A 61,639-nucleotide genomic window follows, 5' to 3' on the forward strand; every position below is an offset into this window, starting at 1 on the left:
TGAGATAGAAGTGAGGCAATCAGCCACCAAAGAGAGATGTGGGGGTAGGAGAGAGGTGACCAAGGGGTGTTTGACTGTAGTCTGTTTTGCAGTTTACAGAATTAGCCCCCACCCCATGGTTTCACCAACTCATCAGTAAAAGCCGTATCACTTGCTAATCATCTGGGGAGTCCTACTGACTTTTGGGGGAGGTGACCAAATGCGGTGTCCTGCTCCAGGGTGTACCTAGACAAGATTCAGTCGGGGTTCTCACCTAAAGTTTAATGTGCTCCATTCAAAGGGCTGCCTTTATTCTTAGATTGTGTCCTTCCTATCTTTCATGATGATGGGATATTGTTTTCATGTCCTTACTTGAAAAAATATACATTTTAACCTAGTGTTAAATATATACATTTAACCTAGTGTTAATAGAAAAGAAGACTTTTCTATTGGTCCTTGAAATCCTAATATCCGACCTAAATTCACACTCTGAAGGTCCTGTGTCTCACACAAATCTTACTGAGGTCAGAAGTGCCTCTTCCAATGGGAGTGATCTCTCTTGCATAAAGCTTCTGGCTGCTTCTGCATCAGCAGGTGCGGCTTTACTACTCACTGTAACATCAGGAAGGCCGTTGCAGTCTTTGAATCAATGAAAACAGCCCTTGCAAACAACAAATGAAGGTTTTAAGGACACTTTATGTCCTTGGGCAAACTTCTTGGTTTTTTCCTGAATAGGCATTAGACTTTGAGGCACACATATTTTAATGTTCAGTTCACAATATCAAAATTTTTCCTCAGTCGTGCTTAAATACTGGTTCATCTTTATTATGCATCATGAGGGAAAAAAACTTTTCAGGGTCTCTTGTAGTCTTTCTATATCCCTGTCATGAAGTTTGGTGGCCGTGATCACTCCTCATCCTACAAACGTGTCCGTGTCCCCAGGCTCCACCTGCTCCTGGGATCTCCTCCTTCCTCTCTGACTACACCCTGATGAAGTGCTTCTTGCATGGTTTGCCCTTGACTCTGTTCTCTTTATTCACCAGAGGTCCTCAAAGTGTCATCCGGACCCACATTCAATCCACCTCCTGTGGGGCTGAGGGGACTGAGAACAGGCTCAAGCAGACTTAAATGACACAAAGCCACCCGGTGACCAATTTCCCCCTGCTAGGTCAGACCAAGGTTTAGTGGATGACCATCTAGGACAGGGTTTCTAGTGGCACATCTCTCCTAGGTTTCCTATCACGATCTTTTAGGAAGGCTCCTACCAGCCAATATGTGCCGTGCCCTCTGTTCCCTTCTCCCTCCTCTACGATCAGTGACATCATCTCTCTGCATGGTTGGCCTTGACCTTCACAGCTCTTAGGTATTTAGGCACCTGTGCCCCCAAGGTCACTGGGAAGGAACACACGGCCCCACCTCTCTGTGTCTGTGGGCAGAGAGTGAACATGGGGTCAGGTGGGCCAACACTCACCAGTGATGACCATCCTACTGCTCTCTCATTCTTGCCAACACTTGGTATTACTCACCTTCTCTTTTGGCCAATGGACCATGTATGCAGTAATTTTTCATTGTTGTTCTAATTTGCATATCTTTGATTACTAATGTGGTTCGAGCATCCTCTCAAACACTCCTTAGTGCAAAACAAAAAGTTTTCTACTCAGTAAATTGTCTGGTCATTGTCCGTTGCCCATTCTTCAGTGGGCTGCATCTTAGCTGCTTGACTTGGCCCAGGGGCCCTGGGGAGGGGAAAATCAGCCCAGCCCAGAGTTACCTCCACCCACAAAAACAGCTTCCATCGGAGGGAGCTGCAGCCCTGTTTGGACACTAGGCTTCCTGAACTTTCTCACCCACATGTGCTTAGAAAAGTAAGTAGCTCTAAGCCAGGATAAAGGATATTTAAGACCCAGAAGCTCAATGACCAAGGTACTACATTAGGGAACATTTCTCTGGTGGGTGGGCTTCCTGGGAGGAAAGAGGCCAAGTTCCAGAGTTTATTTAGCCCCTGTCAGGAAAGGCTTAAGGATTATTCTGGGAGACACAAAGGTGGGAGTGGAAAGGGTCGTAGAAAGGCCTTGAGTACCAAAGGCTCCTTGTGTCTGCACAGGCTCCTCACCTATGGAATGAGGTGGATTATGGGAGGATATTTACCACCCTGCAGAATACAGGCTACACTTCCCTTACCTGTGCTGGCAGGATTGAACCTTCAAAGATGGAGCTTCCACACCAAGGAGGATCAGGGACTGTGAAGCCTTTCACACTAAACCCATAGCTGTTCCTCTGCACTTTGGGAGCACAAACAATGCACATGTGCACAGGCATGCCTCATTCTAGTATCCTTTGCTTAATTACACTTTGCAGATGTGGCAATTTCTACAAATGGAAGGTTTGCAGCAACCCTACTGCTGTTTTTCCAACAGCATTTGCTAACTTTGTGTCTCTGTGTCACATCTTGGTAACTCACAAAATTCCACTTTCTGATTATTATTCTATTTGTTATGGTGATCTGTGGTCAGTGATTACAACTTGCTGAAAGTTCAGATGATGGTTAGCGTTTTTAACAATGAAGTATTTTTTAATTAAGTCATGTGCATTCTCTTTTTAGACATAATGCTATTGCGTGCTTAATAGACGACAGCACAGTGTAAACATAACTTATATGCACTGAGAAACTGAAAACCTCATTCAACTCACTTTATTGCTATGCTTACTTTATTGCCATGGTCTGGAACCGAACCCACAATATTTCTGAGATATGCCTATAGACGTGTGTGTTTTGTGGGACATTTAATGTTAATTATCTTATGTGTGTGTATACCCCCATGTACTTGTGTGTGGATTAGTGTGTGTGTGTGTGTGTGTGTGTGTGTGTGTGTGTGTGGATCTGCTAATATACACATAAGTGTCTGAGTGAACATGATTGAGCACAAGTGCTAGTGTGCACATGTATGCACAATTCTTATACAGGACATAGCCTCGAGGCACAACGTACTGTGAAAAATGAAGAATAAAGAGAGTTCTCAAGAAAAAAAAGAAAAAGGGGCACCTGGGTGGCCCAGTAGGTTAAGCATCGGACTTCAGCTCAGGTCATGATCTCATGGTTCATGAGTTTGAGCCCCACATCAGGCTTGCTGCTGTCAGCACAGAGCCCCCTTCAGATCCTCTGTCTCCCTCTCTCTCTGCCCCTCCCCTGCTGGTTCTCTCTCTCTCTCTGCCTCTCAAAATACATAAATAAACTTTAAAAGAAAAAAAAAGGAATTGCTACGGGCCAAAAGTTTGTGTCCCCCATAATTCATATGTTGAAATCTGACCCTCCAAAGGGATGATATTAGGATATGAGACCTCTGGGGTGATTCAATCATGAGGGTGGAACCCTCATGAATGGGATTAGTGCCTTATCCAAGAGACCGCAAAGAGATCCCTTGCACCTTCCACCATGTGAGGACACAGAGAAAAGATGGTTGTCTTTGAACCAGGAAGCAGGCCCTCACCAGATCAGGTGGATCTCGGACTTCCCAGCCTCCAGAACCATGAGAAATAGTTGTTGTTTAAGCCATTCAACCTATGGTATTTTTGTCATAGCAGCCAGAGCTAGGACAGGAACTGAAAGAATTAAAATTGGGTCTCTGCTTTCTCCTCTTCTTCAGTGGTTCCTTCTCTGACTTTCAGCACATGGGAACTCAAGAAGGTTTGAAAAATCTCAGAGTTGGAAAGAGCCATCTAATATTGGAAGCCCTTCTGCAGTATCCCCAGCAAGAAACTGTCGTCTCTCTAAACACTCCTGATGCGGTCCTGGGCTCACTGCCACACCAGGGAATACAATCTCATCACCAGGTAGCTCTGGTCACTGGAAATACCTTCCTCATATCACCTGAAATCAGTATCCCTGTAAGTCCCACTCACTGATACAGCTTCTCTCTGACAGGTTTCTCAAAGTAAGTCTCTCTTCTCTGCGCCAGCCCTAGCGTGGTCTCTTGAAATATGAGCCCCGGGGCTGAACATGATTCTCCAGACTCAGCCAGAGCAGAGTAGGCAGGACAGATGAGAAGTATTTACCATGCCCAAAACAAGATAGAGATAGGAACTGATATCTAGAAAATTCTGAGAACCCCTGCAAATCAATACTATATATAGATAGATAGATAGATATAGATAGATATAGTTGTATAGATATATATAGTTATATAGATATATAGTTATATAGATATATAGTTATATCGTTATATTACTATATATATATTGCTATATATCACAATAATAGAATAGGCAAAGGATAACAAGCAGACAACTCAGGAGGCTAGGGAATATTTGAAAAGATATGCAACCCACATGAGTAATCAAATAAATACAAATTCAAATGACAATGCAAGATTACTTTATATGTGTTAGACTGGCAGAAAGAGAAGCTGAGTAACACCAAGTGGCAGCAGACCTGTGGGAATGGTAGCTCGCCACTGGTAAGCATGTCAAACACTGAGCCCAGGTCAGATGCGGCCACGCTGCCCTCTGAGCCAGCAGACCCTTGCCTGGGTATACATCCCAAATGCATTCTCATACAGGTCTTTAGGTACACGTGCAGGGGCATTTATATAGTTGTTTTGTGATTGCAGGCAACGGGAGAGTGTGTTTCAGGTAGAGGACGCCACATACACAAAGCTCCCAAGGCTCCAGAGGGGGCTTGGCCTCTGCTTCGACAGTCTGGGCATTATTTTGAAGATAATGAAGAAAATGGCAAGTCCTGGAAAATGCAGCATATCCACCTCTGTGTGTGTTGGCTGTGAGTCCCCAGGAGGGCCCCGGAAGAGACGGAACGTGGCCAGCATACAAGGGACCGGCCATGGGAACTGACAAAAGCCAGAGGTATTTTCTTGTCAACCTTGAGCGGCAAGACAGCAGACATAGCAGAGAATAGCTAAAGCCGTTGCAAGAACGAATTTCCTTTGAAACAGCACAAATGAAAAACAAAATCCTCTTAACCCAGTGACGGCTCCTGATGGAATAAAGCGCTTTCTCTGAAACGACCCCCAAATTAGCAAAACCATAATTAGGATTACTAAATGAATACATCAGAATTCCATAGAGAAAATATTTACTCAGGCAAAACCTCCTCAATTCAATAGCTCTTTCAATTAATTTTTTTCTAAAGTTTTGGATTTCCACAGACTAATCTGCGGGTATTTAGAAGGATTTGTCAACCACTTGCCAAGTAGTTAAAAAGTGTGAAAACTCTTTGCCAGGAAGCTCTTTGGGGACCTTTGCAAGAACATACAGAGGGGAGTGAGGTGTCCGAAAAGGCCTCCCTGCAGCCAGAAGGACACTTCTCTCTCCACCGCTGGTTCACCCCCCACTGGAATAGACCTGACTAACAGTCCTGAGTAGCCTAGGATTGTCCAACGCCTTGGAGGACATGACAGCCCAAGTGCTGGTTGCCCCTGCAGGAGCCTTCCTGGCTATAGAACCTGGGGCTCCACTGGAGGGAGCTAATGAATGATTGGAGCTTACAGGGATTACACGATGAAGACGGACAGAGCTACGTTGCATTGAACATGATACTCAGTCAAGCCTGGGCCACATGCAGCACTGAGATCTACTGGATTACCCTAAGATTTTGATCAGAATATCTGGGAGAACCTCTGGTGTGGGAGGTAAGGAAGGCCCTACCCAGAGCCCTAACCCACTTACCAGCATCATCTCCCACCTCTCTGTTCCTCACCCCTCCCAACATGTCAGACATATTCCCCACCCACACGGGTCTCTCCCTCCCCTTCCAAACACATCTTTTGCCCTGGTTGTGCCCTTACTTTTCCTTAAAGAAGGGAATGGCCAGAATGGAGACCACAGCGTAGAGGTACCCAGGGCTCCCCGTAACCCTGAACCTGGGCCTGGCGCTCTCCCACTGGGAGCCTGTGGCCCACCCCTCACCAACCTTGCGTCACTCTCTCTCCGAAGAAAATCCACTGCACAAAGCATTGGAGTCACAAAGGCATTTTGTTCTGAAGTTTTGACAAGGGAGACAGAGGATCACATGACAGAGCACGCAGCAAACTCGATGAAAATTTTAGTTAGACATGTCCACTCTCCCTGCAAGTTTCTTCTCGGCCACACACATTCCTCCCACCCACCACCGCACTTGACCTTTCCCCAGGAAGCTTCTGTCTCTGCTCCCACCACCTCTTATATGTACATATTTCCTTTTCTTTCTGCAGAGCAATTTAACCCGTCCCTGACTTGCTTCCAGTTTTGCAGGCCCCCTCCCGGGACCCCCTTGACAGTCTTTGTGCTCTGTCTCCTTTTAGAAGGCAGGGGGCAGTTGTAAATAACAAATGATACTTTCCCACATCACGCCTTTTCCCCTTGTGAACGAGTACCAGAACTCCATGAGGAGCACAGTTCGAGGCCTGGCTAAGGATGAGTGAACAGCTTTAGTGGGCTCTCAGGCCACGAGATCTTCCCAGAGCCAGCGGAGCTTTGCTCTCCAGGCAGACATGAAGCCGCCCTGAGGTCCTTCTGAAAACCTTAGCAGGGGCAGTTCTACCCAGAAGTGGGCTCAGGCCTCACCAGACCATCAGAATCAGAGGCCCAGACTAAAGTAAGAAAGTGAAATGATTGATCTTCACAGGAAAAGATGCCCGTATGGCAATCACCTGAGGGCAGTTTCTGTAAAATCTAAAGTCACAGGACATTCCAACTGGGGGGTCACTGGGCTCCCACATGCCTTGGGAAAAGGAGACAACCACATCCTTCCTCTCCTCGTCAAGGTTTGCCTACCCATTTCCAGCTGGGAAAGCTGGGGTTGCCATGCCAATCCAAGTCAGGTTACACATTCCCCCCAAAATAGCTGTTTTCCACAGGGGTGGGCCTGAAAGCTGTCGGCGGTAGAACTGAGCTGAGTCTTCAGTATCTGTTTGTACCCACACGTGTTCCTGGGCAGGGGGACGGAAATAATTATCCCTCTCACTCGATGGAGCAAAGTAAAAAAAGCACATCCAATGCACTGGGGAAGCCCCAGCCAGATGTCTCATTTCAAAACCCCTAGGAGAGGCTCACCTTAATGGCACACGAATCTAAACCTGTGACTTGGGGTCCCCTGGGGCTGGGATGGGGGTGGGGAGCACTGGTTAGTGTCCTGGCTGGTGGGGAGTGGCTGTATTTCTGATGTGCCAGCAAGGGGCAGCAGTGAGCAGGAACCAGGAGTAGTTTGTAGGCTGCCTGCATCCCTGGAAACTGGAAACACTAACAGTGAAACCCTTGGAAGGATTGGACTTCCTGCTACTCAGATTGGTGGGGGTGTAGAGCCTTCATACATTGAGATATTTTTCTTTGGGAGCATTTTACCTGCAGACTCCACCAAGTGGGATGTTGTCAGATATGTATATAGATACTTACACTGATTAGGATATGCAGCTGACAGGTTGTACTTTCCAAAGATGGCCACCTCAATATCCCCCATCCCACACGTCCTTCTGTGGAGTAACCCTGCCACACCCCTATCAGGAGGTGGAGATTTTTTCCGTCTTGTATCTGAGCTGTCCAATGTCTGCCTCAACCAACAGAATACAGCAGAAGTGATGCCGTACCAGTTCTGGGCATAGCTTTTAACTGTCCTTGTAGTTTCTGCTTCCTGCCTCTCAGGACCATCACTCTTGAGATTATCCCTTTCAGAATGCAGCTTCTATATTGATTGTATTTTCTCGTTTTCTATATTCTGAATGCTCTGGCATTTGATCCTGGAGGGACTGCCCCTCCTAGGATTAGTTCATTTCTAGAGCCTCCATCATGAGTGTGGCTTTGATATACAAACCAAACTATCCAGAGCCCACACTTCCCCAACCACCCCATTTATCAAATTCCCACACACCAAGCCAATATTCCCCCTGCCCTAAGTCACCACAGAGCCAAGTATCAGACAACAAAGGACCACCCTTATAGCCAGAGACCGAAATTATTCAAAGTATCCAATCCTAAACTTACTCAGCATATCTACCCTGCCTTCCCGTGAAAGTCCCAGGAAAGGCTCTGGACCACACTCTCCTCTCCCTCCTTTCTGTCTCCCCGCTGACCCTGGTGCTTTTTTGTGTGACTTTGCATAGCATGCTGTGCCTCCTGTTTCTAGGGATCTAGAGTGAGTGTAAACTCTTTCTTCCATGACAGTCATTTCCATGTCTGCACGTCCTACCATATCTGATTAACACAAATCCTGGGTACGTTTTAGAATAGCCACCATTGCTGGGAGAAGCCCAAGCCACATGGAGAGGGCACGCAAAGGCCCCACCTGAGCTCCCTGACAAAAGCCTGTGTCGGCTGCCAACCACGTTAAGTGAGCCCTCTTGGACATTCAGCACAGAAAACCACAGCTCCAGCCAACTTCTGGCGGCAACTACAAAAGAGACCCCCAGTGGGAACCACTGAGCTGAGTCCAATCAACCCACGGAATGGTAAATGGTGTTTTGGATCACTCTGTTTTGAGGGTGATTTGATACATAGCAGTAGAGAACCAGGACATGCATGATACTCCTTCACTGAATGATCAGTTCCTATAATAAGAAGTTCCCACGAATGGTACTGTAGCTCATTGCTACTCAGAGCTTGGGCACCGCCTAGAAGCCCATTACAAATGCAGAATTTCAACCCCATCTCAAATTTATGAAGCCAGAGTCTGCATTTTAACAAGAGCCCCTGATGAATCAAATGCACATTAAAGCTTAAGAAGCACTGCTGTGGCCAGTATTGACTATACTCTGCCTAGCTCTCCTTAAATCCTTTAAATAGTTCTCTGTGCCCTTCTCCCACCTTTCGTCTAGGTGTTTTTATTCCAAGACCTTGCTCTTGTGATCTTTAGACTATAGCCCTTGGGTTACTGCGGTTGCTTTGCCTATATATGCAGACAGCCAGAAGAGCCTGAGAATTTATGCCCCTGGATAGCCCACACAATGACTGACTAGTATGGCAGTATGAAAGCTCAGCTCTTTTGTCTCAAGGTGGAAAAAACTTTAAGGTATCATTTTCTCCAGAGCTGTCCGGGATTAGTATGGGATTTGGACTCTGCCTGAAATGTCAACCTTGCTCCATTTGCCCCTCTTCCTGTGCTGCTTCCCCCACTCCTTTTCCGATTTCTCTTAAGGACTCTTCCTTGATAAATCTTCTGCACGTGAACCCTCCTCTAGGATCTGCAACGGGTATCTAAGACAGCATTGCCCTATCACATCCTCGTCACACAGACAGTAGACATTGGCTAACGTATCAGGATAGGATTAGGTGGAGGGGAAAGGAAGGAAAAGGAGATGATGAGTATAGACAACTCTCTTGAAAAGCTTTGTGATAGAGAGGAACTAAAAAATAATGCTGTAATTGGAGAGATACGGAAGTTGTGTTAATTATATTTCTATATATATAACCATTATTCCAAAACTTAGCAGCTTAAAACAACAAACATTTGTTATCTCACACAGTTTCAGAGAGTCAGGAATTCCTCAGGGTGGTCCCACTCAGAGTCCATCATGAGACTGCAGTCATGATGTCGACCAGGGCTGCAGCCTCATCCGAAGGTTTGGTGAGGGCTGAAGGACCTGCTTCCAAACTCATTCACGTGGCTGCTGGCCAGTGGCTTCAATTCCTCTCCGCTCGGGCCCCTCCATAGAGTTGCTTATGGCATTGCTTCCCCTAGGGGGAGTGATGAGAGAGACAGGATTTGTAAATGCACAGCACGGCTTGGCAAGGACACACTGTTAACAGCTGGCAAAAATCCTTAACTCTTAGGAGGAGGATGGAGGAGCATAGGACTGTAGGGATGGTGAATACAGACTTCCACTTTATATATTTCTGAATTCCTTTTGTAATCTTAAAACATTAAAGGAGAAAGCTTAAGTGAATCACCAGTAGCTTGTAATGCATATAACTAAGCCTGTTGCAAAAATATCTACAAGAAGGAGAAATGAAAAGGAGAGAAAATTTGAACTGAGTCATAAAAAATATGTAAGTGGTAAAAAAAAATACAGATAATTTTAGAGGCATGTATCTGTCCTATGTAGGATTGCTGGAAGTGTGTAATAAGCTCTGGAATTGCTGCTGACCCCAGGTGGGTGGGAGTTCCTACCTCCACTAAGAAAGCCCAGAGCATTCTGGGAACCTTCTTTCCCTTTCCATTTGCTCTGCCCACCGTAGTGGGACAACAACTCTGACCGGCTCTACATGGCCCTCTTTCACCAGCTGCCTATCTGGGGCCTGACAATAGGCTTTCTGGTCTGATCTTAATGAACATTTCAAAATCAGTTATCTCCTGCTTCCTACAACATGCATGACCATTTGCTGTGGATGCAGCATCCTGACTCCTCCAGCAGAGACAAGTGAAACAATTCATCCCCGGGTTCTAGCATCAGCCCCTAAGAGGAAGGACAGGTGAGCAGATTTCTTAACCCCAGAAATGCACCCGCCATGTGCAGGTGGCCCTGCCAGAAAAGTAGCCGTATCCTCCCAGTTCAAGGGGCAAATGAGCCTGACTCCCTCTCCCAACAGTCTCTGGAGCTGGAGAGGTCCTGGCTGTGTCAAATGCAACATCACACTCTCAGCACTGCCCTTGGCTCAGAAGCCTCTGCTCTAAGTATGTCTTTCAAGGTCCCTCATCATAAACCGATGGGGGTGACTCAGGGAGAAGCAGGGGCTGCAGAGGCTTGTGGAGATGGAGAAACCTTGGGGATCTGCACATGCGTCGGGACAATGAGAGAACAGAGGACTTGATGGCCTAACATGAGAGCCGCATGACAGAGGGGGAAGTACTCAAACCAAGGCTGAAAAAGACAGTGGGGTAGGATTCAGGCTGGTGGTTTCTGGTACCTTCTTAGAGGCCAGAGGGGTCCCTACCCCAGCTTCTGGGACTTTGAGCAGCGCGGTAAGAAGTGTGGTCTGTGGACTAGTGCCAGTCCACAAATGGTCTGTTACTGGAGTCTTAATGAGTTACACACAGAAACTGAGAGTAATTTTATATCTGTCGAATCTTTAAAACTTTAGCCTTGTATTTCGTATGGATTTTTTAAAATTCATTTTTCTAGTGATTTGTTTTTATTGGATTCGTACAAAAGAATTGGTCTGGATTGGATCGGAAAATTGAAAACCAATCATGCACCACAGCAAATTTGTGAAGTCCTCCCATAGAAGGTCCCACATATCATGAATACTCCAAAAATAAATTGATTAAGGAGCACACAGGATCTGTTGCTCAGCACTGGCTTAATGCAGCCTGCAGTCTAAACACCGGCTCCAGTGACGACACCGTTCAGGCCCTAGTGAAACACCACTCCTGGTCTTTTGCCCCATGCCCTCAACACAAAAAGCAACTGTTGTCTGAATGTCACAAAGGTTTCTGAGCTGTGCTTCTGCCAACAGTGGAGACAGACACAGCTTCAGAGTAAGAGGAAGGTTTGAGTGGCAGAAGCACTTAAGTAAGAAAAAAGACAAATTAATTAACTTGTCAAATCCTTTTTCTCAGATAGCATGAATGCAATAGTTTCTTAGAGAGTGGAGTAGCATTTCCCAGTAGGGTACACGTCCATTTTCATGCTTCTCTGTGTGTTCCAGTTCATGGTCCAGAGCGTACTCACAAATTAGTGTGGTATTGACAGGTGCGTATGGTGGCTGAGGAACGTCTTGCCATATTAACACTTTACCTCTGTATAAACATAAATATGGATATAGCGTGTGTAACTAATTCTTCACATCACAGCATCAATCTGGATATTACTTTAAGACCTGGTGAAATTTACAGTATAGGAGGTAGAAATTTATATTGTGAAATTTAAATATTTTGTGAGATTTGGGGCAATCGTGATCAATTTACCTTATGGAACTCCATTAACACATTGGAACAAGCTATGTACAATTCATGATTCATTTCCAAATTTAAATGCTGGTTTTAAGATTTTTTTTTTTTTGGTGACAATATCCCACTTCTTTCTGAAGCTTTCTCTAAATAGAAATGATTTTTTTTTAATTACCTAAGAATTATGACTCAGAAAAGATAATCTAATTTGGCCTCATCATCAAAGAACATAAATGGTGCAAAAATCTTGATTGTAACAATGTTGCAATAAGGAAGGCAAGAAAAATTAAGTTAATAAACGGATACATAATAATTTGTGAATTACGTGGATCTTGATTTTATTGCTCATTTACACATCAGCAGCCAGTCAACAGAATATCAAAATATGTTCAAAAATAATTAAATTCTATCTCCTTTACTGCTTTGCCTACTTTTATTTATATAAAAATCATAATGTTACATTAAAAAATGTTTTCTTTTTTTTTTTTATCTCACGAGGGCATGTTTTTTAAGGCAGGAGGATAAAATATTTTTACCTAAGAGTTTATTGGCTTGGCTTATAACTTTAAATATTGACACACCGACTATGTGGGCCTCCATTTAGGGTAGAGGTCTGTTTAGAGCTGCCTTCTTCCTAAGGTAAGCCAGGGCCCGTCCCGCCCTCCCCCCGACAGCTTACTGGAGTTTAGCAAGTTTCCCCCACATTTAAAAAAAAATTTTTTTAACATTTATTTATTATTGAGAGACAGAGCGTGAGCAGGGAAGGGCAGACAGAATCTGAAGCGGCTCCAGGCTCTGAGCTGTCAGCAGAGAGCCCCACGTGGAGCTCGAACTCACACACCGTCGTGATATAATGACCTGAGCCGAAGTCGGACGCTTAACCGACTGAGCCACCCAGGCGCCCCTCCCCCACATCTTAATTCACTTAAGACAGAGAGCCTCAGGTGGATGGAGATGTGGCTTGACCACAAACATCAGAAAGGAGACATGGTTTTTAGAAATAATTATTTGCAATTGATCCCTTCAATTAGTAGGAAATTTTTGCCAGACTTTGGCTTTAAAAAGCTACCGTAGGTGTGACTGGCAGTGAATGTAAGAGCCACCCTCGTGGTCCTCCTTTGTTGGTGTCCCTTCTTTGATCCTGAAGGCCCTGCCAAGAGGGGCTGTAGGAATGCCTCTGTCCCAGGTGATCACTTCTCCGAATTCTGCTGTGTAATCAGTGCTGCTGGCTACGGGCAGGAGGAACAGGGCTTCTAATCGTCCACAACTGCCTCCCAGTCCAGTGTCCCAGGTGGAGACATCCTGTGGACTGAAAAGATTGCAGTTTACCCCAGGCCTCTGGACTATGAGCCCTAAGGGAGAGCACAGTCATTTACACCATTTCCTGCTGAGAAGCATTTGCTTTGTTTCCGGGCTGAGTGTCTGTGTGCGCACGTGTGTGTGTGTGTGTGTGTGTATCTGCACGCACACGCATCATGCATGCACCTCTACGATCAATGCTGCAATAAACACCCTTGTACACGAGCCTTTAGGTAGATGCTTTTATTTCTCTGGAATAGATTCCCAGGAGTGGGATTGCAAGGTCAAAGGGCATATGTATTTTTAATTTTAATGGATTTTTCCAGATTGATTTCCAAAATGGCTATAATAATTTACATCTCCACCAGCAATGATTAAGAGCACACTTTTTCCCCCACATAAAATAGATGTAGAAGCTCTTTTTAATTTTTCCAGCCTGGAGGGTGCAAACTGGTATCTTATTATTACTTTAATTTACGTTCTCCTGAATTCTAATGAATTTGAGCATCTTTCTATACAGTTGGATATTTTCCTTCTCTGAATTGCCTATTCATATCATTTTGTCTACTTCTCTATTGGGTTGTTTATCTTATCAATTGATAGCTCTTTGCATATTACAGCTTTTAACCTTTGTCTATCATCTGCATTGCAAATATTTCTTTGCCAAATCTATTGCTTGTCTTTTGACATTGCTTGAAGTATCTTTTGCCATAAAAATGCTTCCATATATATACGGAAACATCTATCACTTAGATCTCCAAAATTTCCAACTTTGGCTGAGAAGGTCTACAACCTTGTTTATATGAGACCTATCTGCCAAAATTTTTTATTGAAGTATAACATACTTATGAAATAGTGCCTATATTTTTATGGATGCATGATTTTTCACAAAGATGAACACACTCATGTAGCCAGGACCCAGATCAAGAAACAACATCTCCAGCATCCTAAGAGCTCCTTTGTGTCTCCTTCCAGTCACTCCCCTTCCAAAAAATTAACCTCTACCCTGACCTCTAACATCATAGGTTAATGTTTAAACTTTATTCAAATGAATCATCCGTATGTACCCATTTGTGTCTAGCTTCAACTCATATTATGTTTGTGAGATTCATTCATGTAATTCATTCATTCTCATTGCTCTGCTGTATTCCTTTATATAAGTATACCACACTTTGTTTTACTGGGTTTTTTTTTTTTGTTTGTTTCACTATTTTTTAAATTTGTTTTGGGCATGTGGTTTGCTTCCAATTTGGGGCTATTACAAATACTGGTGCTATGAACATCCTCGCACATATTTTTGGTGAATTTATGTCTGTATTTCTGTTGTATATTTACCCAAGAGCATAATTTTGGGGACACAGGGTATGTGTATGCTCAGGTTTGTAGACACTGCCAGTTTTCCAAAGTGGATGTACCAATTACACTCACATCATAACGTAAGAAACATCTAGTTGCTCTATATCCACCCAGTACTTGGTAGCATCTGACTTTTTCACCAGGTATATGATAGTATTGCATCATGATTTGTCTTGCCAAATTTTTTAATATTTTATTTTTTACATTTTAAGCCCTTAGCCCATCTGGAATTTTATTTTTGTATATGATACAGCAGGAGTCCACTTTGACTCTCTCTATTCCAGACAATAGGCAGATATGTCAGATTAGATAATACATCCTTTGCCCTGATAACGCCTTGAGGTATAAGTAGTCAGGTGGAGAGTGGAGTGGGGCGAGCACTCCAGGCTGATGGAGCCATGTGAACAAAGGCACAAGGCATGAAGGAGCATAGATGTGGTTAAAATTAAAAGTGAAAGTGCCTGGCTGGCTCAGTCAGTAGAGCATGCGACTCTTGATCCCAAAGTTGTAAGTTCAAGCCCCATGTTGGGTGTAGAGATTACTTAAAAACACAATCTTCAAAAAAAGTGTATAGCAGCGAGTGACACAGGAGGGTAGGCAGAGCCAGATCTTACCATTCTCACACGAGTACATGGGTACAAGGTTGCTGTTGAATGGGCACACCAAAGGAAGAATGACCCTCTCGATTCTGATGTTTGGGGATGTTCTTTGAGATGTTCATTCTGAAAAGTGTGATTCTCAAACTCTTACTTTCAGGGGGATGTTGACTGAGGTACTTATTAAGATCTGTTACATATATTACTTAATTTAATCCTCACAATAACGTCACAAGGTGGCCACCATTAACCTCGATTTATAGATGAGGGCATGAGGCTCAGAGAAATCAAGTGACTGGCCCTCAACCACACAGCTACTAAGTGGCAGAGCTCAGTTTGGAACCCAGGTCCGTCTCCTTCCTGAGTTCCTTCTCTTTCTCCCAGATCCACTGCTGGTGCTGCCAGTGGACAGTGAATCAAGCTTCCAGCCACTTCCTAAACAATGGAGCAGGTTACAAAGCAAAGACTTATCGTTACTTCAGCCTCGGCCAACAGAACCTGCTGGTGGCTGTTTTCTCTTCCCCAGTCATGCTGAGTGGTGGTTTCTTGAGAAACAGAGTCACTGTTCCAGGCAGCAACGGCCTCTTCTGCTGAAAGGCTTGCAGAGTCAGACCAGGGTGGCTACTTTGGGGCCCATGGACAAGTTCATGGGTCTGTGGAGAAGAAGGGAGTAGCACCCCAGCAAAAGCAGATAGGGCAGGAGAGACAGAGAGTACGAGGTTGCTACTGTCCTCAGTCCTTTTCTCATTAGCAGTGCTAGAAGGTCCAGCTGCTCTTCTTCTCCAACTGGGAGAGACCTCTGTGTCCCACATGAATCCCCTGGAAACCTGTGCCATGGTGAGCTCTCTGCTCCCCCTGCAGCCAAGGAGACGTGAATACTCACCAGCATGGACACATGGGCACTCAAACATCTTGCACACAGACACACAGAGGGAACACACAAGCTCCACACTGACATAGAGCACAAACACCCACTTCCATAGAATCTGCCTCCTGGAATGTGAGATCCTGGGGAACCAAGCTAGCTCAAGAGTTTTCAAATTATGCCATGTGACTTACTCTGCAGAGGAAGGTCACATAAATAGTGAAGCAATTTCTCATCAAGGGGAAGATTTTTAACTGCTAGAGATAATTGTAGAAAAGCACACTGAAATGATGAGGGGCCATTTCCCTCTATCAGATCGACAAAGATTTAAAAGTCTGATAATACCCACTCCTGGTGGAGATGTAAAGATACGCCATTTGGCAGGGAAAAAATAAATGATTACAACTTTGGGGGAAGGTAACTTGGCAATATATATCAAAATGTTTAAATGCACCTGTCCTTCAACGCAGTGATTCCACTCCTAAAATTTTATAGATCAATAGATAGATATAGCTATATCAGGGCACCTGGGTGGCTCAGTTGGTTAAGTGTCCGACTTCGGCCCAGGTCATGATCTCATGGTTCATGAGTTCGAGCCCTGCATCGGGCTCTGTGCTAACAGCTCAGAGCCAGGAGCCCGCTTCGGATTCTGTGTGCCCCTCTCTCTCTGCCCCTCCCCTGCTCATGCCCTGTCTCTCTCTGTCTCAAAAAAAAAAAAAAAAAAAAAAAAAGATATAGATGTATCACCACACAAAAATACTGATTAAGGAAGCTCATGGAAGCATTTGTTTATAATACCAAAAAACTGGAAACAACTAAAAAATATCCATTAATAGAAAGCAGGCCAAATAAGTTGAAGGTAACTATACCATGGAATACTACTAAGCCACTTAAAATGATTAGGTGGGCCTCTATGTCCACAGTATACTTTTACTTGAAAAAAAAAAAAAGAAAAGAAAGTACAGAAGAGCAAATTGTTTTTATCTCATCTGTGTTTTAAAAACCACATGTTTGTATATGTGAAGAGGGTGTCTTCTGAGGTATGCAAAAATCCCTCATAGCAGGTAGCTCTGGAATTGAAAGGAGAGAGGGAAAAGGGAGAAGAGAAGGAAGACTAATTTTTATTTAGTAACCTTCTGTACTTCCCCACAATTTTACAATGAGCATGTATTAACTGTATAGTAAAGGATTTTAACTGAGATTTAAAATGTATACATATACATGGCACAAAAACAGACACTAAGATCAATGGAACAGAATAGAGAACACAGGAATAGACCCAGAAACATATGGCCAGCTAATCTTTGACAAAGCAGGAAAGAATATCCAATGGAATAAAGACAGTCTCTTCAGCAACTGGTGCTGGGAAAACTGGACAGCGACATGCACAAGAATGAACCTGGACCACTTTCTTACATCATACACAAAAATAAAATGCATAAAAGACCTGAACGTAAGACAGAAAGTCATCAAAATCCTTAAGGAGAAAGCAGGCAAAAACCTCTTTGACCTTGGCCTCAGCAACTTCTTACTCAACACGTCTCCGGAGGCAAGGGAAACCAAAGCAAAAATGAACTATTGGGACCTCATCAAAATAAAAAACTTCTGCACAGCAAAGGAAACAATCAGCAAAACTAAAAGGCAACCGACAGAATAGGAGAAGATATTTACAAACGACATATCAGATAAAGGGTTAATATCCAAAATCTATAAAGAATTTATCAAATTCAACACCCAAAAAACAAATAACCCAGTGAATAAATGGGCAAAAGACATGAATAGACACTTCTCCAAAGAAGACATCCAGATGGCCAACCGACACATGAAAAAATGCTCAACATCACTCATCATCCAGGAAATACAAATCAAAACCACAATGAGATACCGCCTCACTCCTGTCAGAATGGCTAACATTAACAAGTCAGGCAACAACAGATGTTGGCGAGGATGCGGAGAAAGAGGATCTCTTTTGTGTTGCTGGTGGGAATGCAAACTGGTGCAGCCACTCTGGAAAACAGTATGGAGGTTCCTCAAAAAAACTAAAAATAGAACTACCCTATGACCCAGCAATTGCACTACTAGGTATTTATCCAAGGGATACAGGTATGCTGTTTTGAAGGGACACATGCACCCCAATGTTTATAGCAGCACTGTCAGATATAGCCAAAGTATGGAAAGAGCCCAAATGTCCATCGATGGATGAATGGATAAAGAAGATGTGGTATATATATACACAATGGAGTATCACTCGACAATCATAAAGAATGATGTCTTGCCATTTTGCAACTACATGGTTGGAACTAGAGGGTATTACGCTAAGCAAAATTAGAGAAAGACAAATATCATACGACTTCACTCATATGGGGACTTTAAGAGACAAAACAGATGAATATAAGAAAAGGGAAGCAAAAATAATATAAAAACAGAGAGGTGACAAAACATGAGACTTAAATATAGAGAACAAACAGGGTTGCTGGAGGGGTTGTGGGTGGGGGGATGGGCTAAATGGGTAAGGGGCACTAAGGAATCTACTCCTGAAATCATTGTTGCACCATTTGCAAATTAACTTTAATGTAAATTATAAAAAATAAATTCTAGAAAGTAAAATATATATGTATATGTATGTATACACATATATACATAAACACACACACACACACACACACACACATGGATTTCCTGCAAGATTTCACTTAGAAAAAGAGTTGCACTACTAAAAACTTTGAAACATATTTATGCAACCCAACCCTATTGTACACATTGCCAGGAAAAAGCGTGAGAGATTTTTGAAATGGGGGTGGGGGAGGGGGAAATGCCCTGGTGAATACTGGGCTAGTGTGTCCTTCCAGGCTACCATCTCATTGTCTATGAGTCTATAAATTGTAGAAAACTGAAACTAATACAAATGATTCAGGTTCATCGCAATGCAAATAAATTTTGTCCGGTGGTGTAATTGATCCCCCGCCCCAGGGAAGGAGCCAATTTTGTATCAATTAACAAATTCGTTTCGTTATTCCTGATTGATGGTATGTGTGTCCGGCCTTTGTATTGTCCTTTGAACTGATTTTTCAACATACTATTCTCTCACTAACTAAGGAGTTAAAATCTGACACATGGTCATTTCATACTTTTATGAGAGATTTTCCATTTAAACCATTATCTTTTACCAAAGTGGCAATGAAGACCAGTTAAGGAAGAGATTTGCCCAAGGTTAGATGCCTATGGTTGCGAATATAGTATTAACCCCCAGCCCTCAGATTTCTTGGCTATTTTACCTATATCCTCAAGTAACAAGGATTAGAATCTTTTCCAGTTCCACTTCAATACTTACTCCATACATTGAGTTAATTTAGAAGATGCTTTCTCACAGTACGTGTACAGTCACACCGGCACAAACACGCAGCCGACAGGCTGCACAAACTCCCACAAAGACGCACAACGATTCCTCCCCCTCCACCCCCCCCCCCCCCCCCACAACACACACGCACAATTGGCACGCCCCAATTGGGACCTTTAGCAAATTGGCTAAAGGGTGGGAGGTGCAGCATATACCCCTTCCGAGAACCTTTGCGCTCTGCGGGGAGAAGAGGTGGCTCCTTCGCTTCTAACGATGGGCCCGAGGCGAGTGGCGCTTGCGTGAGGCAATAAGGGGATCGAGTCCCGGTAGGGAAGCAAAGCGCCCATCCCCAGAGACAGCCAAACGCAGGAAGTGGTCCGCACACTCGCGGAAGCAGGCGCCGCCCGGGGCGCCACGCCTTTTGAGCCCTGGGGGAGTCCAGCAAGGCTCCCTGGAGGCGAAGCCTCCCCGTGGAGGTTTGAAAACCCTGGAGCCAAGACTTGGAGCTCAGGACCGCTGGACTGAGAGGGAAGGGGAAAAGCCAAACGAGGACCTGTTAGGCTGCTGGCGTTTTTGTTGCACGGGAAAAGAAATCCCCCGAGATGAAGACCCAGCGTGGGTCCCGGCCGAACGCCGGGCGGCGCGTTCCTCCCTGGTGGCTCGGCGGCCCCGCCCCCCGCCGCTGCAGCTCGGGCAGTGGGCTCGCGGCGCCCCCTGCAGGCCCGGAGCCGTTCTTCCGGCGTGGCGTGGCTCCCTGGCCCTCGGCCTCCTGCAGGCGCCGGGGCGCTCCCGCAGGCGGGGCTCGGTTTTGTGCACCCCGGAGGCGCCGCATCCACGCGTCTCCATCACCAAGGGAATCCATCCCCGTTCCGCAGATGAGGAAATCAAGGTTCAAAGACAGAGCCTGTGCCACGCAGGGACAAGAGGTGACTCCTTCCATAGGCCCACCCTCATTCGTGCTCTCTTCTCCTGGGGACACCTCCCTTTGCCCTAGAGGGCTTAGATGGGACCACAGACTCAACGGCTTGCTGTGCACGCTACGCGCGCTCTACCCCAGGTTCCTCGGAGCCAGAACAGTCGTCTGGCGCGTACTTCCCGAAGCTGGCTGGGTGGGCTGCGGTGTGGATAGGAGTGCGTGTGGCATGGGGTTACTCAAGGGAAGCCTGAGAACTGCATCGGGCGTGCCCTTGGCTGTAGCCTTTCCACTTGTGTGACTGTCCTTAAGGAGACAAGTAAAGAAACAGAGAAGATTTTGTGATGAGCATATTCATCTCTCATTGTTTGTAATAGCCAAAACTCGTAACAGCCTCTCTACCCATAGGTTAAATAGTCTATGCAGCCATGAAAAATCATGTTAGATAAAAAATGTTGGTGATATATCCAAATGTTCAACTGTATTGTTTTTAGAAAGTTACCAGACAACATATATGATAATAAAATAACATTTCTGTGAAGATGTGTGTCTATGTGCACACATTTAAAAAAATCTGAAAGGGGCGCCTGGGTGGCTCAGTCGGTTAAGCGGCCGACTTCGGCTCAGGTCATGATCTCGCGCGGTCCGTGAGTTCGAGCCCCCCCCCCCCCCCCCCCCCCCGTGGGACTCTGTGCTGACAGCTCAGAGCCTGGAGCCTGCTTCACATTCTGTGTCTCCCTCTCTCTGACCCTCCCCCGTTCATGCTCTGTCTCTCTGTCTCAAAAATAAATAAAACGTTAAAAAAAAAAATTTAAAAATAAATAAATAAATAAAATCTGAAAAATGTACACCAAAAAACTAACATTGACCAGTAGGATCAAGGGTGATTTTTTTTTCTGAAGTTTACTTATTTTGAGAGAGAGAGAGAAAGCGTGCATTCACAAGTTGGGGAGGGGCAGAGAGAGAGGGAGAGAGAATCCCACACAGGATCCGCTGAGCGTGCAGAGATCCCATGACCCTGAGACCATGACCTGAACCAAAATCAGGGGTCGGAGGCTTAACCAACTTAGCCACCCAGGTGCCCAAAGGGTGATTTTTAAAACACTTCTATCTTTCTGTATTTTTTAAATGATACATACACACTGATCATGTCTTGTTTTTATGGTGTTGTTTTTTTTTTTTAAAGCGGAAAAGGCCCAGTGTTCACTTATCCACCCCAGAAAGGACAGAGCAGCTTAAAAAGTTGGCTCAAGGCAGTAGGAAAGGGGATTTATTGAGGCTTTTCTTTTCCCTAACCCCACAGGAATCATGCTTCTGAAGAATAGGACAGTGATGATACATTTTCCAAAGTGTTGATTATAACACAAAGTTTGCAACATGACCCAACTGACGGATCATACATTTGGACGGATCAGAAGCTCTGGAAGAAAGATTGCTACTGGGTACTCACATTGTAATGGATAAAGTAACTGACTAATGTGCCAGATTTTTGTTCCAGAAAGTTCACAGACGTAAGTGATGTGGTTCCTTTCTTGTGCTAGCTTCATGCAAATTGACTGCAGCACATAAAGCAACACCTGAAATCCACAGCTCCATCGAAGAGGCAGGGGATTTATCTACTCCAACCGGGATTTGCAGCTCTAGGCTGTGCGTGGCGAGTAGGTGAAGCCATCATGTTGACAGATTCAGCTGTGACTGGGAGCAGCGATGACAAAGTAGGCTGTCAGAAAGGAGCACGTCCTCCAGACTCTCCCAGGCAAGGAGAAAACATGGAAAACTCTGTTAGGCTTTTTCCTTTCGAAACTTGGCAAAGCAGAATTTGCTGAAAAGTAAGCAGTGCCGTCTGTTTTTAATTTCATTTCTCAAGAAAATCCAGCTAACTTTCATCATGATTTCTTAAGCTTGTGTCTTTTTGGAAATTAACTTGTTAATATAGCTTAACTAAAAATATGTAGATTTGGGGCATAAAAGTAAAATCTGTTTCTTGGAATAGTTTTTCAGTGAAGTGCTATCCACTTTTTATTTTAAAAGTTGCTCTCTATTGTTCTAAATGATAAATAGTGCCAAAAAAACTAAAAATAAACAAACAAACCAAAAAATCATGCATTACAGTTTCAACATCAGAACTGACTTGTTTAAAGAAATCCATTTGCAATAAATGGTGATGAACTCTAATGCCTCTTTAAAAAAAGATTTAGAAATAAATGCTAGAAGTATTAATTCGTTTAAAAAAAAAAACATAAGCATGAATGGGGATGGGGGAAATTAGTTGCCTGCTCTTTCTAGGAAGTAGGGAAGTCCATGCTGGGACTTGTAAGCCCTGCCACTGCTGCTGGGGCCAGTGACCCCAAGGGCTGACCACTTGGGATGTTAGCTGTCACTGGCCTGGGCACTGTGGTCGGAGTCTATGGTGTAAACAAGGACTACTGCTATAGAAGAACATAGAGATAACCAGCTTCATTCTGCCCTGCTTCCTGTCTCAGAATTTTTTAAAAACAGGGTATCTTTATAAATCAGAGATTCACATCTCAGCACCCAATATCCCCCACCACCACTACTACAAACTGTGGAGTTTAGGGCATGCCACTTTATCTTTCCCAACCCAGTTTTTCATCTGTAAAATAGAGAGAACAATATCCATGTTATGCAGTTGCTGGGAGATTTAGTATTTTATTATTCAACAATGATTTGTTGATGCCAGGCTGTATTCTAGTCACTGACTAGGAACAGACAAGGGCTCTGTTTTCACGGAATTCATATTCTAATAGGGTGAGATCACAATACAGAAATTAATAAACAAATGAGAAAAATCAGCTGTTAGTAAGTTCTAGGCAGAAAATAACAGAGGGAGAGGTGGTAGAGACCCACCAGCTGATGAGATTATATTGTTTGGTCAGAGCAGGCTGTATTTGAGCAGACATATTAGTGACAGAAAGTACCCAGGCATGCAAAGATCGAGGAGGAGAAACTGGGTAAAGGGTACAGGGAAACTCTGAACTATTTTTGCAACTTCCTGTGAATATGTAACTATTTCAAAATAAAAAGACTTTTCTAAAAAGCAACTATTGATACACACTGTAGCCTAAATGAATCAAAACAGTTATGCTGAGTGAAAAGAAACCAGATCAAAAAGAGTACATACTACATGATTTAATTTATATCATATTCTGAGAAGTGTAAACTGGTCTAGAGTGACAGAAAGCCAGTTATTGATTGCTTGGGTACAGAGGAGACAGGGGGGATGTTTGGGAAGGAAGGATTACAAAGGGACATGAGGGGTCTTTTGGGGGTGATGCATATATTTATTATCTTGATTGTAGTGATGGTCTCGGGTGTATATGGTAAACTTACCAAGTCATACCCTATAAATATTATACAGTTATTGTATGTCAACCTTACCTCTATAGAGGTATTAAGAAATATTATGTGGCTAGAAATAAGTCATGCTAAAGATGTGCAAAGCCTCTATACTAAAGTTGAATATGTTACTTTGAAACATTTAGGTGGATCTAAATATGAAGAGATCTACCATAGTCTTATATTGGACAACTCAGTTCTGTAAAGATGGTAATCCTCCCCAAACTGAAACGGATCAAAATCCTAACTGGTTTGTTTGTATTTGATAAGTCAATTTGAAAATGTATATGGGAATGGAAAAAGGCCAAGGATAGCCAAGATGCTCTTGAAAAATAAGGTAGATAGGGCACCTGGGTGGCTTAGTCAGTTGAGCATCTGACTTCAGCTCAGATCATGAGCTCGCAGTTAATGAGTTCAAGTCCCACGTCAGGCTTGCTGCTGTCAGCCTGTCAGTGCAGAGCTTGCTTCAGATCCTCTGTTCCTCTCTCTCGCTGCCCCTCCCCCACTTGCGCGCGCATGCGTGAGTGTGTGTGTGTGTGTGTGTGTGTGTGTGTGTGTGTGTGTGTGCTCTCTCTCAAAAAATAAAACATTTTTTAAAAAGAAAGAAAAATAAGATACAAAGAACCTACATTATCAGATATCAAGATAACGAGGTGCTGGTACAAGGATGAATAAATAGATCCATGAAAGAAAATAAAGAGCCCCTAAAACCAGTCCAAACATATCTGGACACTTGATATTGGACAGAGATAGGAATGCAGGTCATTGAGAAATGGCTAGTAAAATACACTGGGTCAACTGAGTATCTATAAGGATTCCTCCCATGATACACAAAAATCAACTCCAAAGTGGATTAACTCCCTAAACATGAAATGCAAAATCATACAGCTCTGAGAAGTATAAAGCTTCTCTAGTATAGTATAGGAGGATAGTATAGGAGAAGATCTTCATGACCCTGGGTAGGGAAAGATTTTTTTTTTTAAGCAAGTAACACAAAGCACTAATGATAATGGAAAAGGCAGCAAGAAAAAGGAACAAGTTACTAACAGCATTAAAATTAAGAACTTTATTCACTAAAGGTATTATAAGGAGAATGAAAACACAAGGGACAGGGGTAGAAGACAAAATATTTGCAACTAACAAAAATGTTGTCAAGACCACAATGAGACACCACTACACATCTTACAGAATGGCAAAGCTTTAAGAACCTGTTGGTGTGTATTGTGGAGCAACAGCCAGTCTCATATGCTGTGAGTTGGTGAGTGAGCTGGCATACCATTTTGGAAGGATGTCTGACATTATCTAGTAAAGTTGAGGACAGGTGTTTCATATGACCCAGAAATTTCACTCTTGGTGAACCTCTTTGACACCCTGATGAAACTTAACATGCATGTGTGCGAGCAGTATGTACATAGCAATGTTGTACGTAACAGTAAAAACTCGGGGAAATTCCAAGTGTTCTACTTAGCATAAACTGGGCAAATAAATTATAGTATTTTTATTCAATGGAATATTACATAGATGCTGAACAACCAAAAAATAGAAAAGGCCACTGCACAGTGATCTATGTGGAGATGACTGTCCTCTTTATAGTGAGAAAATGGCAGACCAGCAGGGCTGAGAAGAAAATTAAATAGACTTCCTAGGAACCAACTGTAGCAATGGGAGGGAATGTTCTGTCATGTAGCAACATGTAGCAGACGCTGTGCTAGGCTCTTTTAAGATATGTCTACCTCTCACAACCATTTGGTATGGTAGGAATTATTTTGCAGGCAAGGAAGCTGAGGGTCAGAAAGACTTGCCTGAGATGCACAGAGACTGGGTGGCAGAAATAGAGATTTAAAAACAGGCATCAAATCCCACATTCCTTCCACTGGAGTAGAGGTGTTGATTGGCTTGCAACACCAATTGGCTTGCAATTGGCCAATGGCTTGCAATTGGCCGTGGGTCAACTCTCCTTTCTTTCAGAACCCCGATTTTATCATGGCACACCCTCCCCTCTATGCCATCACCCTACAGATGGCAGAGCAAAAGATGGAGCAAGCCTGGGCCCCCGGCCGCTCCAGAGCAGCCCAGACATGCCATACCACTTGGATGTTTTTGCTTCCTTTTATTTTCTCCTTTATTTATTTTTGGAAAACAACTACTGGACTAAGTGGTCCTAGAATTGTTAGGGTTAGGGTTGCTGGGTGGCTCAGTAGGTTCAGCTCAGGTCATGATGTCATGAGTCGTGGGTTCAAGCCCCACGTCGGGCTCTGTGCTGACAGCTCAGAGCCTGGAGCCTGCTTCGGATTCTGTGTCTCCCTCTCTCTCTGTCCCTTCCCTGCTCATGCTCTGTCTCTCTGTCTCAAAAATAAATAAGCATTAATATGTATAGAATTGTTAGGGTTCTTGAAACAAGAAGGAAATATAGTTACGGGCGCTTGGGTGGCTCAGCTGGTTAAGCATCCAACTCTTGATTTCAGCTCAGGTCATGATCTCATGGTTTATGAGTTCAAGCACTGGGTATCAGCACAGAGCCTGCTTGGGATTCTCCCTGCCCCTCTCCCACTCTCTCTCTGAAAACAAATAAATAAACATTTTTTAAAAAGAGAGGAGATTCTTAAAAACTGAGAACAAACTGAGGATTGATGAGAGGTGGGAGGGAGGGGAGGGTGGGTGATGGGTATTGAGGAGGGCACCTTTTGGGATGAGCACTGGGTGTTGTATGGAAACCAATTTGACAATAAATTTCATATATTGAAAAAAAATAAAAAAATAAATGTTAAAAGAATTAAAAATAAATAAATAAATGAATAAATAAATAAATAAATAATAAAAAGAGAGGAAATGCAGTTAAAAAGCAAACTTTCCATTTCCTTCTAAACATACACGGCAAATATTACAGAACCCAGATCTGATGGCTGTATCATCCTCCAGGACCTACAGCAGGACTGGTTTATACAGCCTGCAGAGGAGCACCAAGCTGGAGGGTCCCTAGTGTGAACAGGCTACAGCAGCCAGTGTGACAGCTATGTTCCAGAAGCATGCCTCACACGACCCCCTTACACATTTGCCCTGTGAAGCTCATAGGCCCCTGCCAGATAGAAGCCCAGGCAGCTCTGCCCCTCCCACTTTCCCACGCTCAGCACTTCCTCCTGGCCCAAAGCAGTTAATCCCAAAGCCCAAAGAAATCCAGCGCCACCACACTGTTGCATCCCCACAAACTAAGAAGTTCTCTGCCCTAATCTATGCAGGAGGTCCTATTAATGTCCATGAACTATCATGATTTGCAGCTGACATCATGTCACCTGGCTCCTATGCCTTTAACACTCTGCCTTTCCTTGTTCAGCAACCTATCCTCCTAGCTCTTCTAGTGCCCTCCTGATGGCAGATTAGGGAGGAGGGTGTCTGATTGCCCAGGGCTATGGCTGCAGACATAAAACTTTCTCTTTTCAGATCCTAGGATCCTTTATCCCTTCTCTTTTGTCTCCTTAGAGTTTTCTATAATCTTCAAAGCTGAGCTCTCACTCTGGCCTTTGGGTGTGGCCTGTGGTGGTCTGTGTCTCTGGCTTGAGCAAAGGCCTTGACACAGTGTGGACTTTGGAGAGCAGCTTGGATGAAACTCCACAGGCCTGCAACTGTGGAAAAGTGGGTTAGCCCAGCTTACATAAGGACTATTTGGTACCACTTTAGTTTCTGTTCCAGTGTGGGAACAAACTTGCTCCTTAAAACCCCTCTGATCACATGGGTGGTGTTGACTTGTGTTGTTGTCAAAGCCAAAGCTTCAGGCTAATTTGGGAACTGATAGCACTCTGCTAATTCCTTGTAGAAATATGGGATCTGCACCTTGGCCTTCCAGGTCAGGGTCTTGGGGGGGACACCTGGGGCCTCCATTTGCCTCTGAATTTTCTGGAACCAAATTGCTTTTTTTTCTCATTTCAAGATCCTAAGAGAGAACCAACTGCAATAGGCCATGTCTGGAAGCAATTTGAGTGGGGGGAAGGGGTGTCTTGAGGCCTGCCCAGCCCCTTTTTCTTTGTTCAGCCTAGAGAATGGAGCCACGGCTGCCCATTCTGGGCTCTTTTGTATGATTGCCCCCAGAAATCTAACCTCTAGAAAAATTGCTTGCAATGCATTGCAGACTCTCTAAACAGATAAGATTATCAGAATCCAAAATGACTATTTTTCATTAAGGAAATATTTTAAGCGGGGTCATAGCACCAAAAATAGCTGAATGCTCACCCCTGAGCTCCTGATAAGTGAGAGGGAATTTAAGGCCACTGTGATTGTACAGGTGACCAGAAGTCACATCAGACTCTGCCACGACTGGCAAATGCAACTGGTATTCTTCCTATAGCTCCTGCTGTTCTCAGTTGGAACTGAGGTCCACACTCTGGGCTCTTTGTCCAGCCCTGCCATCACCCACAACACAAACCTACACTGAGCGACCAACCAGCAAGAGCCCCAGAGCAGCCTCAACAATGGGCAGATGGCTGCAGCCCACAGAGTACTGGCATCCCATGTGGACTTTTACATGAGAAATAAATCTCCATTTTATTCAAGCTGCTGTAGTTTTGTTTCTGTGGCTAAATCCAAAGTTCTAGTATAATGTATTTTTTTTTTTTTTAATTTTTAACATGTATTTACTTTTGAGAGACAGAGAATGAGCAGGGAGGGGCACAGAGAGAGAGAGAGAGAGAGAGAGAGAATCAATCTGAAGAAGATCCAGGCTCTGGGGTGTCAGCACAGAGCCCGACACGGGCTCAAACTCATGAACTGTGAGTTCATGACCTGAGCAGAAGTCAGATGCTGAGTGGACTGGGCCACCCAGGTGCCCCTAGTATCATGTATTTTAAAGCTGCTAAGAGAGTACAACTTAAATACAAAGAAACAAATGTAACTATGCGAGGTAGTGATGTTAACTAAACTTATTATAATCATGGTGCAGTATATACATGTATCAAATCATTATGTTGGACACCTTACTTATACAGTGTTATAACTGACATGTCAATTATATCTTAATAAAACTGAGGGGTTAAGGGGGCAGGGGTAGTTCTGGCAAGCCTGGGGAGAAGCAGAAGCATTAGTTTCAAAGTGCTGGCAGTTCAGCAGCTACCTTGGGAGCCAGAAGGTAAAGCCCCAGGCAGCTTTGTTTCCACATGACTCTGGTGTGGAGCATTTCCCTGTATCTCTAGGACTGTCTGCTCCATGGTCCTCCCACAGTTTCCTGAGCGCCCCCAAAACTTCATCTTGGAAATATATTTAACTTAACTAACTCTATCTGACCATCAAGCCTATGTGACCTTGCGGGTCCAGAAAAGGAAAAGAAAAACAAACAAACACACCTAGCCACGGACTCTTGACACTTGGTCCAAATTCTCAGTAGAGAGAAGTGTTCTGTGAGCTTTGTGCAGGGGCAGTATCATAGCCAATGAGGTTTATCTGAGGCAAAATTATTGCTAATTGAGAAGTGTTCTCTGCCATTGGTGGATTCCCTACTTTTGAGTTAGGTGCTGGTCCAGTCATCTCTGGGATGGTAGGGAAACATGCCCACTGTGGGCCATGAGAGGGAATAGTTTCTCTAGGAACTGATTTGACACATCTCAGGAGAGAGAAGGGACAGGCAACTCTAGAGAAGACCGTTTCGTGGCTCCACGCAAATCTTAGTGGCTCCTTGGCTTCTTTCTTTTCCTATAGCAGCCCAAATCTCTTCCTGTGTGAACATCTCCTTTGAAAAGGCTGCTACGATCAGGGATCAGGTGGGCTGGATGGGGTGAGCTAGGAGAAGGTAGATGGCCAGGAGGGGGAAGAGCAGGTGATGTGGGGGTTGGGGAGTGTGGGAGGTGGGGGAATAAACCCTATAGCCCAAGATCAAAGCTAGGGAAATTAAGTTTCATTGCCAAGTCCAAAGGTCAGAGGCAGAGTGGAAAGTCGGACACAAAGCCAGTCAGGAGAAAAAATGGCAACAGGCCAGGGAAGAAGACCAGGAGGTACATGGTGGCCACTGAGAAGGAACTGGCAACAAGCCTAGCTTCACTGGTTTCAATGTGGGCTCGTAGAAAGAGGGCCCAACGAGGAAGACAGGGCCTACCTGGGTTGAAGCCCTACCACCAAGGGAAAAGAAGAGAAACCAGTCTTTCTTAACCCAAGTCCATAACCTCCCTAACACAAGATTGTGTGCCTGTGTGCGTTTTTCTGATATTGTTAAAGGGAACAGCGCCCCCCAGAGGGTTATCTTAAGGCTTGAATGTGATCATCCCTAGAGGAGGAACACTGCTGGCTCTCCCGTCTTGGAATGGGCCTCGAGTGGCCGAAGGCCTCGGCTACCCTCTAAAGGAGCAGAATCCCCTGCCACGCGCGCCCCAGGGGCTCGCTGCGGCGCTGCTGCCCTCTGAGCTAATTCCCCCCGGGAGGAAGAGGAATTGTTAAATCAGCGGTGGAGGATGGACACACGCGGAGGGATGGCTTAAAAGACGGGGAGTGTAACTGGTGTCCTTCCCGGCAAACGCAGGCGCTGCTCAAGCGGGGACACTGACCGGCTCAAAGATTAACGTGAGGTTGGCCCGCTTCTTCATAATCCGTCTGTTCCCTCGTATTGGAAAAACAAACGTGCCCTCGCCCCTCTGGTTTGGGGTCCGGGATGGCGCTGGGAGGTGGGGGGGACGCGCGGGGCCTGCCTCCCGGCTCCGCGTTCGGGCCTTTGCCCAACCTCCTGCAGGGCCTCGCAACCGCGCCCCCCAGCGCCAGAGTTGGCACCTGCGGAGAGGCGCGGAGCCCCGCCCCCAGCCCGCCCCCGGGGGCCGCGGCGCACTGGCGTGACGTGGCGCGTGTGGACGTCGGCGCACGCCGAGACGGAAGAGGCGCGGGCCGGGAAAGGAGCTGTCTGGACGCTGCGGCGCCTCGGTCCCCATGGCGCTGTGGCGCGGCTCTGCGTACGCCGGCTTCCTGGCGCTGGCGGTGGGCTGTGTCCTCCTGCTGGAGCCGCAGCTGCCCGGCTCGGCGCTGCGCTCGCTGTGGAGCTCGCTACAGCTGGCGCCCGCGCCCCCGGGACCCGGCTCCCCTGAGGGCCGCTTGGCGGCCGCCTGGGACGCGCTCATTGTACGGCCGGCCCGGCGTTGGCGCCGCGTGGCCGTGGGGTGAGTGCCTGCGGGGCCTGAGTCTCAGGGTCTCTCCAAGGAGGTGCGGGCGCTCCGGGCCTCTTAGGGCCACATTGGCGGAGTTCGGGCGGCTGGGGAGCTGGGAGGTAGAGCCGCGCGGAAACAGGGGTTCCTAGATGTCTCCGGGAGGCCCCTCGGCGCTGGTGTCCACGCTGCCTCCTTGACGAGAAGCGTCAGACGTCTAGGACGAGCCCCGTTCGTCGCTGCTGCAAGGACTCACCAGACTGCTTTTTGCTCTCGGCTAGCCTCTGCATCCTTCTCTCGTCTTGGTAGGACCAGCCTAATAGCTTCTTGCAAATCCCGCGCAGCCTGACACCCTCATGTTCCAGTCTCTTTCATTCCTGTTTCGGCTCGTCTGCCTTTTTGCGGTCAAAGACACCTGGTCTTACGGCGCTCATCCTCTTGCTTCTGAACTTCTTGAGTGGCGTGGTCGCTGCCTTTAACTGCTGACTTTATTTCCCTTATTTTCGCTTCCTGAACGTCCGGAAGACCCCCCACTCTACTGAAACTACTCTCTCAAAACTCACTGGTGACTTGTTGATTTTCCAGTTCAACTGCCTTTTTTTTTTTTTTTTAAGTCTTCACTGCCAACTGTCTGCAGTCTTGCACGCGCTAAAGAGTTTCGCTTTTTGAAACTCTTTTCTTCCCTTGACTTCAGTGACATGGCATATATAAGGTTCTCCCAGCTCACAGCGCCTCCTTTCTTTGTGTTCCTCTCCAAAAAAAATGTATTTGTTCTCCTCACACAAACTTTAAACCCTGTCTCAGTTCGACTTAAATATCTTGTTTTCACCTTTAAAGCACCATACAAAAGCAGGCCATCTATGAAATATTCTGCTGGTTTTTGTGAGTGCTGGGGGAAGGCTAAGGTAGAGCCAAGTTATCCTGAAGGTTAGACAAAATAATCGTGTAATCTAGCATGCCTTCTGCTGTAAAGAGCACTCAAACGTTAGCTAGTTTTTTCGTTTTGTTTTGTTTTTTAATACCCGTGTATTGTTTCTTCAGATATATCCCCTTTTATCTCTTCTTTCAAGTTCAGGCCCTTTCACCAACTTCCTTATCAGCTTCTTAATTGTCCTCCCTGGTTTTATGCACATTCAACAAAAATCATCAACTGCATGGTATGTGTCAGGTCTGTGCTAGGTTCTGAGAATACAGAAATGGGTGAAGCAAGATCCCTGCCTCATTTGTTGAAAAGAGATATATTTATTATTAGTGCTCATGCTGCCATAACAGTATACCACAGACTGAGTGGCTTAAACAACAGAAATTTATTTTCTCAACAGTTCTAGATGCTGATAGTCTCAGATCAAGGTGAGGTGCTGGCAAGATTGGTTTCTAGTGAGTCGTCTCTTTCTGACTTGCAGATGCCCCTTTCTCACCGTGTACCGATCTGGCCTTTTCTCTGTGCATGCACACTCCTGGTGTCTCTTAGCCCTGTTAGATTAAATAGTCCCTATCTCCAAAAACAGTCACATTTGTGGTAAATGCTTCAGCATACGAATTGGTGGGGGACAGGGGCACACAGTGCTCTCTGTAACAGTTATCAGAAGTGCTTTGCAGAACTAGGGCTAAAAACAAGGTAGCCTTGTGTCTCAAAGGATTACTAATTCTTCCCAGGATGAGGCTTTGGAAAATGCTCTGAGAAGGTGATGTTACATTTACTAAATCACAGATCACCCCAAAACTTGGTAGCTTTAGCACATGGTCATTTTATTATCTTTTCTGATTCTCAGGTTCAGTTAGGCTCTGCTAGGCAGTTCTCACTGGAGGGGCAGCTTCAGTCAGATGGTGTCTGGGACTGGAATCCTCTTGAAAGGTTGATTGTGGTTGTCAGCTACAGCCTCAGCTACATCCTGAGCACCTACAGGCGTTCTGTGCAGCTAGCTATGTAGGTTTCTCATAGCAGAGTAAATAGTATGTTCCAAGACGACCAGGCAGAAGCCTTAATGCCTTTTACGACCTAATCTTAAAAGCACAGCGTTACTTCTACCACAGTCCTAAGTCCAACTGGTTTCAAATGGATGGGACTTAGAGCACATCTTGATGGAAGGAGTGTCAACATCACATTGTAAAAAGGATGGAACATCTTGTGACCATCTTGGACAATATAATCTGCTATAGTGACTGCATGGGATAGGCCCTAGAGAAAAAATGGGATTTCTTCACAGAAGTGGGTTGGGGTGGGGTGGGGGGAGAAGACCACCTAAGCAGAGAGAACCAAATGTGAAGTACACAGTTTAGGAACAGCAAGTTGGACCTGTTTTGAGGGCAAGGACCTTATGGTAGAGAGAGGTGAGTAAATGATGCTGAGAAGGGCCTTTCATATCAGGGTAGGTGGTAGGAGGGCAGTAAAGGTTTATAAGCAGGTAAATAAGACTAAGTTCTTTGCTGAGAATAACTGGTAGGAACGTAAAGGGTGGGTTTTGAGCCATGGCTGTAACCCGATTGACAGTTTCACATCACTTTTGTGGGTAACAGACATCCGTTGGTAACATTTTTCATTATCCAAAGGGATTTTAGCCCTAAAGATGGTGATGTGCAAGGAGTAGGTGAGAGAAGTTGCAGTACTTGTACTAGAATTTCATTTGGGGGAGGGGATGTTGTAGTTTGACTTCTCAGGAGAACACACACTTTCACTTGCACTCTGGATGCACAATGTAGTGTGGTTAATAGGGAGGAAAGTCTTGACATCCTGACCTTAGTTAAGAGGCCGTTGTAGGGTCTGGGTGAAGGGAGAGAAGAGCCTTTTTTCATTCGCAGTGTACTAAATGTGAAATTTGTTAACAGGTTGAGTGTGGTAAAGAAAGGCAGTCCAGAATGACAAGTTTTTAGCATCGGGCATTTTATAACCTTATGTACATAGATACAAATATTGTCATCCAGTTTTCATAGATAAGTAAACCAAAGCTTTAGAAATGTTGATTGGCCCAAGATTACACAGTTGTTAACTACCAGAGTCACAAGGTAAACCGGTCTCTGGCTCCGATCTTGTTCATGCCACGTTATTGCTACGAGACTAAGAAAAGAGATCAAGTTTGTGTTGAAAAGTAACAGGTTGGATTTCAGAGGAGGGGGCACTGTGCCTGCTTGTGGGATTTCAAATGAAACTGAGTCTTCAGCTGACAGGCTGAAGTTTAGGAGCATATTGAGGAGCAGGCTTGCAGGCTTTGGAGATGCCAATGGTTAAGTTGAGGTCAGAGACTGGATAGGATTGCCCTGGAAGAGAGCAAGAAAGGAAAGTAAATGGCAAGGGTGGAATTCTGGGAGGCACCAGCATGTAGGGGGCTGGTGGAAAGGACCCAGAGAAAAAACGGATAGGACATGTTTCAAGAAAGATGGTCAGTGGTGGGCACGCTACCACACCTTTCTAAAATGTGCCACCTCCTCTGCTCCAAAATCGGACTCTGGTGCCTGAGACCCATTGAGTGAATCATGAACCTAGTGTTCATTCCGCAATACCTGGCTTTTCCCTGACCTTTGAAGCCTGTCATACTCCACTCCTCTCTTCAGCTCTCCATTCTAACTAGATCCACATTCTTACTGTATCCACACGTAAAGTTAATCTCTTCATCTGCACCTGTGCTTGTGCACACTGCCTGCAAGGGCTTCAGTATCGGATAAATCTGGGTTTGAATTTAGCCTCCTCCATTTGTGGCCTTTGGAATGTCAGTCAGCCTCCAGCCTCAGCTTTTCTCAGCTGAAAGCAGTGAGAACTACTTGCCTATCTTACCGTGTTTTGCAAACTGGTGTGATCTCTCTGAAAACACCTGCCTCACATGCATTGCTTCAGAAATACCAGCCTTCTCTCTCTGACCAGAGCACCATCCAGAGTTCAGCGCAGGGACCACTGCCCCTGCACCTTTGGATCTCTCTTCTCTGCAGTTCTGCATCTTCTGGTGATTATGATTACCCATTGTAAATATCTCAGGTATAGGGTCAAGCTAGGAAGAACTTCAGGAAACATTTTACGGATAATGAAACAGAAGGGAGGTGATGAGAACCACCATCCTTGCCTTTAAAGAATTTACAGTCTAGAAGGGGAACTGTGCCCCCTTCCCCAGCCCCCCAACAAACCTCTGGCAGTAGGGCACGGAAGCCGAGGGTTCCCTGTCCTTCTAGTCCTTCCTCTTGTTTGGACATTCAGTATCTGTTGCCTTGCTTTAGTTTCCAGTTATTGCATCTGTGTCTTCCTTTTCTTCAAACTCACATTACAATCTTTTATACCTTCTGTACTCAACTGTGAAATTCTGCCTGAAGTCAAATGAGCATAATTTTGTCTTCTGGTTCTTTTGCTCCCTCCCTCTCATTCCGCTGGTAATAAAGCAACGTAGGTAATGTGCTTGTTTACATTTTCAGATGCTGTTGAATTGAGGTAAGTGCAGAGGAAGATTCTTGCTCTGGTTAAAGGGTGACTAGAAAGCACATGGAGAAGTACTTAGTTTGGTGTCTGGCACAGAGATGTTCAATGATCCCTTTTTACTAAAAGCTACTGAATAAAATGTTTTCCTTTTATAAGATTTTTCCCCTTTGTAGTCATGGCATGATTAAGTTGGGAGGTGGAAAATGTTCCTATGGTAGTTACATTTTTTTAAGTCAAAATTCTGTTGAGTTTTGTCGTGTATTGCAAAGTATGCTGAACATTGTTCCTTTTGGTTTTTTTGTAACTTTTGCAAACTTCCCCCATTCCCATCTTCCCCCCATCCCAAATAGAGTTTGATTAAAGAATCAAACTCTATTCAAGGTCTCAGCACACCACTGGATATGAAGGCGATGTGTTAAGAGTCTACCCTTTAGATATATAATGTTGCATCCAGTAGAAATAAAGAACACCCTGTATGAGGTGGAGTTGAGACTGGTTTATAAGGTTTGCTTGGTTTATGATCATGCAGGGCTGTGAAAGGGATGTTTTTTAAACACCGTTAAGCTCCTGCCACATGAATGTCAGTGTGTTTTATGCACTGAAAGGCATAGTAACTCTTAGATTATGCCTTTCCAGTTGACCAGAGTATGTATGTATCTTTAATTTTAAAAGAATAAGTAAATTTGAATATTTAAATGCTGATTGGTAGGCAGAAATCTTTTTTAAAGCATGGGATCCATAGGGGAAAAATAAAGCATCCTTATGAAGAGGGTGTAGTCAGTTTGTATCACTAGGAGAGATGTGTCTTTTCCTTGCCATTGTAAACCTTATATCTAGTCTGCATATGAACCTTTTAAAAATTATAGTGCTTTTCAATTATAAACATAATACATGCTTATAAAAATTAGAAATCTAATGAAAAACTAAATTCCTCTCCCTTACCCAATCTCATTCCTCTTAGGGTTTACCACCATTAATGACTTTGTTAATTTCCAGATCCAGAGGATTTTTTTTTTTTTTTAAGAGACTAGAAGGGAAACATTGTAGCTATATTCCACACTAGAATCCAGTCCTTCAGGTCCTTCTTTATTGATGGTTATACTTTCTGGTTTGAAGCTGCTTGGATTTCACCTGGAAGCCCAGCCCCCTTCTCACCAGGAGCTATTTATTGGCCTTCTGTGGGCCTAGGTTCTCTCAGAGGCTTACAAGCTGTCTGTGTGGTCATCTAGCCCCATTGGCAAGAATGACATCCCCAATAGAAGCAAAAATAAAGGTGACTATGGGTTGGGGGGCAGAAGGTCCTCATCTAGCTACCCAAATTATTTGACCCTTCTCTTTTAAGGGGTGGCTTTTTAACATTAAAAATATAAGCCAGAACTTTTCTGTGCACACACAGGAGAGAGGCCATGCCAGACAACCATAACTGTTTATAATTTGATTCCACAGAGCCAACCAGGTGATGCAGCATTGATTTCTTAGGAGCCCTTTAAGGTCATGGATTGGTCCAGTGAACACCTGCCAAGTGATGAGTCGTTACAAGACTGCAGGTGTGCCTGAGTCTTTAAGATACCACTTAACTCTTAAGAGTTTCAGCTGGGAGTATTTACACATTTAAGTATTTAGTGTTTTACCACCTTCCACATGTGTCTTTGGAGGTAGGCTATCAGATACTTGACTTTTGACCAAAACTTACGTTTTGCTTACTTTGCACCAGTGTTCCTAAGCATATATTAGCTTAATCTTTGAAACAGTTCTATAAGTTAAACACCCATATTATGCCATTTTATAAATAAGGAAACTGAGACACAGAAATTTGACTTGCCCAAGTCACAAAGCCAGTGTGAATCCAGACAGTTTGGCTCTGCCAGCATTTTCCCGGAAATGCTGTATTTGTGTTATCATGATATCTTTATTCTAAAATGCTGAGCAGTTGTCTTCTCTTTGTAGCTCGCAAAGGTTTGCCAACCTATTGAAAAGAATCCTGTGTTCCAATCCTCAGAAATATTCTGGCATACGTCCAGATAAAAGACTCTTCCTTCTGCCATATGCTGTGTACTTCCCAGTTAAGGTTTCAGATCCACCTCATCTGTTTTTCTGTTTGACTATGTTCCCGGAAACACTTCTCTGTTGTTAAATGCAGAATAGGTACTTCTGGTTTTTTCTTTCACACTGCCTCTTCCTTCCTTCCTTCCTTCCAGAGTCAATGCCTGTGTGGATGTAGTGCTCTCAGGAGTGAAGCTCTTGGAGGCGCTTGGTCTGAGTCCTGGGAATGGGAAAGATCACACCATGCTGCATTCAAGGAATGATCTGGAAGAAGCTTTCATTCATTTCATGGGGAAGGGAGTGGCAGCTGAGCGCTTCTTCAGTGATAAGGAAGCTTTCCATGACATTGCCCAAATTGCATCAGAGCTCCCAGGAGCCCAGGTCTGTTTGGTTCACCAGCAGTAAATTAAGAGAAGGTGGGGAAAGATACCTTTTTGTATCTTCCTAGAAGCAACTGATAAACTTTGTCTTCATTCTCTCCCAAATGTGATTGTTGGGAATCCAGTTCTGCAGTGTTATCCCTTTTTGTAGGACTGTGTATCTGAACTTCCATTAACTCCACTGTTTCCAGTCAGTTAAATTCAGCCAGTATTTATGAAGCATAGTTACTAAGAGTTTGGTTCTGGTTCATCCCTTAAATTGCTCTTTTTTCATATTACCCAACTTTAAGGTGGGAAAGATACCTACCTCTTAACTTGTTTGGGTATTGCTTGTGGCTGACAACATGGAATAATTGTAGTATGACTGAGTCCTTCCTGAGCAGAATAAGGCCAAATGCACAGAGAACTAGTTGTAGCTTTTGCATGGCAAGGGAGAGCTGGATCCTCACCTCTGCTCTAGTGTTCCAGAGCCAGGCTCCTTACCTCAGCATTACTGACACTTAGGGTTGGTTAATACTTTGTTGTAGGGGCTGTCCTGCCCATTGTGAGATGTTCAGCAGCGTCTCTGGCATCTACTCATTGGATGACAGTAGCATTCCCTTCCCTCCCTGGGTGTGACAGTTAAAAATGTCTCCAGACATGGTCAGTTTCCAGGGTTAGGGAGAGGAGAGAAGCAGACTGGTTGAGAATTGCTGGTTTAGATTAGTGGTTCTCAGACATGAAACACAGAATCACTCGGAGGGGGTATTGAAACAGTTTCCTGGGCTCCACTCCCAGAGTTTCTGATTCAGTAGATGTATGGGACTCAAGAATTTACTTCCCTTCTGGGAAGTTTCCTGGTTACATGATGCTGTTGTTTTGAAGACATTGTTTTGAGAATCCCCAGTCTACAGGGTAGAACCTGTCAGAGATGGAGAGAGCTTAGAGGGCCCACATGGTCCAGATACTTTCTTGAGGTTCGCATGGAGTAAGAGGCAGTGGTGGGCCCAGAGACCTCAGACTATCACCCCAGCATACCAAAGGTCAGATTTGATCTACAGTTACGACAGTTATATTGATTTTTATGGTTGGCATATTTGGGTTTTTTTTTTTTTCACCTTTGCTTCTAACTCATTGTTAACCTATGAGGTTAATGATCTTATGAACCTCATCTGTGTGGCATTGTTATAAGGTAGCCTCAAAATGTTTTGGGGAAAAATGGATTATGAATTCAATAAATTAAAAAATTATTAAGCTTGGGTAACATAGTTGTGCTACAATATTGTCTGATAACTTTGAACTATCTTACAGCACTATGTAGGAGGAAATGCAGCTTTAATTGGACAGAAATTTGCAGCCAACTCAGATTTAAAGGTAGGTCAAATTCCCAGTGTAAAACTTCTATCTTTCACTGGTGTTTTCAATAAATTTAGGGGTAGGAGTGAATATTCAGTTTATGGGCCACCTAGTATGTGCCAGAGCCTAGGTGTCTTGTTAGGAGGCAATATAGTAATGGTAGTGTAATAGCTAATGTTTTTTCAGTGCTTACTGAGTGCCTGACAGAGCTTTACATAGGTTAGTTCAGTCCTGGCAACAGCTGAGACCAGTTGGTACTCTTGTTGGTACTTTAATTGTCTTGCTTTCCACATAAAGCTTGAGGCATAGAGAAGTCACAGCTAATCAGAAATGGAACTATTCTAACCTAGGACCCTACAGCCCACATTCTTAAATACTATATCTTGTGATGGTTAAGAGCCTGTGGGCTCTGGAATCAGGACCTACGACTGGGGAATATTCAGTGATGAGAGAAGATGTAGATGACTATATTGATAAGCCTGGATCCAGAGTGTTGGGAAATGAAGTCCTCAGGTGAAGGTCAGTAAGGAGGTGTCTTCAAGTCTTAAAACATTTGGTTTAAATAGAATTAAAAATTACTGCTCTGTTCAAAATAACGTGAGTCAGTGAGTTCTCTGTTATGAGTGGAATAGGTCTGGTGGGAGGGGGAGGCCAGCAAGGTTATCGCTGTTGTCCTACTGTAAAATGATAAAGGTTTGGATTAGAGCAGCCAGAAGGGGAGAAACGACATATCTAAAGCTTACTGAAATGGAATCACTTCTATGTGAGGACACAGAAGATAGACTTAACAATGATGATTCTGGAGTAAACAAACTTGAGAAGTGCAAAATAGATATGGCTATTGATGATGGGGGGTTGGGGGGGTACTGTAAACAGTCCTCAAGTTTGGGAGAACCAGCCTGAAAATAGAAATATGGGTCAGGGGCACAGAATCAAGACTCCAGGGATATATTCAGAAATACAGATAATCAGCTATTTGAGGGGAAAAAATTTCATCTGGAGCCACACTGTACACCAAGAGATGGATGTGCAAAGATGTGGAGAGCATGTTAAAGTGTGAACGTTGGCATTTAAAATTTTTTTTTAACGTTTATTCATTTTTTGATAGAGATAAAGCCTGAGTGGGGGAGGGGCAGAGAGAGAAGGGGACACAGAATCCGAAGCAAGCTCCAGGCTCTGAACTGACAGCACAGAGCCCGACACGGGGCTCGAACTCACGGACTGTGAGATCATGACCCAAGCTGAAGTCGGACGCTTAACCGACTGAGCTACTCAGGTGCCCCGAACACTGGCATTTTAATAAGAATTAAAGTTCTCATGAAATATGAGGGTGAAAATACAGATTTTTTGCAGCTACTTGTCTTTGTGGGTAGTAATTAACTCCCAAATAGAGATGACAAATTCCAAAGATGACTTACAGAAACATCACCAGTTAATAGAAGAAAAGATCAATTATAAGCTCATTAGGGCCCAGGCTCTTCCCATCAGAATCTTGGTTCCTAAAAGGCCACCCTCCTGACCCTGACATGTCATTCTGGCCTCTGGGAGGACAACACCCTAGAAGTCCTGGGTGAATACAAGATTGACCTTTCAACATTGACCTCTTCAGAGAAGAGCATTTACTGTTGGTTTCTGGAATACCTGGGCCTAAACCCAGTCCAGCTGGAAGGCATCCTGGTAAAATAAGCCTGGCCTTAGTAGGAGATTGAGGCCAGAAAAGAGACATCTACATAATCATCACAACAATCTGAAGAAATAAAGTACTATTACCCTTCTACACATGACAAAAGAGGTCCAGAGGGGTTAAGCAATGTGCCCCAGGACACCTAGCCAGTAAATGATTGAGCCAGGATTCACATTCTAGCTCTGCCATGACCTCACTGCTCACACTGCACTCTCAGATTTACTTTAAACTGCTGAAATGCTTCTCAGCATGGACAGAGTGATCATCTGAGAACAACCAGAGATTAAGTGCTAGGTATTTTCCAAAGGTAACAATAATAGCTAACACTTACATAGTTCTTACTAAATGCCATTCACTGTTGTGCTTTGGATATATATTAACTCATTTAATCTCATAACTCCCTATAAGGGAAGTCTTACTATTATCTTCATTTTGTATATAGGAAAAATGAGGCATGGAGAAATTACAGCTGTTCAGGGTCACACACCTGGTAAGGGACAGAGCTGGGATTTGAACCCAAGTAGTATAGCTCCAGAGTCCACACTCTTTAATCACCATGCTATATTGTGTTTCAGAAGTAGACCCTGGTGAATTTAGTAAAGGCATATTTAGTGGAATGGTGGAATAGAAACCAGACTGCAAGGAGAAAGAGTGCGTTTAGTAAGTGTATTTATGTTATTTAGCCAAGAATTGGGAATAGATGTTGGATTTTTTCAAATGCTGCTTCTGCATTTATTGAGATGATTGTATGGTTTTCTTTTTCTAGTTTGGTATGTGGTAATTACACTGGTTTTCAAATGTTAAACTGACCTTGTGTCCTTAGGATAAACTGCACCTGGTTCTGATGTATTTTCCTTTTTATATATTGCTAGATTCAGTTTACTAAAATTTTGCTTAAAAATTTTACATCAATTTCCTTGAGGGATATTGGTCTGTATTTTTCTTGTGTATCTGCCTGGTTTTGGTATTTGGGTAATACTGAATGAGATGGGAGATACTTCAATGTTTTTTAAAAACACTTTAAATGGATTTGGTATGATAACCTTCCTTAAATGTTTGTAGAATTCACCAGTGAAACTCTCTGAGCCTGGAGTTTTTGATGTGGAAAGGTTTTTCACAACACATTTGATTTCTTTAATAGATACAGAGAAATTCAGAATTTGTATTTCTGGTATTTGATAGTTTTATCTTTGAAGGAATTTATGTCATCTAAATTGTTGAATTTATTGGCATAAAATTATCTCTTATCCTTTTAAGGTCTGTAGAATCTGTAGTGATCTTATCTCTCTCATTCTCCATATTGGTAATTTATGTTGTCTTTTTTGGGGAGAAGTTCATCTTTTTTTTTTTTAATTTATTTATATATTTTGAAAGAGAGAGGAAGATAGAGCACGTGCATGAGTGGGGGAGAGGCAGAGAGAGGGAGAGAGAATCCGAAGCAGGCTCCATGCCCAACACAGCCTGACATGGGGCTCAATTCCACGACTGTGAGATCATGACATGAGCTGAAATCAAGTCACTTGCTTAACAGACTGAGCCACCCAGGCATCCCATCTTGGTTTGTTTTTTTTTTTTGTGTGTGTGTGTTTTTTTTTTAATTAAAGTATGGTTGACAGAAAATAATACTACAGCAAACATTGAATTAGTGTTTTCATTTTCTTTGGGTCAGTAGCCAGAAGTAGAATTACTGGATCATGTGGTATTTCTATTTTTAATTTTTTAAGGCATCTCTGTACTGTTTTCCACAGAAGCTGCACCTGTTTACATTCCTATCAGTGGTGCCCAAGTTCCTTTATCTCCATATCCTCGTCAGTACTTTTTATTTCTTATCTTTTTGATCCTGGCCATTCTGAGATGCATGAGATGATCTCATGTGATTTTGATTTATGTTGCATTTCCCTGATGTTTAGTGATGTAGAGCACCTTTTCATGTGTCTGTTCCAGTCCTCTGCCCATTTTTTATTTATTTATTTATTTATTTATTTATTTATTTATTTATTTTTTAACGTTTATTTATTTTTGAGACAGAGAGAGACAGAACATGAACGGGGGAGGGTCAGAGAGAGGGAGACACAGAATCCGAAACAGGCTCCAGGCTCTGAGCTGTCAGCACACAGCCCAACGCGGGGCTCGAACTCACAGACCGTGAGATCATGACCTGAGCCGAAGTCGGACGCTTAACCGACTGAGCCACTCAGGCACCCCCCTCTGCCCATTTTTTAAATCAGATTTTTTTTTTTTTTTTTTTTTGGTGTGAGTTGTAGGAGGTCTTTTTTTTTCATTTTCTTTTTTTTTTTTTAACATTCATTTTTGAGAGAAAGAGCATGAGCAGGGAAGGGGCAGAGAGAGGGAGACACAGATTCCGAAGCAGGCTCCACACTCTGAGCTGTCAGCACAGAGCCTGATGCGGGGCTTGAACTCACAAACTGAGATCATGACCTGAGCCGAAGTTAGAACGCTCAACTGAATGAGCCACCCAGGTGCCCCTGAGTTCTTTATATATTTTGGATATTAATCTTTTATCAGATAATCACTTGCAGATATCTTCTCCCATTCAGTAGGTTGCCTTTTCATTCTTTTGATTTCCTTTACTATGCAAAAATTTTTTTTACTTATTTTTTTTTAAAAATGTTTTTGTTGTTTTTTTTTTTTTTTACATTTATTCATTTTTGAGAGACAGAGCTTGCACAAGTGGGGGAGAGGCAGAGAGAGAGGGAGACACAGAATCTGAAGCAGGCTCCAGGCTCTGAGCTGTCAGCACAGAGCCTGACACGGGGCTCAAACCCACAAACCAGGGGTTTGATAGTTGATCTTACTATTTTACTATTATTGTCTTTTGCATTTACACTAGCTTTATAAGTGGCTGATCGACTACCTTTACTGTATGTTTGTTTTTACCAGTGAGGTTTTTTCTTTCATAATTTTCTTCTAGTTACGGCCTTTTCTTTTCCACTTAAAGAAGTCCTTTAACGTTTCTTGGAAGGTCAGTTTAGTGGTAGTGAACTCCTTCTGTTTGGGAAACTATCTTCTTCAGTTCTGAATGATAATTCTCCTGAGTAGAATATCCTTGGTTGTAGGTTTTTTCCTTTTAGCTCTTCAAATATATCATGTCACTCCCTTTTGGCCTGCAGTTTCTGCTGAAAAAATCAGCTGATATTCTTATAGATGTTCCTTTGTGCTTAACTTGTTGCTTTTCTCCTGCTGCTTCTAAGATTCTCTCTTTATCTTTAATTTTTGGCATTTTAATTATTATGCTTCTTGGTGTGGACCTCCTTGGCTTCTTCATCTTGTCTGAGGCTGTCTGTGCTTTCTGTGCTTTCTGGACCTGGATGTCTGTTTCCTCTCCCAGGTTGGGGAAGTTTTCAGCTGTTACTTCTTCAAATAGGTTTTCTGCCCCTTTGTCTCTTCTGAGATTGATCAGTTCTGTGATCTCCAAGCTGCTGTTGATTCCCTCTAGTGTATGTTTCATCACAGCTGTTGTTGAGTTCTGATTAGGTCTTTTTTCTGTTTTCTGTCTCTTTGTTGAAATTTGCACTGAGTTCATCTACTCTTCTCTCAAGTTCAGTGAACATCTGTATGACCATTACATTGAACTCTTGTATCAGGTAGATTGCTTGTTTCTGTTTCACTTAGTTTTTTTCTGAGGTCTTCTTTCTTCGGAACATATTTCTCTGTCTCATTTTCTGTCTCTCTGTATTTGTTCCTATATATTAGGTAGTTCAGCCACATCTTATGCTCTTGAAGGTGGTGGCCTTATGTGGAAGGTATCCTTCGGGGCCCACAAGTACAGTCACCCCTGGTCAAGCAGAGGCACTCTGGAGCTTTGCCTTGTGGGCTGCACACATCCACCCGTTGTGTCTGGGATGCAACTGCTGTAGGCACCCTGGTGGGTGGGCTTTGCCTAGCTATTTCAGAGGCCTAGCCTATGAGGGGTACTGGTGGTTGGGGTGGCCTGCCCCTACCTGGGGCAGGAGTCGCTTTGGAGGGTCGCAGATCCCAGCTGAGGCTGCCTACCAGGTGTGGTGGGCAAGAGCCACTTCAGACAGGTGCCTGCCAGGGTGGGCAGGCTGGGCAGAAGAGGTCTGCAGGAGAATGTGGGAACAGGGTGAGCAGTTGTAGTAAAGTAGATATATAGTGTTAGAACTTTTGCTCCTTAGTGTCAGGCCAGCTAGGCTGAAGGAGGGCAAAAAAATGGTACCTGCTAAGCTTCTGTTCCCAGAGAAAGTTCCTGCAGATCCCTGTCCTTCCAGCACATGTCCTAAAATTAGTAAGTGTCTTCTCAGGTGCTTCTCAAACCGCTGCCTCTGCACTGGGTCTTAGAGTGATTGAGATTCTGTGCAGGCCCTTTAATAGTGAAGTCTCCATTTACTATAACCTTCCTGCTCCCCCAGAGTTAAGCCCCTCTGATTGTCAAAGCCAGATACTACGGAGGCTTCTCTTTCCCATGCAGATGCATAGGGCAAGGAGTGTCCAGTGTAGGGTTTGAACCCCTCACTCCTCAGGGAAGACCTCCACATCCGTGATATCCCTCCCACTTGCGGGTCAGCACATCGATGATTTGGTTCACGACCAGGCTGTGTCTCTTTCCCTTCTGCCCTTCTCAGTATGTCTTTTTCTTTATGTCTTTAATGTGGAAGAGTTGTTCCTGCTGCTCTTCAGGTCATTCTCAGGAAGAGTTGTTCTATATGCAGTTGCAGCCTCGGTGTATCTGTGGGAGGAGGTGAGCTCAGGATCTTTATACTTTGCAAGTTCCCCTCATGATCCTTCCCCCCCCCCCCCCCCGTTGATCAATTTGCTTAGAGGTTTATCAGTTTTATTGATCTTTTTAATCAATAATGAGCTTTAGGTTTTATCAATTTTTCTCTATTATTTTTTTCTTTTGTATTTCATTAGTTTTTATGTTGTTTAACTTGCTCTTCTCTTTCTACTTTAAGGTAGAAGCCCAGGTCATTGATCTGAGACTTTTCCTGTTGTCTGATACAGGGATTTAGTGCTATAAATTTCCCCTTAAATACTTCTTTAACTGCATCCTCAGCTGTCCATACAGTGTTTTTCTTTTCATTCAGTTCATAGTGCTTTCTAATACCCCTGTGATTTCTTTTTTTTTTTTTTTTTTTTTTTTTTTATTTTTTAAAAATTTTTAACGTTTATTGATTTTTTTTTTTTTAGTGTTTTGTTTTTTTTTTTATTTTTTTTTTTATTTTTTTTTTTATTTTTTTTTATTTTTTAATATATGAAATTTACTGTCAAATTGGTTTCCATACAACACCCAGTGCTCATCCCAAAAAGTGCCCTCCTCAATACCCATCACCCACCCTGCCCTCCTTCCCACCCCCCATCAACCCTCAGTTTGTTCTCAGTTTTTAACAGTCTCTAATGCTTTGGCTCTCTCCCACTCTAACCTCTTTTTTTTTTTTTTTTTTTTTTTTCCTTCCCCTCCCCCATGGGTTTCTGTTATGTTTCTCAGGATCCACATAAGAGTGAAACCATATGGTATCTGTCTTTCTCTGTATGGCTTATTTCACTTAGCATCACACCCCTGTGATTTCTTGAGATGGGCTGTTTGATAGCCCATCCATGAACTATTAAAAGTGTGTGATTTCATTTCTAAACATTTTGGGGTGTTTCCAGATATCTTTCTTTTATTGATTTCTATTTTAATTACATTCTGGTCAGAGAATGTGCTCCTCTGACTCCTGTTAAATTTATTGAGACTTTTTCATGGCCTAGAAAATGGTCTATCTTGGTGAAGTCTCATGTGCACTTAAAAGCATGTATATTCTGCTATCGTTGAATGGAATGTTCTATAAATGTCAGACCAAGTTGGTTGGGAATGTTGTTCAGGTCTTCTGTATTTTTATTGATTTTGTGTCTATTTGATTTATTAATTATTGTGGGGCAGGTATTGACATCTACATGTGTACTTGTAGACTTTTTTCCTTCACAGTTCTATACCTTTTTGCTCTGTATTTTTAAGCTCTGTCGTTAAGTGTATAACTATTTATGATTGTTATATCCTCTTCATGAATTGACTCCCTTTATCAGTGCCAAGCATAAAGAAAGTCATTTTATGTTCTTTGAAATATTCTTTGAAATCCATTTTGATTAAAATTTGCTATCATAGCTTTCTTTTGATTAGTGTTAGTGTGATATATCTTTTCCCATTTTTCTCTTTTTTCCCTATTGATGTCTTTATTTCAAATGTATTGCTTGGGCAGTGAGAGGATGGGCAAAATGGGTGAAGTGGAGTGGTAGGTACAGGCCTCCAGTTATGGAATGAAAAAGTCATGGGGATGAAAGGTATAGCATAGGGAATCTAGTTGATGGTATTGTTACAGCGTCGTCTGGATGAGGTATGGTAGCTAGCTACACTTGTGGTGAGCATAGCAAAACACATAGACTTGTTGAATCACTGTATTGTACACTTGAAGCTAATGTAACATTGTATGTCAACCAAACTTCAATAAAAAATAATAGTAATAATGTAACCAGATAAAAACACCATACTAGTAGTTGCAAAGTAAATAAAATGGTGACTTAGATTTCATAGTTTAGTTAATAAATAATATATTTCTTGTAGGCAACATATATTTGGGGCTTGCTTTTTTTTTTTTTTTTTTTTTTTTTTTCAACGTTTTTAATTTATTTTTGGGACAGAGAGAGACAGAGCATGAACGGGGGAGGGGCAGAGAGAGAGGGAGACACAGAATCGGAAACAGGCTCCAGGCTCTGAGCCATCAGCCCAGAGCCCGACGCGGGGCTCGAACTCACGGACCGCGAGATCGTGACCTGGCCGAAGTCGGACGCTTAACCGACTGCGCCATCCAGGCGCCCCTGGGGCTTGCTTTTTAATTTTTTTTTTAATGTTTATTTATTTTTGAGAGACTGAGTGTGAGCAGGGGAGGGAGCAGAGAGAGAGGGAGACACAGAATCTGAAGTAGGCTCCAGGTTCTAAGCTATTAGCACAGAGCCTGACATAGGGCTTGAAACTACAGACCATGAGATCAAGACCTGAGCCACCCAGGCACTACATGGGGCTTGGTTTTTAATCCACTTTGACAGTCTCTCTGAATTGGACTGTTTAGGCCATTTGCATTTAATATATTTCTTAATAGATTAGATAACTTTAACATCTTGCTATTTATTTTCTGTCCAAGCTCTTTATCTTCCCTTTTTCCTCTTTTTCTGCACTCTTTTGAATTATTTTCTAGCTTTCATATTATCTTCTTTGGCTTATTAGTTATAATTCCTTGTTATTACAGTGGTTGCCTTAAGATTTATAGTGTATGTTTTTAGCTGTCACAGTCTGTTGTCAGTGATATCATACTTCATGTATAATGTAAATACTTTATAGTAAATAGGTGCTTCCATTTCTCCCCTCCGGTCTTTATAGTGCTATTGTCATGTGGTTTACTTCTGTGTATATTGTAAACCTCATTCTATGTTGTTAGTATTGCTCTGTAAGCAGTTGATTATCTTTTGAAGAGGTTTAAATAATAAGAAAAAGGTCTTATGTGCTTATCCAGAGTCACCATTTCTGGTGCTCTTCATTCCTTTGTTTAGGTCTTTATTTCCATCTGGTATCATTTTCCTTCTGCGTGAAGGATTTCCTTTAACGTTTCTTGTAGTGCAGGTCTGCTGGTAATGAATTCTTTCAGAATGTGTATATCTGGAAATTCTTTTAAGGTTATTGATGGGGCATTTGTACGTTTTACTCTGCTTTGGGTTTATTTTTCTTTCCTGTTATGGCTCATTGTCCTTTGTTGCTAAATGTTTAAGTGTTTTTGAAAACCATTGTTTCCAAGTATTTTGTCTGTTTTTTGTGGTTGTTTTGGGCGGGAGGGTAAATTTGGCCCTTGTTGCCTCATCTTGGAGGCTGAAGTTCTGGCCAGGAATTAGAGAAAAGAAGTAAAGCGGTAGTTGTACCAACAAGCAGTTAATTAGCAAGTAAATGCCTTTTGAAGCTTCTGGGTGGAGCATATTAAATCTGAAGTGGTGTTGATCATCTCTGAGGACTTTCCTTTACATCCCTGTGCAAGCCCTCGTTGTTTGGTGGTTTTGAGCCTGTTGGTCTGGCTGGGAGTGGGGTCCAGACCTGTCAGGGCAGGAGCAGCAGCTTATGGGAACTGAGGAAGAGCAGCAGATGTGAAATGACTTCTTGAAGGAATAGCCAGGGAGAGGCCCAGGTTAGAGTTGAAGAAAAGGTTTGGGGAATGTTGCAGAGCACCTTCCCCCCAGCTTGCTGAATTGAGGTGCTCTTTAATTCCCATCTCTGGAAGGCTAGCCCACTCACATAACAGCTGAGTGCAATAAAGAGCCTGATTCCACAAATTGGGTCCTGTGATTAGGGAGGCTCTTTTCTATATTGTGTAAAAGTCAAACAATTGCTTTTATCTGGCAGCTTTGAGCAGACAACATCCCGTATCAGTTTGCTGATACAGGACGTGAGTAAAGAAAGTGGAGGTGGGGTGGGTCTTAGGTTGCTTGGACAGCCATAGCAACAAAATGGCATTGACTGGGCAGCTTAAACAACAGAAATTTATTTTGTCACAGTTCTGAGGCTGGAAAGTCCAAGATCAAGGTTCCAACAGGATCCAGTTTCTGAGGGCTGCTTTCTTGGCTTGTGGCCACCTTCTTGCTGTGTCCTCACATGGCCTTTCTTCAGTGGGTATGCTGGAAAGAGAGCTCTGTCTCCCGCTTCCCGTTCTTAGGAGGCCACCAATCTACTGGATTAGGACCCCACCCATATGACTTCATTTGACCTTACTTACCTCTTAAAAGCTCTGTCTCCAAATACTATCACATTGGCAGTTATGCTTCAACATAGGAATTTGGGGGAGGACACAAATATTTAGTCCCTAGCAGGGTGTAGGAGATTCAGCAGCTACATAGGTACCTAACCTGTATTACTTGGGTCTTTTTGCCAGCCCCTCATTTCTGGTGGCCATTCCTTCCAGAGGCCTAAGTCCTGGTAATAGCCCCTCCAGACCAAAAACTTTGGAATTTAGATTTGGATTCTAGTTTTTTGTTGAAATGAATAGAAGTGGTCTGGATGTACCTTTTCTGTTACTGTATAGATTCCATGGGAACAGGGACAGGTCTTCTGATAGGTTTCCTCTTTCTTGTCTCCAGGTTCTTCTTTGTGGTCCAGTTGGCCCAAAGCTACATGAACTTCTTGATGATAATGTATTTGTTCCACCAGAGTCCTTGCAGGAAGTGGATGAGTTCCACCTTATTTTAGAGTATCAAGCAGGTAAGAGAAATGACTAAGTAATGGTGTGAGACCGGACAGGGAACCGTGTGTTGTCAGATTGGGGTGTGACTATGCTGGAAATTTATCTTTGTAAATTGGTGGGACCCTTTCTTGCTTTACCGAAAGTTTCCTGACCTCTTGCTTCTGCTGAGCTGATACTGGCCATTGTCTCAAGAATGATGGAGCATTCCAATATTGAAGAAAATTCTCAGATCTACAAACAACTGATCTAAACCCAAGAGAAATCAGGCTATAGGAAAGTAGGCATCTTGAGCGAAAATGTGTTAAACATAAATATACAAAGTTTTTCTTTATTACTAAGGAAAGAGAAGGGCAAGTAACATCTGTTCAACACTGTGCTGGATTGTGCCCTAGGCTTTTCTGGCCAACTGTTCCAAGCTGCTTAGGATTGATTAATTCCAAGCCTCTGGCAAACGTCTTTTGAAGCATTTTATTTTCCCTTGGGTGTGTAAGTGGAAGTGTTTGTATTTCACAACACTTCTATTATTTCCCATTATATAATAGTCCAGTGTTTTATCAGTCCAAATCCAGCTCATCTGGTGTCATTCCCAGATTTTGCGTATTACATAAACTACAGATCAGATTCTCAGAGAATCCTAAATACCTAAACATATTTTAACTGTATTTAATTCTGTGTATTTGCTGTTGGATCTTTTCTCTGCTCGGTATTCAGACTCTTGAATTTCTGATTCAACACATTATTAAGTTAAAGACTCAAGCATATAAACAGACTAATTGGTCCCTTAAAGCAGTACTTAATAAGCTTCAGTGAACTGCTTCCAAGTCAATTAAGAGAACCTCACCTTCTAGAGTAATTAACTTTAAGATATGAAATAGAGTGTTTCTTAAAAATTGGTTTTTTCCTCCATGTATGAAAAAAAGGAATTGTTTCTGGTTCTCTCTTGGGTGCTTATTGGGAGCAGGAAGCTTCCTAACTTTAGGAAGGGTAAGATCTGAACATTACGGACAAGGTGTTGCAGTGGGCAGTTCACATTTAATCATATACAAGTTTTGAGTTTCTCAGAAACTCAGAATGATCATTCTTACTGCCTGAAGATTGTGGTAAAGATTAAGAGGTTACTGTGTATGTGACCTCCTTCAGTGGAAGGCATGAACAGGACTCTTGACTTGGAAGGGTCTAGAAGAGCTAACAATGCCTTTGAGGTGCTGCTGCCAGTTCCGGGGTCCTGTCACTTGCACCCTGCTGGCGCTCACATGGTGAACTGGGGACCTTTCTAGTTCCTGGTTTCTGTCATGTTCCCTGTTGACCGCAGGGTGGGGAGACTGCTCTCTTCAGTATGATTTTGCTGTTGGATTTGACAGCTATGCCTCGTGTGGAGGTAAGAAGATGGCACAGCTTGTCTTGAAAGGAGACTATCTCCATCCTTGGGTTTATGAACCCCACACTTCAGTTTTTCTTTTCTGGGTCTTATTTTCTTAGAACAAAGCAGGGCCTCCCATTGAACTTCATATGAAGTTACAGTCTACTGGCCCTGGAGGGAACCTAGTCTGGTGGCAGAAGCCCTCGGGTCACTTCTCTTACAGAAGTCCGTCCCCAGCTTCTCTCAAATTTCGATGAATAAATTCCCAGAGAGGATTTGTCACCTTTCATTTCCTCCTCCTCCTCTGCCAGACTTGCCCAGAGAAGCTTGTTTCCAGGCTTTGGCCCGGGACCCACTGAGTCACTGCACAGGTTTTGCTGACTTCGTGGCCGAAGGGCAGGAGGGTAAATTGAGTGAAGGGCTCCCTTAGAGAAACACGTTCGGAGCTCTGTGAGAACCGGGGGGCATGGAGGTTCCCGGCTCACCCTGTCTGCGTTCCAGTCGTTCTGTCTCTCTCGGGCCACTCCATCAGTCCTGTGTCCTGTGGGAACAGCCAGGGAGCAGCTCTCCACTTCCCTCCTTGTCTTTGCCTTGCAGAGGCCTGTGTGTTTTGCCTCTCTCCCTTTTTCCCTGGGGAAATTACTTTGAATGTTAAGTTGCTTTTTCTCTGGGGGTAAGTTAGGCAGTGCCTCTCAGAAGCCTCGCTCCTTAAGGGTCAGTTCCAGGTCTTGCCCTCTGCAGGACGCTGGTGTGGATTTCTCCCCTTGTTCAGAGTCTTGTCAGTTGGGGGATGGTGGTTGGGATTTGGAGTCATATCCATATTTTTTGTTGTCATGGGCATTGAAGTCCTCAGTCTTTCCTCTCATTTGCTTGTTCCTTTGCTCATTCATTTGTTCACAAGCTGCATGCGGGGCAGTGTGAGGCCGGAGGGGCTGGTGACAGACATGGGCCCTGTGCTCAGCTCACAGCTCATGACAGCGCATGGGCTCCTGAGCAGATGATTACAAAATCATGTGCCACATCCTGAAGCGGTTATAGCAGTGGCTCAGGGGCCGAAGCGGCCGAGTCTACTGGGATCGGCAGAGTTAGGACAGACTTTGCAGGGGAGGCCGCGCTTGCTCTGGGTCTTTGAAGATGAGGCAGGATGAGAGTGTTGCACTCAGCTGTGTGGACCATTATTGGGTATGTTCTTTGGACAAATAGTAAGCTGGGGGCCAGGAATTGAAAAGCATGTGGCATTTTAACGGACATAACCGTTGTGTTGGGGTTTAGTAAATAGGAAATGTCTTTTTCTGCTTTCGTAGATTTTTATACACCTAGAATATGTTTTTCAGAGGAATGGATTCAGTAAAGCTGAACTCAAAGCAAAGGAAGGATGGGCTCTCCCCACCTTGGCACCCGCCCCAGAGTCAGCCCTGCACACTCATGCACACTCCCCATGGAGAGGCAAGGCTTCTGTTTGGGGAGGCCTGTTGTAGAAAGGAGGAAGCAGTTTGCTGACTGGAGTCCGTTAATCAGCCTGCAGTAGGAGGAAACCCTCTGCTGGGTCTGCCTGCCTTGGGGAAGAACTTTCTAAAGGAACATCCAGGAAACATGTTAGAACCAGTATGAAACCAGGCTTCAGCGTATGGACTCTAATTTTGTAAATGGGATGAATCCTTCATTTGGAGGAAAAGCTGTATAAGCCTAGATAATAAATCCTTGCCCCTGGAGTCTCTAGAAGTACCTCCATGCTGGCAGGGGCTCATTTAGGAATTGCCCTAAGCAGTAGCAAGCCTAGTAGCAGTGGCCCTTGGCTTGACTGAGTTTCCAGATTTTCTATCAAGTCTTGAGAGAAGAAAGAGCGCTGTGCTCCAGTTGTGAGGCTTCACAGGTGAGCCTGAGGAGGGCCCCTGTCGCCTGTCCTGCTTCAGGACTCCCAGCCATAGCGCACTCCTCAAACGCTTGGCAGCTGTGGGGTCCTAATAGGTAGCTCTCCACTCACCTACACGTCAGGATCTCCAGCGGTGGGCCTCACCACCTGACATTTAAAACTCAGCTCCCCAGGAGATTCTGATGTGTGGCAGGTGCTGAGAGCCACTCCCGTGGGTAGGCCCAGATCCTAAGCTCCTTCCCCCCACCGGAAGACCCAGCCAACTGTGGATCTGGCCTCCCTCTGCTGGAGTCAGTTCAGCAGATGCTGAGTGGCACTCTCCGCAGGGGCCTGTGACAAGTACTGCGAGAATCAGAGGCATGCAGTCTGGCATTCCATTTGGGGAGATGTGGCACAAATGTGTAAGAAGTTAAGGGATGGTATAAGTTTGAGTACTAGTTCAGAACAGCAGAAGTAGAAGAGATAGCTCAAAGCAAAATGCTATTCAAACCATGTAGAGGGGGAAATCTGTGTGGATACACCTCAGGCTGGAGGAGTCAGCAGCCACTTAGGGAGGAAGTAGCATTTAACCTTGGTCTGGAGCAGGCATTATTCCAAAGCAGCTCACTCACAGGAAGCTAGAGCAGCCAGATACTCTTGCCTTCTGGATCAAGTGCAGGGAAACCACCCGTGACAGCAGGGAGGAAAGGCTGCAGTCAGCCTGACTCTTGGAATTTCAGCCTCTGTAGGTCCTGGCTAACTGAAAGGTGGTCGGGGTACAGCTGCAAGTCGGCAAGTGCTTCAAGAAAGACAGCATGTCCCGTAGGCAGAGACACAGGTATCCTGTATGTGAGAGCTCAGCGGGCAGTGGAGCCTTCCCGGGACTAACTGCCAGCCCCTTGCCAAAGGCATAGAGCACCCAGGACATGTGTGTTGTTTTGTGGGGTTGGGGTTGGGTTTGGTTTGTTTGTTTCGTTACTGGCCACGGTCCTCCTGGATGCAGCGCCGTGCTTGGCCGGGCCTTGTAGCTGGGCTGCACTCAGCCAGCAGCCAGCGGCCAGCATGCCCAGAGCCAGGGCTCCAGTGAGGCCCCTGCTAGCCCCCCACAGCTAGGAGACTTAAAGCCTCTTCCTTTTCTTCCCATTGTGTTGACTGGGCTTTTCTAGGGGAGGAGTGGGGCCGGTTAAAAGCTCCCCATGCCAACCGCTTCATCTTCTCCCACGACCTTTCCAACGGGGCCATGAATATGCTGGAGGTGTTTGTGTCTAGCCTGGAGGAGTTTCAGCCAGACCTGGTGGTCCTCTCTGGATTGCACATGATGGAGGGACAAAGCAAGGAGCTCCAGAGGAAGAGGCTCTTGGAGGTAATAGCACTGTCACAGAATCTCACGGATCTCAGCTGGCGTTTTTCCTCAGGTTCCTGCCTCTCTCCGCCTCTGCAGCTTGCACTGCCTGGTCCTCGGTCCTGGCCTCCGCAGGACCCTTCGTGGCAGCCGGCTCTGAGGCCTGCCTCCTGGTGCTCTTTTCAGGCACACGGACGGCAGCTTGAGTAGGACAGGGCAGGACCTCTTGCCTGAGCCTCTGCACCCTGCGCTACGCTGGACGTGGCTGCTGCGGTGTTTGTGGTCTGCGTCCTCTGTGTCGTGTGTGTCATCTGTTCACATCAGCTGTGCCGCGGCTCCTGCAGGCTCTGCAGCGGTTGGAGCCAGCCGCTCCATGTAGGCCCCCAGGAATAGGCTGGCTCTGTGAGCAGACAGGGGCAGTTCTCAGTGCCCTGAGTCTGTGACCCCAGCGCCTCCCTGTTGGGAACAGTGTCCCCTCTCTGGAGGCTATGGTGACTCCCAAGGCTTAGAGCTTTCATGATGATGCAAAGAAGGCAGTGACCCGAGGCACCGCCTCTCGGCCTTGACCCTTTCTTCCCTCTTGCATGACTTCTGTCTTTAATGGCACTGCTGCCCTCTTCTGTTCGCAGGTTGTGACCTCCATTTCTGACATCCCCACTGGTATTCCAGTTCACCTAGAGCTGGCCAGTATGACCAACAGGGAGCTCATGAGGAGCATTGTGCATCAGGTAACCACATGGGCAGCACGTGAGGCCCTCTGGCGCCCTCACCCTCGTGGGCCTTGCTGAGAAGCGCCGTTGTCCAGTGGGGCCAGCTCTTTGGGCTCAGGGGCCGGCTTACTGAGGTGTGGATGTTCTGTCATGCAGTCCTGGGGCCATGGAGATCCAGATAAGGAGTCATGGCCATTCTGGGACAGGATCTCTTACTAGGTTAGAAGTTTGGCAGCATAACTGATGGATTTGTGGGTCCTGTTTCTCCCGGAGTGGAGAAGTTGAAAGTGAATGGTTTTTGCGGTAGAACTCCAAGGAGAAAACCACAGGTCCAGCTCAGCTGCTTTCAGTTGAAACTCCAGAAGCTCAGAGGAGAAGAACTTTGGGGGAGCTTCACTCCCTTACCACCAGGCACCAAGGTATTCAACTCCTGCCTCTGGACAACAGCAGTGCTTAGGTAGATCTGGGAGTGTGGTGCTTGAACACAGACTTCGGAAGCCGGGGTTGGGATGCCAGTTTGCCGCTCTCTAGCTTTATCAACTTAGGCAAGTTACTTAACCTTTCATTGTTTTAGTATTTAACCTATTTAATGGGTAATATATTCATGTGGTTCAAAACCCAAAAAATACTAAGATACAGTGAAGTCTCCCTGCCACCATTAGTAACGTTCTTGGTTTTATCTGTATACTACCAGAGTCACTGTGTACAAGTATAAGCAAATGTGGGAATATATCCTTATTTTTTTGTCCTTTTTTTACCCCAAAAGATAGCACAGCACACCGAACACAGACCATTATGCACTTTGCTTTTTCTCACTGATGGGACTTTGGAGACCTTTTCTCCACCATCCCCTGGGAAGCATCCTGTCTTTTCACAGCCAGGCAGTGAAAGGGAGCCCAGGTTGCTTAGCCTGTACCATCTTGGGCATCTTGGTTTCTGTCCTTCGCTGGCCCATCAGGAGGTGCAGGGGAGAAACTTGTACAGGATTTTCATTTCCCCGAGAGCAAGTAGGTACATATGTTGAATTCTCAGAAGAGCTGTTAGGCGGAGCAGAGAAGGTCTTTGTAAATTTAATGCTGCCAAGACACTCTTCGTGAGAGCTGTGCCCATTTCCTGCTGCTAGAAATCTTTACAAGTGTTTATTCCCTCTTTTCCTTGCCACGAGAATGTGATTAGAAACTTCTATTCTTTACCAATCTGATAGGTGAAAAATACTTGAATATTTGTGTCTTCTTTTAATAGACTTTACTTTTTAGGGCAGTTTTAGTTCATAGCAACAGTGAGTAGCACGTGGTGCATTCCCATATACCTGCCACACACAAGCCCACCACCTCCACCGTCAGCACCTCGCTGCCCTGCAGTGTCACACCTGTGAGTGCCTGACCCTGCACTCAGGTCGCCACAGCCCACGGTTTACGTTGGGTTTCACACTTGCTATTTCTCAGTAGAGTTTTTAATTTGCATTTCTCTTTTGAGGTTATCTTTTCACTTAAAAAAAAGCCAGTTTTATTTCATTTTCTGTGTGTCTGTTTAACCTTTCTGAGCCTCAGTTCCCTTATCTGTAAAACAGAGGCGATCCCTCCTTTGAGAGGGTTACAGTAAGAATGGAATGAAATAAAGCCATCCACTCAGGGCCGGGCACACAACATGCCATAAATGGAGGTGCTATTACATTGGCAAAGGTACAGGCCATTGGTTTTTTGTTTCTTTTTGTTGTTTTGTGTTTTTTTTAATTTTTTTTTTTTTTTAATGTTTGAGAGAGAGACCGACAGAGTGTGAGCAGGGGAGGGGCAGAGAGAGAGGGAGACACAGAATCCGAAGCAGGCTCCAGGCTCTGAGCTGTCAGCACAGAGCCCTACATGGGGCCCGAACTCACAGACTGTGAGATCATGACCTGAGCTGAAGTCGGACGCTCAACCAACTGAGCCACCCAGGCGCCCCTAGACCATTGGTTTTTAAATAATAAATATATTCACATGCACCCACACATACCCCTCCCCCTCCCGCCCTCCCGCCAGGGGCTCCGAGCTTGCACAACCTTATGTGCAGTTCTCTGGCTCTAAGGAGAGAAGTGCTGAGTAAGAGATAGTGAGTTAGACACAGTGGTTCCCCTTGAGACAGAAACAGGCTTAGCAGTTTCCATTCAGTACCCTTTTGCACACGGTTATTACTGAATACAGTCTTCCCTACCCCACACCTGCTTAAAAAGCTTAGCTCTAACCTGAAACATTTCTTCTTGCTTCTTGGTGTTGTGTACACGGAACCATGTGACCCTGACTGTGTTGGTAGGGCCCTCATTTTACTGGTACAGCACCTGCTGGTGTTCAGGAACCGGGAAGCCAGTCCCACCAGTAGGAAGAGGGTCTGCTGTGTATGCAAAGGCAAAAGCGAGGCCCATGGAAAGCAATACGAAATATGTGTTCCCTCTGCCCTTTGTCTCAGATGAATATAACAAAAGACTGAGTCTAAAACGGTGTGACTGCAACTTTCTGGTCAAATCCCAAGTGATAATGAGGGTGTAGTTAGAGGTGCAATAGCCAGAGCAGCGACCTGTGGTCCGTCACTTCCCCGGCGTGTGCATCAGGGGTGGGGAGTCCTGTGGTAGGAAGAAAGATGCCATACTGCCTGCCTTCCCTGACTTCAGTCATTGGCTGTGTCCTGAGGCACCTTGGGAGTTGGATGTTAATCAGGAAGAAACCTCCGTTTTGTTTCTGTTAGCAGGTCTTCCCCGCGGTGACTTCCCTTGGGCTGAACGAACAGGAGCTGTTATTTCTCAGCCAGGTGGCATCTGGACCTCACTCGTCCCTCTCTTCCTGGAATGGTGTCCCTGATGTGGGTATGGTCAGCGACATCCTCTTTTGGATCTTGAAGGAACATGGGAGGAGTAAAAGCAGAGCCTCAGACCTCACCAGGATCCATTTCCACACGCTGGTCTACCACATCCTGGCAACCGTAGATGGACACTGGGCCAACCAGCTGGCAGCTGTGGCTGCGGGAGCTCGCGTAGCCGGGACACAGGCCTGCGCGACAGAAACCATAGATGCCAGCCGAGTGTCCCTGAGGGCGCCCCGCGAGTTCATGACTTCCCACTCAGAGGCCGGCTCCAGGATCGTGATAGACCCCAGCAAGCCGGTCGCAGAGTGGCACAGGGAGGGGGTATCCTTCCACTTCACACCAGTACTGGTGTGTAAAGATCCCGTTCGAACCGTGGGCCTCGGAGATGCCATTTCTGCCGAAGGCCTCTTCTATTCAGAGGTCCGCCCTCACTATTAGGGAGGTGGCTACGGGTCACTTCCCTGAGGAGAGCTAGCCGATGTAAGAACTACAGGCAAAATAGGATGGAGGGTGTCAGAACAGTTTCTAGATCTAATTGAAAGATAGCCAAAGAGACAACAGATTAAACTGTATCAGATACATTCCAGCCTGTTGAAGATTTCACAAAAACATTTCAGGTTTTAATCAAAATTTAGCTGTCTACTAACGAGACTGGATTTTTGGTTTTTTATGTTGTGTGTTATGGGGGTAAAACTTGATTCCCATATTCCCATTTTACGCAGCCTTGCCAAGTATCTTAGGCCAGACTTTGCCCTGGAGAGCATGTCAGCTGGAGAAAGCACTTCCCCTGTTGCCCCCCGAGGAAGCGCATGCTCGCTCACCCGAACTCCCGGTCTCCAGTAAAGCCCAGCGTGAGGGTCCCGTGTTTTCTGGGCTCCGCGTTCACGGGCAGGATCTTGATTTCCATTCAGTGTTACAATGAAAATATTTAATGAGCACACCTTCTGAGTCTTCTCTCAACCTTAAGACAGAGCCGCAAATGAGGACAAAACAGTCACTCCCGTGCATCACAGTCACAGCAGAGGCCGGGAGCCCTGTGCAGCCTTTGCGGGGGCCTGCGTCCGTCATTTGTTCAGAAGCCTGGCTGACCTGCAGAGCGGCCATGGGAGCTGCTGGGCCCTGTCTTCGTGCCCTGGCTCTGGAGGTTGTAGGCTGGCTGGTCAGAGGCCCCCAGCCTGGGCCCGATCCCCTCCCCCAGCTCTGGACACACTTTCCACAGTGGAGGACTGATCTTTGTTCGGATCCTTGAAGGAATTTGCTTTTACAACTGGAATATGCTTCTGTGTGTAACAGATCATGTTTGTTTTACATCGACGCACCACATCCATTAAAAAGTTTTACCTCATAAGAGCCCCAAGATCATGAATAAATCTGTCATGTATTTATTTTTTTATAAATCAAGGAGACTTCTGTGTGCTTTTAAATATATTAAAAATAATTTACATTTCAGGAATCCTAAGTCTGTGATTTTGTTTCTTTCCCCACCACTCTGGAGCCAGGTAAAGTATGAATCATTCTGACCTTGACTAAGGTGTGAGCTGTACGTTACTCTGCTCTTCAGGTGTTTGGTTATCTTGTCTTCCTTTCACTGGGCAGGCAGCCCCACACACTGAGCCTGAGCTATATATAGGTCTGTCCTCTGTTGGTTTAAGGCGACAGAAGACCGTAGTTTCAAGTAGCAAAGCCGCTGTGAAACAGTTTGAAAGTGTTTGGTGAGTCTTCTCAGTTGTTGAAAGAACAGTATAAATATGGCAGCGGGTGGCAGGCCCACTTAGGTCAGGGGTGACCATTTCATACCTGGCTCATAGCAGCTTCTAGAACTGCAAAGCTACCTCAGATTCTTCATTTATGACCTCTCCTTTCCCGCTTTGGATAAGAAGGAAAGGCTTGATTACTCCAAAGAAAATGTAAGCCTAGAGCTTGAAACTCAAAGCAAATAGCTTATTAAGGAAATCTCTGGCTGCTATTTCATCAGTCTCTGCTTCCAACCTAGGTTAAAAATAAACACCTACTTTCTAGCCTATTTGTATTAGAAAGGCTTAAGTGAGAAGAGATTTCTGTTTTCCCAAGAATTGGAATAACTCCTTGTTTACGTTATAAACCTAAAACTTGGAGAGCACTGAGATGTTTTCCATGTGACTTTTTCTTACCATCTGTCTCTATAGAAGTTGTGTCTACTGGCCCCTGCCCTTGGTCTATGCGAGTTCAGTTTGCTCTGGTGTTGTCAATAAAGTGTAATCAGCGCATACCTTAGAGCAATATTTTTCAAAAGATGGGTCTTGAAGTATTGATAGTCACGAAATCAATTTGGTGGTTAACACAAAAGGTATCAAGATGCATCCTACTCGGGGGCAAGTACTCTTTTTGTGAATCTTTACATGTGCCTGAATGCATGTAGTCGGGAACGTACATGCGCCCCTCTGAACGTCCACCCTTTAGAGGAGTCAGCTAATCTTTGGAAGAAAGACTGGACTCCTGACCTAGGACAGGCTTTGTGGAAGTGAGCTGGCAGGGCAGGATACAGGTAGGCCTCAGGCCTCTCAACCCTTCGCTCCGAACTGTATTTTACAAAAGTTTCCACATATGACTTGATATGAAGAAGGGTGAAGATCCACTGGACTAGGAAAGGGTGCCTGGTGAGAAATGAGCCTTCCTAAAAATGTTCTAACACTCTTATGTTTGCTTGAAATTGATTTAAAGCCAGGGAATAGCGCCAGCACACAAAACACTACTGAGATCAGAATCTGGCCAAAAATCGGTAAGCTCTACCTTGCAGATTGAGTTTGCATTTTATTGTCGAGTTTAGTGGGGAAAGGTGAGTCATCAGAAGAAATCCAAATTCTATGCGGGGTGTTGAGATGACAAGTGTATGACAGGGCATGTTACCTGCACTGAGCCTTACTTTTCCTCATCTGTAAAACGGGGTGTATAGTAGTCTGTATCCTTAGGGTTCTTGACGATTAAAGGAGAATGCTGTGCAAAATAGCATGGTACGTGGTGCATATTTAAAAGTTTAAGAATTGTCACTGTTACTAAACTGAACAGGTGATTTCCTGGGTCTCTTTAGAACTGTTTTTAAAACATTGAGAAGTTACCACAGTGATTTAACATTTCACTTTGGAGTCTTGTCATAGGTAAAGATTTGCATACAGTGAAGCTACACAAATTTCAAGGGTACCATTGAGTAGGTTTGACAAATGTATGTGCCCATCTAACCCACATGCCTATCCAGGTACAGAATGTTCCCATCACCCCAAAGTGGCTACACCATTTTACTCCCACTAATGATGTAGGACAGCTCTGGTGGCTTCTCAACGTCCCCAAGATTTGGAATTGTCAGTTTAATTGTAGCCATTTTGGAGGGTACAGAGCGGCATTTCATTGCAGTTTTATTTTGCATCTATAACATTCTGTTTATTGGCCATTCATGTATCTTTGTGACATGTGCAAATGTCTACTCCCTGCCCCCCACAATTGGGTTATTTTATATATGCTGTTGATTGGGTGGTTCGTTTTGAGTTGTAGGAGTTCTTTATATATCCTGGATATAAACTCTTTGTCAGATATATTTTGTGACTGTTTTCCCAGAATATATTCCCAGTCTGTAGTCTGATACTCGTTTTCTTCATGGCTTATTAGTCTGAAGCACTGGACTATTCCTGTCCTACCTGTAGTCTCATTATTTTCCTCTAGGAACTGTAAAATTTTAGGTTTTACATTTAGGTCCGTCATCTATTTTGAGTTACTTTTGTGGATGGTAACAGATTAGGATCAGATCCACTTTTTTCTACACCGCTGTCCAGTCGTTCTGGCACTGTTGAAAAGACCCACTGATCTATTTGCACC

The 61,639-nt window shown here is 44.4% G+C and overlaps 1 protein-coding gene and 1 non-coding gene across 6 annotated transcripts; both read left to right on the top strand.

The window, feature by feature from the left end:
- Positions 1–28,898: 28,898 nt before the first annotated feature.
- On the top strand, positions 28,899–29,043 carry LOC132670465 (U4 spliceosomal RNA). The gene has a single exon (XR_009606704.1). It is a non-coding gene; the product is annotated as a U4 spliceosomal RNA (small nuclear RNA).
- Positions 29,044–30,333: 1,290 nt separating this feature from the next.
- ADPGK (ADP dependent glucokinase) lies at positions 30,334–59,246 on the top strand. 5 transcript variants are annotated; one of them, XM_060618118.3, is made up of 8 exons: positions 30,334–30,632; positions 37,215–37,440; positions 38,730–38,792; positions 49,591–49,711; positions 54,073–54,269; positions 54,878–54,976; positions 57,677–57,794; positions 58,516–59,246. In XM_060618118.3, exons 1-8 carry the CDS (start codon positions 30,406–30,408, stop codon positions 58,713–58,715), a joined length of 1,251 nt encoding a protein of 416 aa, XP_060474101.2. In that variant the 5' UTR covers positions 30,334–30,405; the 3' UTR covers positions 58,716–59,246. The 5 variants fall into 5 exon arrangements, with proteins under 5 accessions (XP_060474101.2, XP_060474098.2, XP_060474099.2 ...); XM_060618115.3 differs by having other exon boundaries at positions 57,677–58,634; XM_060618116.3 differs by having other exon boundaries at positions 57,680–58,634.
- The last annotated feature ends 2,393 nt before the right edge of the window (positions 59,247–61,639 follow it).

Source organism: Panthera onca, chromosome B3 (genome assembly GCF_046562875.1).
Source record: "Panthera onca isolate mPanOnc1 chromosome B3, mPanOnc1 haplotype 2, whole genome shotgun sequence".
Classification (NCBI taxonomy): domain Eukaryota; kingdom Metazoa; phylum Chordata; class Mammalia; order Carnivora; family Felidae; genus Panthera; species Panthera onca.

Excerpts from the sequence above, each read along its gene's own strand:
- ADPGK (XM_060618115.3), top strand. The coding sequence starts at position 30,406 with ATGGCGCTGTGGCGCGGCTCTGCGTACGCCGGCTTCCTGGCGCTGGCG. Across the intron at positions 38,793-49,590 it reads CAGCCAACTCAGATTTAAAG|GTTCTTCTTTGTGGTCCAGT; the intron begins GTAGGTCAAATT and ends TCTTGTCTCCAG. Across the intron at positions 54,270-54,877 it reads AGAGGAAGAGGCTCTTGGAG|GTTGTGACCTCCATTTCTGA; the intron begins GTAATAGCACTG and ends TTCTGTTCGCAG.